General features: G+C 35.8%; 3 protein-coding genes and 1 pseudogene across 3 annotated transcripts; 2 read left to right on the forward strand and 2 right to left on the reverse strand.

Annotated features, from left to right (window-relative positions):
- The first annotated feature begins 10,114 nt into the window (after positions 1-10,114).
- LOC117080596 (putative olfactory receptor 52P1) lies at positions 10,115-11,068 on the forward strand. The gene has a single exon (XM_033205752.1). It carries the CDS (start codon positions 10,115-10,117, stop codon positions 11,066-11,068), a length of 954 nt encoding a protein of 317 aa, XP_033061643.1.
- Positions 11,069-37,078: 26,010 nt separating this feature from the next.
- LOC117081140 (olfactory receptor 52A5-like) lies at positions 37,079-38,029 on the reverse strand. The gene has a single exon (XM_033206813.1). It carries the CDS (start codon positions 38,027-38,029, stop codon positions 37,079-37,081), a length of 951 nt encoding a protein of 316 aa, XP_033062704.1.
- A 1,335-nt stretch (positions 38,030-39,364) lies between these two features.
- Positions 39,365-40,102, reverse strand: LOC117080962 (annotated as a pseudogene).
- Positions 40,103-58,301: 18,199 nt separating this feature from the next.
- Positions 58,302-59,712, forward strand: LOC117081086 (olfactory receptor 51V1-like). The gene has a single exon (XM_033206698.1). The coding sequence runs from the start codon at positions 58,302-58,304 to the stop codon at positions 59,214-59,216; it is 915 nt and encodes a 304-aa protein (XP_033062589.1). The 3' UTR covers positions 59,217-59,712.
- Positions 59,713-60,948: the final 1,236 nt, after the last annotated feature.

The raw sequence follows: 60,948 nt of genomic DNA on the forward strand, positions 1-60,948 counted from the left end.
AATCAGAAAAGCGGGGAATACACAAAATAATGTGCTGAAATAGAATAAAGGTAGGACTTGGAGTAAAGAAGAAAAAGAAGTGCCTGAAACACCTTTACATTTTCCACTCTGCATCCCCAATCCAGTTTTGTGTCATAAATACACTGGTCATCATATAATTCAAGATGATAATTTCTGTAAATTTACTCAGAGTTCATCTGTCTCTTTTGGATTCCTCATAATATAAATCATCTTTTGTTTTCCAAAAAATCGGTTGACATCTTAATTTCACTGGGCAAGATGGAACTGCCTTTGGGGCACACATTCTCCAAGAAATACAGATAACCCTTTTCACCCAAAGAGTCTGTGGAGTTTGAATCCAGGAGTCACTGATATGCTCTTCTGGACCTCACCCTTATCCCAGACTTGCTTCAACTCTTGTATGTATCCTCTGTGAGTCAGATCTTCTGAAAAACAGAAAAAGAAAAAAAAAAAAAAACACTTGAAAAGCATTCTCTCATTTTAGCTCTAACCACAGACAACTCAGGCTTGAAACCACAAATCCCATATATTTTCACTGTGAGTGCTTGAATGCAGACACTAGTTATGGTGAAAGGGCGTTATGGGATATTTTCAACTCACAGCTCAAACAAAATATATTAGGTAACTTTTACCTTTAATGCATCAGCAAGGAAGTAACAAAAGTTATTAATAAAGAAAGAGGGTTATAATGGTAAATGAACATAGCTTTATACCATAAGCAACTGTAACATTGAATAAAATACATGAATAATTTTTTTTTGAGGGGCAATTGATAATAGACAGTTCTGGAATGGAATTCTTTAAATAAAAACACATGAGGAAAATTTCACATTCACAGATGACTCAAGGAGAGGATCCCTATTCTACTAGGTGGTGGTGTTGACCTTGATATGACATATGCTCTCCCGACCAAAGGCAGAGTGACCTTCACATGCCATGTGCTCTCCAGACCAAAGCCAGACCTAGGTTGTTTCAGTAAAGGACCAACAATGTGCCTCAAGGAGAGGATGCCTATTCTACTACGTGGCACTGTTGACCTTGATGTGACATATGCTCTCTGGACCAAGGGCAGAGTGACCTTTACATGCCATGTGCTCTCCAGACCAAGAGCAGTGAGAGACCTGGAAATGCCATGCAGTCCAAGGGCAGAGAGTGACACTCACTGTGGAGGGGGGAATCCTCTGTTTCTATAAAATCACGAAGACGCCTTCCTGTGAGCTATCTCCCCAGTTATTAAGACATTCCCCGATCTTGCCAAACAAGATTACTTCCCTAAATGGTAAAACTTTCTATACAATGCATACACAGACAGGATAAGAGATATGATGATCACAGACAGGAAAAGATAAATTTACAATGGGAAAGTTGTAGATCCTGTTGCTGACACCCCACTGGGGCAGTCGGAGGCTGGGGTCAGTCCAGAAGCCTTTGGATAACACTGGGGGTAGCCCCGGCCAAAAATCCACAGTTGCCCCAAGACTTCTTCCATTCCTACACAATGACTATTTCCTCCGTGAAAGGAAGCTGGTTCGAATGTAGCCAATATGCCTAGTAACCCGTGGGTATTGGGGGAATCCTCCATTTTCTCCTCAGTAAGCCAGACATCCGAGTCTTTAAGAATGCCAACCATGTTAATTGTATTTTTAAATGACTTATGGGGGCCCATTATTGATTTCATTTGATACTAAAATGGGGGCCGAGATCTTTGGAATGAAAGGACAGATTTTGAGGTTCACTCCACACTTACCACACCAATGATTCTACCTTCCATTCTCGTCTTGATCCCTGATGAGAACACCCAACAGAAACGGCTACATTGTCTGGGGTGTATACCATGGGGTTCGTAGTCTCTTGCCAAGAAAGAATTCATGACACGGACATATGTGGGTAGGTTAAGGAGCGGAAAGTTTAATAGACAGAAAAAAGGAGAGAGGAGAGCAATTCCTTGCAACATAGAGACGACCGAAAAGGGGGAGGTGTCAGACTGCAGCAGGTTTATAGGCAGGCTGGAGAATGTGGTGTCTGATTTACATAGGGCTTACAGATTGATTCAACAGGTATGACGTTTACATAGTAATTGGTGAAGGCTAGTAGTCCCACCCTAATCTTATTATGCAAATGAGCTTTCCAATTGATCAGCGCCATCTTGTCTGGTCTCTACATGTGGCTGACAAAGAGAAAGGAAGATGGAGCCACCATCTTGAACATGTCTAGTCTCTAGTTCCTGCTGGCATTCACCTGTGCAAACTTCCAGCTTGCTTGTCTATGTCTGCAGCTCAACTTTACAGGCTGCTGTTTGTTAGAAAATATTTTGGGGCTGCTTTTCGTTAAAGAGAAAGCCTTACCGAGGACTCCCACACCCTTACTATTTGCCTAAGTGATTTCTTTTTAACTCCTGTATCAGTATGTAGAATGCTGATAAGGTTTGGCTCTGTGTCCCCACCCGAATCTCATGTGGAATTACAATCCTTCTGTGTTGGAGGAGGGGCTTGGTGGGAGGTGATCGAATCATGGGGGCAGGTTTCCCCTTGCTGGTCTCATGATAGTGAGTGAGTTCTCACGAGATCTGGTTGTTTTAAAGTGTGTGGCACTTCCCCCCTGCTGGCTGTTTGTCCTTCTCTGATATGTGAAGATATGCTCCCTTCCCCTTACCTTCTGCCATGATCGTTAAGTTTCCTGAGATCTCTCGAGTCATGCTTCCTGTATAGCCTGCAGCACTGTGAGGCAATTAAACCTCTTTTTTTTTTTTTCTTTTTGCAAATTATCCAGTCTCAGGTAATTATTCATAGCAATGTCAGAATGGACTACTCCAAGATTGTTCCAGTTTAGCAGCATTTCTGCCTTCACAAGAGTAGTTTCACAGGAGTTGTGCTAAAAAAAAAAAAAAGTCTACAGATTCAGTAGGTCACAGAATAAATGATAGATGAGGAAAGAAAATGGGAAGAAATGTTGGGTGATAGGGAACACAGTGTGATTACAAAAATGGATGGAATTTGTAATTGGAACAAGCAAATGGAGAAACTGGGGTGGTAGCATGATGGAAAAAGTTTAATCTATATACATTTTGTGGACATGAAAAGAATAATAGAAATTCAAATGGAACTATAGAATGTTTGAACCATGTAACAAAGGCTTTTACAAATTTGTAACTGAGATCCAGAAGGTATGATGGGACAGTATCAAGGAGCATGAGGAGGGTACTATGAGTGTATAACTGGGAAAAGTACAGAAAAGGACTCCTATGGGAAAAGCAACATAATGGCAAATATTAGCAACTTCCAGATTAGAGGGATATTAAGATCATGCAATAAGTTTTGGATAAAGAAAAGGAATTTGGGCAAGATTTTTTGTTTTTTGAGAAAAAGTGAGTATTGAATAGTAGTGGTGGTGGTGGTGGTGGTAGTAGCAGCTAGTATTAGGTAGGGGAGAGAGTTAATGTTTGTACATAGGAAAATATTTTTTGTCATTGTCCTATATTTTTAAGTGCAGTGCACATGAATAGTTCTTGTTTAATACATAATGTTAATTTACACAATTTTATATTCTTTCCATTGTCAAATCTTTATATTTAACTTTCTAACTCAGTTGAAACAGAAGGAAGAAAGTAGTTCGTCTCTTTTCATTATTATTGTCTACGCTATCCCTGCATTCATGACTTTGGAACATTTTTTGTGCCATCTCATTTTACTTATTTGGAATTTTCTATCTTTTTAAATTATATTTAGGATACATAACTTTTGTTAGATATATGTATTAGAAATAGTTTTTTAAAGCAATGGATTGTCTTATTACTCTATTAATTATGTTTTTTTAAAAAATTTAGATTTTATTTTGGAGACAGAGGGTACATGTCCAGGTTTGTTGCAAGAGTATATTGCGTGATGCTGAAGTTTGGATTGTAAATTCCATCACTCAAGGAGTGAGCGTAGTGCCCAATAGGTAGTTTTCAACCCGTGTTCCCACCTTCCCCCACCCTCTAGCCATCCACAGTGTCTACTGTTCTCATCTTTATGTCCTTGAATGGCCAATGTTTAGCTCCCACTTATAAAAATGAGATCGTGTGGTATTTTATTTTCTGTGCAAGTGTTAATTGTGCTTAGGATTATGACCACCAGCTGTATTCATCTTGTTGCAAAGGACATTATTTCATCCTTTTTTATGGCTGTATAGTATTCCATGATGTGTATGTACCACATTTTCTTTATTCAATTTACTGATGATAGGCACCTACGTTGATTCCATGTCTTTACTGTTATGAATAACGCTGCAGTAAACATATGAGTACATGTGTATTTTTGGTAGAAAAAATTATTTTTCTGTGGATATATACCCAGCAATTGTGCTAGGTTGAATGATAGCTGTGTTTTAAATTCTTTGAGAAATCTCCAAACTACTTTCCACAGGGTCTGAACTAATTTACATTCCCAAAAACAATTCATAAGCCTTCCATCTTCTCTGCAGCCTCATCAGCATCTATTATTATTTTACTTTTTAATAGTAGCCATTCTAACTGGTGTGAGATGTTATCTTATTGGTGTTTTGATGTGCATTTCTTTGATGATTAGTGGTGAAGAACACTTTCACATATGTTTGCTGGCTACTTGTATGTCTTGTTTTAAGAAGTGTGTGTTTGACTGTGTGTCATGGCTCACACTTGTAATCCCAGCACTTTGGGAGCTCAAGTGAGAGGACTGCTTGAGGCTAGCAGTTTGAGATCAGCCTGGTCAATAGAGTGAGATCCAGTCTAAATTTAAAATAGTTGTATGTGGTGGTGCATGCCTTTGTCCTAGCCACCCAGAAGGCTGAGGCAGGAGGATTGCTTGAGCCTGGGAGGTCGAGGCAGCAGTGAGCTGTGTTAGTGCCACTGCACTACAGCCTAGGTGACAGAGCCAGATCCTGTCTCAAAGAAAAATAAAAAGTGTTCTGGTTCGCTACTAACATTTTATTGGGGTTATTTTCTTTTGGCTTGTTGATTTGTTTACTTACCTTAGAGATTCTGGATTTTAGAACTTTGTCAGATGTGAATGTATTCTTCCATTCTGTAGGTTGTCTGTCTACTCTGTTGATAGTTTCTTTTGCTGCACCAAAACTCTTTAGTTTAATTGGGTCCCATTTCTGATTTTTGTTGTTGTTGTTGTAATAGATTTCAGGGACATAGCCATAAATTATTTGCCAAGATCACTGTTGAGAAGGGTATTTCCTAGTTTTTTTCCCCAGGATTTTTATAGTCTTACATTTAAATCTCTAATCTATCTTGAGTTAATTTTTGGATATGGTGAAAGGCAGAGGTCCAGTGCCTTCTTTCGCATATAGCTAACCAGTTATCCCACCACCATTTACTGAATGGAGAGTTCTTTCCTTAAAACTTGGTTTTCTCAGCTTTGCTAAAGATCAGATGATTCTAGGTCTGCAGCTTTATTTCTGAATTCTCTATTCTATTCCATTGGTCCATGTATCATACTGATACACTAATAATGTTCAAGGTAAGACTCTCAGCTCACTATATGCAAGAAAGCCTATTACCAATACATTTATTGAAAACAATCAGAGGCAATTGCTTAATATTACAGTTGCCTCATTGTTTAACATCACATTTGTCTGATATTGTAATACTAGTTGTGGCAAACAAGTGCCTGGTTTAAAACATAAAAAGAAGACTTTAGAAATGAGATATCCATAGAAAATTTTAGAAAGCTCTGACATATTCTTTGTAATGTACAAGGCAATGGGCATGTTCAGGGTTGTGCATATAGCCAGGAAAGACCTGCAAGTATTTCCTCCTCTCACGTCTGGGTCATCTTGAGGACCTGCACAAGGGGGCAAGAAGTCTAAGATTGAGTTGTAAGCTGCCAAAATGTTGAAGGAGTGCCATACCACATACACGGATTCCCTTGGCAAAGAGTAGAAAAAATATTGGTTTAAGGTATTTAAGGAGATCTCTGAATAATTGCTAATAGATCACTAAAGTATCAAAGCATGGACTGTGAGGACACACAATGTAAGAAATAAATACTTTATATATTACTTATAGAATTAATCTAAAGAAGGTCACTAACAGAAACAACAACAAAAAGTAGCAAAACAACAACATCAACAACTGAAATATTATTCCAGAGAGAAAGAAAGTCAACTTTTCCAGCTGCACACTATGTTATATAAAAGTTTTCAATATTTGGAAACATAGAAGACACACAGGGACACCAGAGAACATAGTTCATATACAGAAGGGGGAATGTCAATAGAAACAGTCCTTGGGGGTACCAGATGTTTGACTAAGGAAGGAAATAATTTCATCTTAATCATTGTAAATCTAAAGGAATAAAGGAAATGATAATTGAAGGATCTTTTAAAATGTATGACAATAATAATTCGAACAAGATTAAATTATTAAAAGTATAGAAAATCTAGGCTTGTAAAAAATAACTAAAGTTAAAAATGATTACCTAAGGCTCAACAGCAGATATGAGCTAACAGAAGAAAGAAGCAATAAATATCAACACAGGTCAAATGAAATTGCCTCTGTGAGGAACAGAAAGAAAGAATAAAGAAAAATTGTCTTAAGAAATAATTTGCAATATGTTTTTCTTAATTTTCAGATAGCTTGCCTGCGCTAAGTTAATGTACACGTCTTAGTTTTCTTTTAGATTTCTCCAGTTAACTACACATTTGATTGGCACCTCAGGCATATCATTTGACTGGTCACCATAAGACAGTCTCTGGAGACTCTGGTCTTCATAGGAGAAATACATGAACACTAAGCACATATAAGCTCCAGGGAGCATACAGTGTGAACATGGCTGTACCAGAGGAACATTGCTGTATGTTTGTTTCCCTTTTACTTTTGATTTTCTGTATCCTAAGGGACATAACAGCTTTCCAAACTTGAGGGGCCTCCTGAGCATTTGTGTAGCCTATTACAAAGCAACTATAACTACCAACTTGCCAGAGAGACTTTCCGCTTTAATGATAAATGCTGTCATAGTTTTTAACTGTTTCCACATATGGATATTTCCCTAGATGCTGCAGTGAAAAATGATCATTTGTGATTTTGTAGAAAATTAGTTACAACAGGTTTTTAATTCCAATCTGCACTATATTATGTACTGTAAGATGGTATTCAAGATAAAGCAGGTGGAAGTAAATGAGAAAGGAAAATGTATAAACATGTAAATAATGTTACACATTTCTAAAAGACATGTGGACACTTGAATTAATGTGAATTTCTAGTAGAGGAGTAAATCATCCTAGAAGATACACACACACACACATACAAATACACACAAACACACACCCACACATATATACACACACAAAAAGCTATAGTCAATGTGCTACTTTTTAAGGAAAAACATTGAAAAGTTATACTAAAGGGTGGTATCTGGTTATGCAACTCGTGCTAAAAACAATTTTATAGGAAGATATTCTAAGAAGGAAGCTGAAGGGAATGAAGGGTAGGCAAAAACTGTAAATAGACTGACCATCTCTAAAGTCGGAAGCTTCAGGAACAAGAGTAAACATCTGTGAAATTATTAAGACACTAGAGAAGATCTACAGGAACATCTGATCTCCTCTGGAAATTTATTGGGAGTTTGCTGGAATTCTGCCCCTTCTTGTTGGTGCTCACAGTCTGATGAAGGAGGCTGACAGAAAAATAAACAAAATGCAAAGAATACGGTAAGAGTTCTATGAGACACTTAATGACTGCTTGTCTGAAGTATTAGAGTTAAATAAAGGAGACAAGGATAATGCTGGGATTTCTTACTTTAATGGCTGGGTGGCTATTGTTTCCACCAAATAAAATACAATCAAGTAGAGGAGAATGAAAGCACTCACTGAATTTAGTTTGAGGTATATTTATGTGATGTCACTAAAATGCATTGATATATATAATATGTAGTACTTTCAATAAAGACTGCATAGAAAATACCATGATATTGAACTGGCAGGTTCCAGCAAGGGGCTTTGTGGACTGACCCAGAAACAAGCAAACAATCAAAGCCCAGGCTTTCAGAAGGAATCACGTATTTATCTAGTTCAGAAACAGATAGAATAATGGTGCCAACGTGTAGTTACAGAGGTTTGGGAAGATATTCCTATTGCCTTGGCTGACTGACTGCTGAAGATAATGTCAAGAATGGCCTTATTGAAACAAATGGATGTCTCTAGAGTTTCATTCAAATTAAGCCTGAGAGGAAACAGAGAAGACTTTCTATGAGGGAGGGTTGACTGCACAAGCAGATCACACTTTGGGGGGTATTCTCCATAAATTTCTTGGTGTCTCACTTCTGACACCCAAATAGAAAGCTTCTCTTGGTTAGCGGGAAGTTACTTTACTTCTTTTCTCTTGGTATAGATTAGAAATGTTGCCATCTTATAAGTAAATTCATGGGAAACTAAATGATAATGGTTTTTAAATATTTATATATATTTATTACCAAGCACAATTATCCTTGTTTGTAATCTTAAGCAATGTTGCTTCACTAAAATACATTTCTAGGTGGGTTAAGTTGTTTCTTATAACTACAACTCTATGCTTAACATTATAACATTATACCCTATTATTTTCCGCTGGCATCTTGTGTATCTGATTCTCCCAGAAACAGATATATTAATGGTACAAGGCAAAGCATTATTACAAATGAAAAACAGCCATTTAAGGAGTTGCAAAGAGCAAAACTTAATAAATACTTTTAAAGCTTTCATGCTTTGAATGTTAAATATTTGCTCATTTTGTGTCAGTTCTGATCTGTGGGGTTACAGGCTTCATCTGTTCCATGACTCTGTGTTCTAATAGGAGTTGAAGCTCTGAGTGTTTCTAACACGTTTTGTGACACATTAACTTTTTTCAATTCTTTACTATGAAACACTTCAGTTGTTCACTCACATAGGCCCAGCATAGTGTATCTTTAATTGTAGAATGCAGATACCATAAACAAGAAAACATTCTCCCACACAGGTATTATTTGGACATCGAGGCAAGAAGCATTGTCATTAGAAATACATGTTAATATTTATAACAATATGTGATAAGGATATATTCATCAAGATCTCTTAATCTTTTACATCAGTGAAGTTCAGGACCAGAAATTGCCATAATAGGAGAAAATATAAATAAATGTGTAGCAAGTATTCTACACTCTTGGTGGGAGGTAGACACTGGATTCTAGGAAGAAGGATAGAGAGCTGTTATCAAAATTAAAAGATATGATCAGAGCAAGAGTCATCTGAAGCTACCTTTGCTGTATATATTTTTTAAAAGGCTGATTTATAGATGCTTTGCTCTTTACTCTCATAATGCAAGTGAATGCAAGAGCCAGAGGCAGAGCTGAGTTTATAGATTAAATCCATCAATTTATAGAAAATAAGCTGGACTTATTAACTGATGTTCTTATTTATTGCAATTTTAAACCATTTGCTGGAATTGGGAAATAAAATCTCTCATTACTTTTACATGGTTGTGTTACTCTGTTCATCTTTAAATCTTCTTAAGTAGTTAACCTAAAATACGCATACATTTGCCTTTGATGCATAATAAAGCATTTATTGTCTTTAATTTTGATTTTTATTATTCTTTAACGTTAGGAAATCTTATTCTGAATTACTGATTAAGTTATACTTCCTAAGGATAACAGTATTATTTAAAAGTAGTTGCATGTTGAAACACCTATTAATCATTGTGTGCATGAATGTGTGTGTTCATGTGTCTTTGTCTTCATATTTTATGTAAATTTCCTTGAAAACACAGCTTGGTTTTTGTTCACAGAATCCAACACTTGCTTTGGCACAGGGTGAAGTTACATTATTACTAACTACTTTTCTTAGAGGAAATAGAAATTATATAGTAGAATTAAATGAACTTTCAAAACTCAGAAAAAATAAAAAAATAAATACACTAAATCTTCTCATTTTCAGAAGAATATGTGGGAACTCAGAATGGTGAAATGGTTTACCAGGAAATGTATGTCAGCTCTTCAGGTAGGCTATTACACAGTATGCCTGGATTCTCCCACATGCAGAATCATGGAAAAATCACATTGTAATCCTGCTTTGCCTGGCTACTTTGAACTAAACATACAACCTCTCAAGTTTTAACATGGGAGACAATGCTACACATTACCACATCTCATCCTTCTTCCTGATTGGTATTCCTGGTTTGCAAGATTTTCACTGCTGGATTGGCATCCCTGTCTTCCTCCTGTTTGTCCTGACCCTGCTGGGGAACAGTGTAATCATTGTTACTGTCAAGCTAGAACCAAGCCTCCAGCAGCCTATGTATTTTTTCCTTTGCATGCTGGCAGTGAATGACATGGCTCTTGCCTCTTCCACAGCACCCAAAATGCTTGGAATCTTCTGGTTTGATGGTCCCAGGGTTGTCTTTAATATCTGCCTAGCACAAATGTATTTCCTCCACACATTTTGCGTTATTGAGTCAGCCCTTCTTGTTGCCATGGCCTTTGACCGCTTTGTAGATATTTGCATCCCACTGCATTATACAACCATCCTGACGACACCAGTGGTTGTTAAAGTGGGTGCCATTGGTGTAATTCGAGCTATCCTAATGGTTTTGCCCTCTCCTCTTCTTATTAAGAGGCTACCGTATTACACCAAATATGTCATCAATCACGCATATTGTGAGCACATGGCTGTGGTGAAGTTGGCCAGCGCCAACACCTTCATTAACAGAGCATATGGAATCTCTGTGGCCCTTTCAGTGATGATATTGGACTTAGGGCTCATTGCCACATCCTATATCAAAATCCTTCAGGCAGTCTTTCATCTTTCTTCCCAGAATGCCCGCTCTAAAGCACTGGGCACCTGTGCTGCTCATGTCTGCACTATTCTTGTCTCCTATACGCCTGCACTTTTTAGCTTCCTAACTCACCGCATTGGCAAGAAGGTACCTCCAAGTGTCCACATAATTTTTGCAAGTTTGTACCTTCTAGTTCCCCCCACAGTCAATCCCCTGGTATATGGTGTCAAGACCAAGCAGATTAGAGACCAAGTGATGGGTCTGTTTTTCTCAAAGAAAAAGATTTCTAGTAAGTAAAACATGGAAATAGCAGCCCTAGTTTGTATTCTGGCTCTTAAAGACATGGCTACCCTGCGGAATACCTCAAATCAGGTCTCCAAAGTTCTCTTTCTTGCTTCTTATATGCCTTGTATGCCTTGTAGCAGAAATAGTTGATGTTGTACATTCGCTTCGTTTGATACTACCATTTGTCAGTTTTTTATGTTTTCGGTTCTTATCTATTTGAAATAAAAATAAATCAGAAATTGTCAAAGTTTGGAAGACATTTATTTTAATAATTATTTTATTACTTTAGATATGATTTAATATTGATAATTTTGTTGTTATTTTATATTTCATCCACAAATGTGAAATAACTAAATAAATATTACAAAAAAATTGAAAAATTTCAGTTTGTTTGGTCAGACTTCTTTTTGAAAAATGATGTCACCACTGGGCATTTAGGATACATAAGTTTTATTAGCTATATGTATTGGAAATCGTTTTTTAAAACTATGGATTATCTTATTACTATATTAATTATGTCTTTTTAAAAAATTTTAAATTTTATTTTAGATACAGAGGGTCCCATTTCTGATATTTTTGAGGTTTTTTTTGGCAATATATTTCAGGGGCATACCCATAAATTATTTGCCAAGATCACTGTTGAGAAGGGTATTTGCTAGTTTTTTTTTTTCTAGGATTTTTATAGTTTGGAATCTTTCATTGAAATCTTTAATCTATCTTGAGTTAATTATGGGTAAATGTAGACGGCCAGTTTCATTCTTTTTTTTTCTTTTTTTTTTAATTTATTTTTTTATTATACTTTAAGTTCTAGGGTACATGTGCATAACGTTTATATCATGTATAACTCCCCAGTGCAATCCCTCCCTCCTCCCCCCTCCCCCTGATAGGCCCCAGTGTGTGATGTTCCCCTTCCCGAGTCCAAGTGATCTCATTGTTCAGTTCCCACCAGTTTCATTCTTTCACATACGGCTAACCAGTTATCCCAGCACTATTTATTAAATGGAGAGTTCTTTCCCTAGTACTTGTTTTCCTCAACTTTGTTAAAGATCAGATGATTGTGGGTCTGCAGCTTTATGTCTGAGTTCTCTATTCTTTGGTCCATGTGTCATTTTGATACACAACATTCAAGGTAAGAGTCAAATCAAGAACACAATCTCATTGACAACAGCCACAAAAATTTTAATACATAGCAATACAACCAACGAAGGAGGTGAAAGACCACCGGTATTTCTGTCAAACCTGCAACGTCTCTATTCACAGAAAAAGAAAAAAAAAAAACTATTCTAAAATTAATATAGAACCAGGAAAAAGCTTGAAAAGCCAAAACATTCTAACTAAAACAAAACAAAACAAAAAAACACAAAGTCAGAAGCATCACATTATCCAACTTCAAACTATATTATTAGGCTATAGTAATTAAAATAATACAGTACCAGTACAAAAACAAACACAGAACAATTATGTTCTGATGGTCCAAAGTTCGTGTTTGAATATAGTTCAACGTAGCATATTTTTCTTTTATGACTGGTGTCTTTTGTGTCCCATGTAAGTTTTCTTATGTTTTCTGTACACTATAAGTTTTCTTATGTTTTCCCATAAAAAGCTTATTTATTTATTTTACTTTCTATGTTTGCATTAGCACTGCATATGGAACCAATTTAGCATACATTGTGGCAGAAGAGTTCTGACTTTTACACACACAGATTCAGCAGACTCAGAAGTATTTATTAAATCAATCATCTTTTTTCCACTACAATGCCCTGACAATTTTGTCAAAATTACTGTTAGTTATAAATGTGTAAATATATAGGAAATTAGTGAAATTAATATGTATTCAGTACACTGTAATTTAAAACATTAGAAACATTGAGAATTAAAATATTTTATTTCTTTATAAAAACACACTACTGAGAGTAGTTTGTTTTTGTGTTTTGTGTTAGTTAGAGTGTTTGTCTTAGATGTCTTAGAGCAAGCATCTTTTCTATACATTGGCAAATTGTTGTACTGTTAAGTTTGGATGATGTTCAACATTTGTTATTGGCACTTTAATGTCATGAAATATCCCTGAGAATTCCTGAATCACAAAGGATTATCATTCAGAGATAAGGAGGCAATACTTTTTGATGTGGCACTGTCTATGTGTGAAGTGAAGAATAGATGTACAGTGAGCCATTATGAAAGACTTTGAAATAAATGATGTGATTTGTCATGGATCATGCACATCTGTTATTTACACAGTATTTTGTAGATTGAAGAAGTAGCATCAAAGACCATGTATAATGAAATTGCTCACAGTTCATACAGCTTTATTACTGAAATTGAAACTATGTTTCTAGGGGTTCGTTGCTATATAACTCAAGTATGATCATTGAAATTCCTATATACTAGAGTCATGGAGAGTAAATAAAATTGAACACAATATAAGAAGAAAATGTTTCAGACAATGGACAATATATATACTTATGCATGTAAAATGCTATCCTTCCACAAAGAGAAACTCACGAAGTGACGTTTACATTCTCACCAGAATTCTATTTGTAGTTTCCTAACATAAAAAGAAGCAAAATACACACTGAGACCTTCAGTTGTGCTGGTTGAGGAAGAAAGGATTACAGTATAATGTAACTGTGGTAGCTGGAATCTTCAGGGCAGGGTACTGGAGAGGAAGAAAGTTGCCAGAAAAGAGTTAAGAAATCTGCATATAAATTCCCATAATCTGTAAACTGCACTTGTGCAAAACAAAAGTCTGGGAGAGTAAAGCAACTGGGATGGTGTGAGATGCTTAGGGAAGCGAAGAATTACTCAGTGCCAGGAGATGTTAGAGTACTGACCAACTAGAGTGAAGAGATCTCTCTGAACATTACCTGCAGTCAGTTGGAACTGACTATCCTAATGGTTAATCCTTAATAATTAAACCACATTAGCAGTAGATTAATGGCAACTCTAGAATCATGGTACGGAAACCTAAAAGGAAACTTGGAAAGAATCAAGGCAATCTTCTAATATAATTAATTCTCTAGCAGGACAAAATACAAGTTTACCCATATCACAGACTTGCACATGTATGCCCAAATTTAAAATAGAAGTTAATAAATCATTTAAAAATGCAAATATTTCAAGAAGAATTAAAAAATACAAACTTTCAGTATTGTAGCACTCATAATGTTAAGCATGAAAATAATGCTAAGTAGGTAAAGAAAGACAAATGATTAACAGCAGATAAATAAATAAATAAAAACATGCTTGCAGATATTACAGATATTTAGATGCTAAAATTATAACATAAATGCTGGAATTAGCAGATATACTTTTATGAATACATAAAACACTAAAGAAAAAACTGATTATAATAAGTGAATAAATGGAGAACTGCCACAGATAAATAAGTATAAAAAAGTACAAAATAATAACTATAGAAATAAAAATACAAATATGAAATAAATACTTTGCTTGGGCTTCACTGCATATTATTAGATACTAAAAAAGATTAGAAAAATTAGAGGTATTAAAATTTAAAAAATTCCACCAAAATGAATGAAATAAAATATTTTTTAATGAACAAAGCGTCAGGAATCTCTGTAGTAATACCAAGCTGTCTACAAAATAATTGGGCAACCAGTAAAAGGAGAATAAGATTAAGCAATTGCCTATTTCTTTTTTTAGTTTTAGCAAAAATACTGACCGAGGTTCAAGAAATTCAATAAATTGCAGTAAGGATAAACATACAAAAGTGGCACACTTCCATATATGACATTGAGATAGGTAATTGCTAAATATAATGAGACAGTGAAATAGGTAATGGCTAAAAATAATCTTAATGTACTCAGGGAAAAAAAGGCAAATAATATTCATGAATTAGTACTAAGGATTACTGGTTATTTCCTATTAGAAACATTTCAAATCAGTAAACATAGTAATATATTTTTAAATTTTAATAAAAATTTATTCTATTAGTCTATATGTTTAAAAGAAAAATGCTTCATAAATTAAGGTGAGTGAGGAATGACTTCTGAAAAAGCACTTATATCTTGGTAAATCTACTAATTTAGAAAATAATTTAAAAAGCACCAGTAACAATAGTAAACCAATATTTTCAGAATCCTGGAACTTAAGCAAAACCTAGCAAAAATTTGAGGACCATTTATTCAAAAGAAAACTGCTAAGCTTTAATAATAAGGGAAGTACTTGCAACATTTTAATTTGTCCTACTTCAATTCCTCTAAGAAATACTGCAATATTCTTGAAAACCATCACTTTCAGACATACAGTAACTGTAACAACTTGTAGGCACGTGGTCAACGAAAGGGGCAAAGCAGTATTGGAACTCCACAAAACTTCTCCTCACCCCAAGCATTATTACTATTAGACCTCTGTTAGCTCCTCAAACAAACAAAAAAACACTCACGTGCATTGTCCTTTGATCTGATTCTCAGCTCACTGTGTGCAAGAAAGCCTATCACCAATGCATTTACTAAGAACAATCAGAGGCAATTGCTTAACATCACAGTTGCCTGATTGTTTTGCATCACATTTGTCTGATGTTGTCTGATATTGTAATACTAGTTGGGGCAAACAACAGCCTGGCTGAAAACTTAAAAGGAAGACTTTAGAAATGAGATCTCCATAGAAAATTTTGAAAAGCTCTGACAGATTCCTTGTAGTTTACAAGGCAATGGGCATGTTCAGGGCTGTGCATATAGCCAGGAAAGACCTGCAAGTGTCTCCACCTCTCATGTCTGGGTCATCTTGAGGACCTGCACAAGGGGACATGAAGTCCAAGATGGAGTTGTAAGCTGCCAAAATGTTGAAGGAGTGCTATACCACCATACAGGGATTCCCTTGGCAAAGAGTAGAAAAAATACTGGATCAAGATATTTAAGGAGATCTCTGAATAATTACTAGTGAATCACTGAGGTAGCAAAGAGAGAACTGTGAGTCCACACACTATGAGAAATAAATACTTTATGCAATTAATAGAATTAATCTAAGAAGGTCAATAACAGCAACAACAACAGAAAGTAGCAAAAACAAAACAACTGAAACATTACTGAGGATAGAAAGGAAGCCAATTTTTACAACTGACACATTATATTATGTAAAAATTTTCGATATTCAAAAAATATACAAGACACACAGGGAACAGGATAGTATAGTTTATATACACAGGGGGAAAATTTCAACAGCAGCTTTCCTGAGGGGTAACAGATGTTGACTAAAGAAGGAAATAAGTAGAACTTAGTCATTTTAAATATCAAGCAATAAAGGAAATGATAGCTGAAGAACCTTTATAAAAGCATGGCAACAATAACTCAAGAAAAATTAAGTTAGTAAAAATATTTAAAAATTAGAGTTGTAAAAAACAACTAAAGTTAAAAAGACTACATAGGGGTCAACAGCAGATCTGGATATCAGAAGAAAGAAGCAGTAAATTTCATCATAGGTCAATTGAAATTATGCTCTCCGAGGAACAGAAAGAGAAAAGAATGAGAAAAATAATGCTTTAGAAAAAGAACTTGAAATGTTTTTCTCTTAAATTTCGGATAGCTTGTCTACATTAAATTAATTTTCATTTATCAGTTTTCTTTTTGATTTTGAAAGTAAACTACATATTTTATTGGTATCCCTGGCATCTTATTTGACTGGCCACCATGGGACAGTCTCTGGAGACTGTGGTCTTTACAGGAGAAACACATGAACACTAAGCACATAGAAGCTCCAAGGAGTTTACAGTGTTAACATGGCTGTGCCAGAGGGATATGGCTACTGCTTTGTGTTTGGACTTTTCCCAGTTCTCTTTTTCTTTGATATTAAATCTCCTAAAGAACCTATCAGCCCTCCAGACTGCAGGGGCATGTTGAGCACTCAAATAGCCTATTATAAAGCAACCATAACTGCTAACTTGACACAGAGAGCTTCCTGATTCAATGGCAAACACTATCATATTTTTTGTTTGTTTGTTTGTTTGTTTGTTTGTTTTGTTTTGTTTTGAGATGGAGTCTCGCTCTGTCACCCAGTCGCTCTGTCTCCCAGGGTGGAGTGCAGTAGTGCGATCTCAGCTCACTCGAGGCTCCACCTCCGGGGTTCAGGCCATTCTCCAGCCTCAGCCTCCCGAGCAGCTGGGAGTACAGGCACCCGCCACCATGCCTGTTGAATTTCTTTTTGTATTTTTAGTAGAGACAGGGTTTCACCATGTTAGCCAGGATGGTCTGGATCTCCTGACCTCGTGATCCACCCACCTCAGCCTCCCAAAGTGCTGGGATTACAGGCGTGAGCCACCACACCTGGCCAACACTATCATATTTTTAACCGTTTCCACATGTGCACATTTTCCTGAAGGCTACAGTGAAAAATGATCATTTGAGGATTTATAGAGAGCAGTTATTTTTACTATAATCTGTAATATATTATGAATTGTAAAATAGTATCCAAGATAAAGTAAGTGGAAATAAAGGAGAAAGATATGTAAACATGTAAATGATATTAAACATTTCTAAGAGACATGTGGGTATTTGAATTATAATACGACTTGGCAGTGGAGAAGAGTAATCACATAATCCTGGAGGATACATCCACACACATTCACACACACACATGCACATATGTACACAAACATATATATTCAACAACCTACCTTTTATGGAATAACCTTGTGAACTTACATTAAAAGTTGGTTTCTGGTTTTGTAACTTATGCTAGAAACAATTTTAAAAAAACATATTCTAGCCAGGGGTGGTGGCTCACGCCTGTAATCCCAGCACTTTGGGAGGCCGAGGTGGGCGGATCACAAGGTCAGGAGATCGAGACCATCCTGGCTAAAATGGTGAAACCCGTCTCTACTAAAAATACAAAAAATTAGCCGGGTGTGGTGGTGGGCGCCTGTAGTCCCAGCTACTTGGGAGGCTGAGGCAGGAGAGTGGCATGAACCCGGGTGGCAGAGCTTGCAGTGAGCCGAGATCCGGCCACTGCACTCCAACCTGGGCGATGAGTGAGACTCCGTCTCAAAAAAAAAAAAAGTATATTCTAAGGAGACAAACTTAATTAAAAGTAGGCAAAAAGTATAAATAAATTGAATCTCTAGAGGGTCAGAAGCTTCAGTAACAAGATTACATCTCTGTGAAATTCTTAAGAGGCTGGAGAAAACGTACAGGAACGTTGGATCTCCCCTGGAAATTTATTGGGAGTTTACAGAAATTCTGTACCTTCCTTTTGGTACTCACAGTCTGATGGAGGAGACTAACATGAAAATAAACAAATACAAAGAATATGGTAAGATTTCTAACAGAAATAAGAGACTTGATGACTGCTTGACTATTAGAGTTAAATAAAAGAAGTAAGGATAATTCTGAGATTTCTTACTTTAATGGCTGGATGGCTGTTGTTTCTACCAAATAAAATACAGTCAGCTAGAGGAGAATGAAAGAACTCACTGAATTTATTTTGGGGTATCTTTATGTGTTGTTACTATAATGCATTAACATAAAATATGTAGTATATTCAAAAAAGTGCATAGAAAATACCATGATATTCAAATAGAGTCATCTACTCTGAAGTGGCAGATTACAAACATGAGTCTTTGTGAACTGACCCCAAAACAAGCAAGCTATCAAAGCCCAGGCTTCAGAAGGAATTAGGTATTTATCTAGTTCAGAAACAGATAGAATAATAGTGCCAACAGGTAGTTACTGGACTTACTAACCGATGGGTTTATATGTTGCAGCTTTAATCATTTGCTAAAATTAGGTAGTTACAGAGGTTTGGGCATATATTCCTACTTCCTTGGCTTACTGTCTGCTGAAGATCATGTCAAGAATGGCCTTAGTGAAATAAATGGTGTCTCCAGAGTTTCATTCAAACTAAGCCTTAGAGAAAACAGAGAAGGCTTTCTAGGAGGGAGGGGTAACTGCGCAAGCAGATCACACTTTGGGGATATTCTCCATAAATTTCTTAGTGTCTCACTTCTGGCGCCCTAACAGAAAGCTTCTCTTGGTTATTGGGAACTCACTTAAATTCTTTTTTCTTAGTATAGATAAGACATGTTGCCATCTCATTAGTAAATTTATTGGAAACTAAATGATAATTGTTAAACGTTTACATGTATTTACCAAGCACAATTATGCTTGTTTGTAAACTTAAGCAATATTTCTTAGCTAAAAACCTATGTGTACATTTCCATGTGGGTTAAGTTGCTCTTATACCACAACTCTGCTTAACGTTATGCCCTGTAATTTTCCACTGGCCTCTTGTGTGTTCAGTTGTCCCATAAACAGATATATGAATGGAACTGGGCAAACCACATTTCCAAATGAAAAACAATCATTTGAGGGGAGTTGCAAAGAATAAAAGTTTAATAAATACTTTAAAATCTTTTATGCTTTGTAAGTTAAATGTGTGTTGATTTTGTCTTAAGTTCTTATCTCTAGGGTACAGACTTCATCTGTTCTATGTCTCTATATTCTAATGAGAGTTGAAGCTCTAAATGTTTCTAATGCATTTTATGACATGTTCACGTTTTTCAGTTCCTTACTATGCAACACCTCAGACACTCACTCACATAGGCCCAGTGTAGCATATCTTTAATAGAAGAATGCAGATGCCATAACAAGAAAAAATTATCCCGCACAGATATTATTTGGACATCCATACAAGGAGGCATTGCCTTAGGAATATTCATCAATATTTATAACAATATATGACAAATAAATATTTACCTTAATTATATTAATTAAATATCTTAGATAATATATTTAATAGAACATCTGATAATATGTATGATATGCTACATATTAATATTTAATATAAATATTATGTTAAATAAATATCTTAAACTTTTACATCAGTGGGGTTGAGAACCAGAAATTGTCATAATGGAAGCAAGTATAAAAGAAATCATGTTATGAAGAGTGGAATGAATATTCCACAAACAATGTGAGGTAGACACTGGATTCCAGGAAGAAGGATAGAGAGCTTTTCTCAAAACGAAAGGTTCTTATGACTCTAATTTTAGGCTCGTAAGAAACTACTCTTGCTGCAAAAGTCAAAAAGGCTGAATTATGGACGGTTTGGTATTCACTATCATTATGCAGAGGCTGGGCTGATTCTACAGATAAATGTAATGGCTTTTCAGAAAACAGGCTGGACTTATTAACTAATGGGTTTATATGTTGCAGCTTTAATCATTTGCTAAAATTAGTAAATGAAATCTCCCATTAATTTTACATGGTAATGTTACTCTGTCTATCTTCTGATCTTCTTAAGGAGTTATTCTAAAATACATATTAATTTACTTTTGATGGATGTTAAAGCTTTTATTGTCTTTAATTTTAACTTTGTCATTACCTTTTATAGTCTTTAACTTTCAAGTTTTTTATGCTTTAGCATTAGGAAATCTTATTCTGAATTCTTGATAAAGTTATATTGCATAAGGTTAACAGTATTGTTTTAAAAGTGATGGCATGTTGAAATATCTGTTAATTATTGTGTGTGTGTGAGTGTGTGCATGTGTCTCCATATTTGATGCAAATTTCCTGGAAAACACAATTTAGTTTTTGTTCTAAGACTGTTTGTATCACAGAACTCAACACTGGCCTTGCACAAATATCAGGTAATTTTATTACTAACCGTTCCTCTTAGAGGAAATAAAAATCATGTAGTGGAATTAAATGAACTTTCAAAACTCGGAAAAAATAAAAAAGAAATACACTAAATCTTCTCATTTACAGAAGAATATGTGGGAGCTCAGAATGGTGAAATGGTTTACCAGGAAATGTATATTTATTGAGGAGAAAAGTCAACTTCTCAGGTAGGCTATTGCACAGTATGCCTGGATTCTCCCACATGCAGAATTATGCCAGAATCACTTCATAATCCTGCTTTAGAAGCCTGCCTACTTTGCACTAAGCAGTCAACCCCTCAAGTTTTAACATGGGAGACAAGCTACACATTACCACATCTCATCCTTCTTCCTGATTGGTATTCCTGGTTTGCAAGATTTTCACTGCTGGATTGGCATCACTGTCTTTCTCCTGTTTGTCCTGACCCTGCTGAGGAACAGTGTAATCATTGTTACTGTCAAGTTAGAGTCAGGCCTTCAGCAGCCTATGTATTTTTTCCTTTGCATGTTGGCAGTGAGTGACATGGCCCTTGCCTCTTCCACAGCTCCCAAAATGCTTGGCATCCTCTGGTTTGATGCTCCCAGGATTGACTTTAATATCTGTCTCACACAACTGTATTTTAGCTACGTATTTTGCGTTATTGAGTCAGCCATCCTTGTTGCCATGGCTTTTGACCGCTTTGTAGCTATTTGCATCCCACTGTGTTATACAACCATGCTGTCAACACCAATGGTTGTTAAAATAGGTTTAGTTGATATAATCCGAGCTATCTTTATGGTTTTGCCACATCCTCTTTTCATTAGTAAGCTACAATATTACACGAAGTATGTCATCAATGATGCCTATTGTGAGCACATGGCTGTGAGGTTGGCCCATGCCAGCATCTTCATTAACAGAGTATATGGAATCTCTGTGGCCCTTTCAGTGATGATATTGGACCTAGGGCCCACAGCCACATCCTGTATCAAAATCCTTCAGGCAGTCTTTCATCTCTCTTCCCAGAACACCATCTCTAAATCAATGGGCACCTGTGCTACTCACGTCTGCACTATTCTTTTTTGTTACATACCTACACTTTTTAGCTTTCTAATTCACTGCATTGTCAAGAAGGAATCTCAAAGTATGAACATAATTTTTGCAAGTTTGTACCTTCTAGTTCCCCCAACAGTCAATATCCTGGCATATGGTATCAAAACCAAGCATTTTGGAAACCAAGTGGTGGGTCCCTTTTTCTCAAATAAGAAAATTTCTATATATACATATATATATATATTTGAGAATAGCCTGGGCAAAGTGGTGAGACCTTGTCTCTAGAGCACATTTTGGTAGAATCTGTCTGGCTCATAAAGCCGTAATGCATTAACAAAAGTCATAACCTTACTCTCAATAGGTTATTTTATTTATTCAGCGATGCTTTTTAGCAGATATGTTTTGCATGTTTTTCCTCTATTTTTTGACGTTTTTATGGTCTCTTCTTTATTTTAGAAATAAAGGAATGCCTTTTCATGGGAAATTGTCAATAAATACTAGAAATAATTGTTATATATTGTGATCATTTCTTATTATATATTGTTATATTTTGTTATAGTCACAATTATAAAATGAGTAGGCAAATTATTGTAACTATTTAAAATTTCTTAATACTTTAGACTCTGGAATTTATAATAATATATATATTTTTTCCAATTCAAACTCCCTACACATCCTGATGGAAAGTTCTGGAGTAAAAATAATTATTTTCAAGATAATCTTTACCGATTATGAAGATAATGATAACGTATTATCATTCAAATAATGATTACTGTGTGGCTGGCTGTTTATCAAGCCTTATACATGTGTTCACTTCTTTAGTACAGAAAGCTATGCCATGAGAGTGGTGTTATATTTGTACATTGTCATTGTATAAATTAGAAAATCAAGGCATAGAAAAGTCATGTAAGTTACACAAGGTAACTCATCTAACGAGTAGCAATGCAGATTTTGAACTCAAGGCATTTGGGTTCAGAATACATGGTCTTAACTATTTCACAATATTGTTTATCACAACAGAAATCTTGAGCTTTTCATTCATTTTGTGAACCAGGAAGCTTATTCCTCTCAAAAGTTTAGATTGTATTCATCTATGTTTGCTCTTCTAATTCTAGATATTGGGGTAGATTTACTGAGTCTTCCTCACTTCCTGCACCTGAAACATTCTATAACAGTATTTTGACAAAGCCACAAAAAAGAATTGCTCCCATTTTACTCATGTTCAATCAATGCAGCCAGGAAACATGAAGACTGTGCTTTCAAAACTTAAGGAAAACTTGAAGAGTCGATAATTCTACTTGTCTGCATGCAGTTTTCTTTACTTTAGCTTCAGTGAATAACAATTTTTTGGTCATGTTTTTTAAGTGCCTAAATTGAAGCAATTTACTTAGTTAAGAACATTATTATTATTATGCTTGCAGCATAGAAACTATCTTTGGGTATCTCTCTCAAAGAAGCTCTGTTCAAAACGCCATTTTATTTTAAGACCATTTTCATAAGTGAGGGGTCTTTGAATTGGAAATTATTGAATTTTAATAAACATTGGAGTATATTTTTCAAATATCTAATGGACATATGTGTGTTCTCACATGAATTAGCTCCTTACAATTTTAGCTTTTTATGTTTGTACCCTATAATCTTATTCTTATTTGTTGATTTATTGAATATGTATCATGTTAACTTTTGTATATAATTATATAGCAACTAGATGTGTTTTTTTACACTAATGACATATTTCTCTACGTTTATTCAATGAGTTTATATTGAGTGGCTCTATCAGGCATTTAAGAGCTAGGTTCTGTGGAAAGAAAAGTCAAGTTCAAATCCTATTTTCACTGTTAATAGCAAATTAATTTTATTTTTACCTTTGTACATCTTTTGTTCCATCACCTGTTAAATGAATAAAATAGTGTATGTACTTTATATGGTTAGGGTAATAATTAAATGTGACAGCGAATGGAACACAATTATCACAATAGTTAACAAACTCTTATTCCATAATACTAGTGTCAGTGCTATAGCAGCCACTAGAAATATGTTGATCTAGATGTCTAACTAGATATTGCCACTAGAAGGCTGTATTCCTTTAACTCAATGCCAAAACTGGACATTTTGCACTTTTCCCCCTACCCAGACCATCTTACTAAACTTCTTATCTCAGTGAGTAAAATATCAAGTAATCAAAATTAATAAGAATCAATTATTGTCATAAGGCATACATCAAGTAAAATATGTGCTAAAGTGATATAAGAAACTAATAAAAGAATAACCAAATTAATTAAAACACCATCAATGAAAATCCAGCATCTATACCAGATTTTGTAGAAAAAAATAAATTCTATGTAATGTCATTTTCAATTGTGCAGATGATTATGGAATGCCAAAAATAACACTGAGCTGGTGAAAAATTTATAACTATGGCATGTGGAAGGAGATGCCAAGCAAGGCTGAGCTGAGTCTTGAAGAATGATGACGGTTTTACCAGGTACAAAAACAGAGCAAGGGTTTCTAAGTCGAGGTAACCTCACTATGAATGTGAAAAGAAATAGTAAGAAAAGTGAAAAGACATCCAGAAGTCAGTGATGTCATAAAAGTAAAAGGACAGCTTAAAGGATATCATACACTTAGGAAAGCAGTGGAGCCATCTAATAAGGTTAAGGTCTGACTGTGTCACTATGAAATTTATTGGTCACCTTGAGAAACAAAGAACAATGCAGTCATAATGGCCACAGGCCTACACAATCTTGGCTCTAGAAAATAAATCTAACTCCAAATTTCAATTTTTTATTAAATGGTAATACTACATTTTGTACTTAAAGAGAGCTAATTCTACACTTGATCAACAACACAGAATCTGGGTATGTCAGGCCCATGTGACTAACTGTAGTACATAGGCAAAATCCAGGTTCTGCGTCTTTCTGTAAATCAAGTTTTATTGGAGAAGTGCTATATCCATTAATTTTTGTGTTGTCTAATGAAGCGTTTGCACTAATATTGTAAAATCTAAGTCACGTGAATCACTGTTTAGCTGTCTTTAGTGACCCACCTTTTAGTTTCAAAGGTTCTATCAAAATTTCTATAAGAAACGTATTACACAATCTACAAAAATATTTACAGCTAAACACTTGAAGAAACAAAGGCTTACTTTATTATTCAATGTTTTCTACATACACATATTTATGTGTGTAATTTATTTTTAAGTTTAATTTCGGGAATACACATCGATTTCAATGATTAAATGAGCATATATCATACCAAAACACATGATTGCCCTTGAGAAAGTAATAGATTTTCCCTTTAACTAATAGCTACGGTTATGACAATTTACCTTAAAATTTATTAATTTAATCAGATCTTAGCTCAAACTAAATATGTAAATCATGATATAAATGTATTTATTGTTTTATCTCCTGTCCTAGTGAATTTCATGATTATGATTCAAATATACCTATATCTATGTTTGTATATCTATGTCCCTACCTATTTATCTTCATCTATATCTATCTATAGGTATATGTAGTAAGTTGTGTAAATATTTAGTGGAAAATTTGGGGTTAAAATGCATGCAAGAATTTTTATTTTAGTCCCGATGTATAAAGAGTTTGAAAATAATCAATTTCATCCTTACAGAAGAAAAAAATTTTGAAAAAAAAACCCCTGAAAATCAATAAGTTTTCTTCAACTCATCAGATATACGAGGTTAAAAGGCCAATTGCTATCCCCAAATCTGCAGCCAGGCCAATACAGAGAATCAGAGTCAATATCAGTTTACCTTAAAAGATGCCACTAGAAATTTAAACTGTCTCGCTCTGCAAATATGTTAAAAGACAATCTTCTGGGAGAAAGAAAAATGTATAGATCAGAGAAATCTACAAAAAGAAAGAAAGATTATTGGAAAATAATAAAGGTATATTAAAATATTTAATTTCGCTCAGTTGATTTAATAGATAACCCATTTGTCAAAGCAATAGTAGTAACAAGACACAAGCTGATTATAAAATAAAGATAAATGAAATAAATAGAACAAATACTATAACGGATGGGAGGGAGAAATTGGAAAAACTCCACTGTAAAGTACTTTCACTACCTATGAAGGCAGTACAGTATTATTTGAAAGTGAGTTTAGAGTAATTCTAAATGTGCACTGAAAACTCTAGGGCAACCACTGAACACTTTAAAGAAGTAAAATTGATATTCTAGGAAAGGAGAGAACCCAGAATCATGTAAAATGCTTAATTAAATCCACAGAAGAAAGACAGAAAAAGAGGGAAAATAAGAAAATAAAAAAGAAAGAATAAAGGAAAGGAATAGAAAAGCATAACAAATGCTTGGCAGATATTAATTCAACTATATTGATAAATACTTCAACTGTGAATTGTCAAAATGCATCAATTAAAATATAAAGATTTGTAGACGCCACCTCTGGGGACAGGGCACAGTTAACAACAACAACAACAAAAGCAGCAGGAACCTCTGCTGACGCAAATGACTCTGTCTGACAGCTTTGAAGAGAGCAGTGGATCTCCCCACATGGAGGTTGAGATTTGAGAAGGGACAGACTGTCTGCTCAAGTGGGTCCCTGACCCCTGAGTAGCCTAACTGGGAGACACCCCCCACTAGGGGCAGGCTGACACCCCACACCTCACAGGGGGGAGTACACCCTTGAGAGGAAGCTTCCAGAGTAAGAATCAGACAGGTACACTCGCTGTTCAGCAATATTCTATCTTCTGCAACCTCTGCTGCTGATACCCAGGCAAACAGGGTCTGGAGTGGACCTCAAGCAATCTCCAACAGACCTAGAGCTGAGGGTCCTGACTGTTAGAAGGAAAACTATCAAACAGGAAGGACACCTATACCAAAACCCCATCAGTACATCACCATCATCAAAGACCAGAGGCAGATAAAACCACAAAGATGGGGAAAAAGCAGGGCAGAAAAGCTGGAAATTCAAAAAATAAGAGCGCATCTACCCCTGCAAAGGAGCACAGCCCATTGCCAGCAACCGATCAAAGCTGGTCAGATAATGACTTTGACGAGATGAGAGAAGAAGGCTTCAGTCCATCAAACTTCTCAGAGCTAAAGGAGGAATTATATACCCAGCGCAAAGAAACTAAAAATCTTGAAAAAAGAGTGGAGGAATTGACAGCTAGACTAATTAATGCAGAGAAGGTAATAAATGAAATGACAGAGAAGAAAACCATGACACGAGAAATATGTGACAAATGCACAAGCTTCAGTAACCGATTCGATCAACTGGAGGAAAGAGAATCAGCGATTGAGGATCAAATGAAGGAAATGAAGCGAGAAGAGAAACCTAAAGAAACAAGAAGAAAAAGAAATGAACAAAGCCTGCAAGAAGTATGGGATTATGTAAAAAGACCAAATCTACGTCTGATTGGGGTGCCTGAAAGTGAGGGGGAAAATGGAACCAACTTGGAAAACACTCTTCAGATTATCATCCAGGAGAACTTCCCCAACCTAGTAGGACAGGCCAACATTCAAATTCAGGAAATACAGAGAATGCCACAAAGATACTCCTCGAGAAGAGCAACTCCAAGACACATAATTGCCAGATTCACCAAAGTTGAAATGAAGGAAAGAATCTTTAGGGTAGCCAGAGAGAAAGGTCGGATTACCCACAAAGGGAACCCATCAGACTAATAGCAGATCTCTCGGCAGAAACTCTACAAGCCAGAAGAGAGTGGGGGCCAATAATCAACATTCTTAAAGAAAAGAATTTTCAACCCAGAATTTCATATCCAGCCAAACTAAGTTTCATCAGTGAAGGAGAAATAAAATCCTTTACAGAGAAGCAAATGCTTAGAGATTTTGTCACTACCAGGCCTGCCTTACAAGAGACCCTGAAGGAAGCCCTAAACATGGAAAGGAACAACCGGTACCAGCCATTGCAAAAACGTGCCAAAATGTAAAGACCATCGAGGCTAGGAAGAAACTGCATCAACTAACGAGCAAAATAACCAGTTAATATCATAATGGCAGGATCAAGTTCACACATAGCAATATTAACCTTAAATGTAAATGGACTAAATACTCCAATTAAAAGACACAGACTGGCAAACTGGATAAAGAGTCAAGATCCATCAGTCTGCTGTATTCAGGAGACCCATCTCACATGCAGAGACATACATAGGCTCAAAATAAAGGGATGGAGGAAGATCTACCAAGCAAATGGAGAACAAAAAAAAAGCAGGGGTTGCAATCCTAGTCTCTGATAAAATAGACTTTAAACCAACAAAGATCAAAAGAGACAAAGAAGGCCATTACATAATGGTAAAGGGATCAATTCAACAGGAAGAGCTAACTATCCTAAATATAGATGCACCCATACAGGAGCACCCAGAATCATAAAGCAAGTCCTTAGAGACTTACAAAGAGACTTAGACTCCCATACAATAATAATGGGAGACTTCAACACTCCACTGTCAACATTAGACAGATCAATGAGACAGAAAGTTAACAAGGATATCCAGGAATTGAACTCAACTCTGCACCAAGCGGACCTAATAGACATCTATAGAACTCTCCACCCCAAATCAACAGAATATACATTCTTCTCAGCACCACATCACAGTAATTCCAAAATTGACCACATAATTGGAAGTAAAGCACTCCTCAGCAAATGTAAAAGAACAGAAATTATAACAAACTGTCTCTCAGACCACAGTGCAATCAAACTAGAACTCAGGACTAAGAAACTCAATCAAAACCGCTCAACTACATGGAAACTGAACAACCTGCTCCTGAATGACTACTGGGTACATAACGAAATGAAGGCAGAAATCAAGATGTTCTTTGAAACCAATGAGAACAAAGATACAACATACCAGAATCTCTGGGACACATTTAAAGCAGTGTGTAGAGGGAAATTTATAGCACTAAATGTCCACAAGAGAAAGCAGGAAAAGTCTAAAATTGACACTCTAACATCACAATTAAAAGAACTAGAGAGGCAAGAGCAAACACATTCAAAAGCTAGCAGAAGGCAAGAAATAACTAAGATTAGAGCAGAACTGAAGGAGATAGAGACACAAAAAACCCTCCAAAAAATCAATGAATCCAGGAGTTGGTTTTTTGAAAAGATCAACAAAATTGACAGACCGTTAGCAAGACTAATAAAGAAGAAAAGAGAGAGGAATCAAATAGATTCAATAAGAAATGATAAAGGGGATATCACCACCGAACCCACAGAAATACAAACTATTATCAGAGAATACTATAAACACCTCTATGCAAATAAACTAGAAAATCTAGAAGAAATGGATAATTTCCTGGACACTTACACTCTTCCAAGACTAAACCAGGAAGAAGTTGAATCCCTGAATAGACCAATAGCAGGCTCTGAAATTGAGGCAATAATTAATAGCCTACCAACAAAAAAAAGTCCAGGACCAGATGGATTCACAGCTGAATTCTACCAGAGGTACAAGGAGGAGCTGGTACCATTCCTTCTGAAACTATTCCAGTCAATAGAAAAAGAGGGAATCCTCCCTAACTCATTTTATGAGGCCAACATCATCCTGATACCAAAGCCTGGCAGAGACACAACAAAAAAAGAGAATTTTAGACCAATATCCCTGATGAACATCGATGCAAAAATCCTCAATAAAATACTGGCAATCCGGATTCAGGAGCATATCAAAAAGCTTATCCACCATGATCAAGTGGGCTTCATCCCTGGGATGCAAGGCTGGTTTAACATTCGCAAATCAATAAACGTAATCCAGCATATAAACAGAACCAAAGACAAGAACCACATGATTATCTCAATAGATGCAGAAAAGCCTTTTGACAAAATTCAACAGCCCTTCATGCTAAAATGCTCAATAAATTCGGTATTGATGGAACGTACCTCAAAATAATAAGAGCTATTTATGACAACCCACAGCCAATATCATACTGAATGGGCAAAAACTGGAAAAATTCCCTTTGAAAACTGGCACAAGACAGGGATGCCCTCTCTCACCAATCCTATTCAACATAGTGTTGGAAGTTCTGGCTAGGGCAATCAGGCAAGAGAAAGAAATCAAGGATGTCAGTCAGGAAAAGAAGAAGTCAAATTGTCCCTGTTTGCAGATGACATGACAGTATATTTAGAAAACCCCATTGTCTCCACCCAAAATCTCCTTAAGCTGATAAGCAACTTCAGCAAAGCCTCAGGATACAAAATTAATGTGCAAAAATCACAAGCATTCTTATACACCACTAACAGACAAACAGAGAGACAAATCATGAATGAACTTCCATTCACAATTGCTTCAAAGAGAGTAAATTACCTAGGAATCCAACTTACAAGGGTTGTAAAGGACCTCTTCAAGGAGAACTACAAACCACTGCTCAGTGAAATCAAAGAGGACACAAACAAATGGAAGAACATACCATGCTCATGGATAGGAAGAATCAATATCGTGAAAATGGCCATACTGCCCAAGGTTATTTATAGATTCAATGCCATCCCCATCAAGCTACCAATGAGTTTCTTCACAGAATTGGAAAAAAACTGCTTTAAAGTTCATATGGAACCAAAACAGAGCCCGCATTGCCAAGACAATCCTAAGTCAAAAGGACAAAGCTGGAGGCGTCATGCTACCTGACTTCAACTATACAAGGCTACAGTAACCAAAACAGCATGGTACTGGTACCAAAACAGAGATATAGACCAATGGAACAGAACAGAGTCCTCAGAAATAATACCACACATCTACAGCCATCTGATCTTTGACAAACCTGAGAGAAACAAGAAATGGGGAAAGGATTCCCTATGTAATAAATGGTGCTGGGAAAATTGGCTAGCCATAAGTAGAAAGCTGAAACTGGATCCTTTCCTTACTCCTTATACAAAGATTAATTCAAGATGGATTAGCGACTTAAATGTTAGAGCTAATACCATAAAAACCCTAGAAGATAACCTAGGTAGTACCATTCAGGACATAGGCATGGGCAAGGACTTCATGTCTAAAACACCAAAAGCAAAGGCAGCAAAAGCCAAAATGACAAATGGGATCTAATTAATTAAAGAGCTTCTGCACAGCAAAAGAAACTACCATCAGCGTGAACAGGCAACCTACAGAATGGGAGAAAATTTTTGCAATCTACTCATCTGACAAAGGGCTAATATCCAGAATCTACAAAGAACTCAAACAAATATACAAGAAAAAAACAAACAACCCCATCAAAAAGTGGGCAAAGCATATGAACAGACATTTCTCAAAAGAAGACATTCATACAGCCAACAGACACATCAAAAAATGCTCATCATCACTGGCCATCAGAGAAATGCAAATCAAAACCACAATGAGATACCATCTCACACCAGTTAGAATGGCAATCATTAAAAAGTCAGGAAACAACAGGTGTTGGAGAGGATGTGGAGAAATAGGAACACTTTTACACTGTTGGTGGGATTGTAAACTAGTTCAACCATTATGGAAATCAGTATGGCGATTCCTCAAGGATCTAGAACTAGATGTACCATATGACCCAGCCATCCCACTACTGGGTATATACCCAAAGGATTATAAATCATGCTGCTATAAAGACACATGCACACGTATGTTTATTGTGGCACTATTCACAATAGCAAAGACTTGGAATCAACCCAAATGTCCATCAGTGACAGACTGGATTAAGAAAATGTGGCACATATACACCATGGAATACTATGCAGCCATAAAAAAGGATGAGTTTGCATCCTTTGTAGGGAGATGGATGCAGCTGGAGACCCTCATTCTTAGCAAACTATCACAAGAACAGAAAACCAAACACCGCATGTTCTCACTCATAGGTGGGAACTGAACAATGAGATCACTTGGACTCGGGAAGGGGAACATCACACATCGGGGCCTATCATGGGGGGGGGGATTGCATTGGGAGTTATACCTGATATAAATGATGAATTGATGGGTGCTGACGAGTTGATGGGTGCAGCACACCAACATAGCACAAGTATACATATGTAACAAACCTGCATGTTATGCACATGTACCCTAGAACTTAAAGTATAATAAAAAAATAAAAATAAAATAAAAATAAATAAATAAAAAATAAAGTAAAATATAAAGATTTTCAGAAAGAAAAAAAAAAACTAAGATAAACCTGCTTATGATAAGAAACTCAAGTTAAATATAAAAACACATAAAGATTTAAAGTAAACATATAAAAATATATACAGTGCTAACTAGCCAAAAGAAGTTGGAGCAAATATATTAATTTCAGACAAGGCAGAAATAAAGTGGGTATCACATTATGACAAAAGATGTACTTTCCAAAAAGACATAACAATCATAAATGTGTATGAACTTAACGATAGAGAATAAAAATATATGAGCAACATGGACATATCCACTATTGAAACTTGAACTCTCCTTTTTCAGTAATTGATCATACAGGCAGGGTATCAGAAAAGGTATAGGTAACTTTAAAAGCATAATCAGTCTATTTGATCTGATTGACACTTATAGAATGCTTTGCTCAACAACATAATAAACATTCTTTCAAACTCACATGGAACATTCACAAAGATAAGTCTGATTCTGGGCCATAAAAAACATCTTGACAAATGAAAAACAATAGAAACAATACAAAGTGAGTTCTCATGCCACAACTACATTAAACTACATAAAAAACTATTTTTTAAGCAGAAAGTTAGAAAATTCCCAAATATTTGGAGATTAAACAATATACTTCTATGTAATAATAAGATTAAAAAGTCGCAAGTCAAATATTTTAGAAACTCTATATTTTGAGCTAAATATAAATGAAGATAAAACATCAAAATCTGTGAGATGCAGTGTTATAGGAAATTTATATCCACAACTGCATGTATTAGAAGAACATAAATATCTATAATTAATAATCTAAGCCTCTACATTAGGAGAAAAAAGAACAATTTAAATCTAAAATAAAAAGAGAAAAACATTAAAAACTTTAAAATGTATCAAATAAATTGAATACAGGAAAAAATTCAGAAATTAATAAAACTAAAATATGGTTTCTAGAACAATCAATAAAATTGATAAACCTGTAGCCAAGCAAATAAGAAAATGATAGTGAAAACAAATCACTAATAGCAGAAATAAAAGAGGGGGTCATCATGACTCATATGTGGACTTAAAAAAAAAATAAAGAAGTGCTCTCACCAATCCTTTGCCTATAATTTTGACAACAAATTATATGAACAAATTCCATAAAAACATGAACTGCCAAAATCTAGAAAGAATTAGTCCCATGAATTGGTTGACATCTATTAAAAATGAATCAAAAATAATGAATTTCTGGCCGGGCACGGTGGCTCATGCCTGTACTCCCAGCACTTTGGGAGGCTGAGGTGGGTGGATTACGAGGTCAGGGGATCAAGACCATCCTGGCAAACACAGTGGAACTCTGTCTCTACTAAAAACACAAAAAATTAACCAGGCATGGTGGCGGGTACCTGTAGTCCCAACTACTCAGGAGGCTGAAGCAGGAGAACAGCGTGAACCCGGGAGGTGGTGCTTGCAGTGAGCCGAGATTGTGCCACTGCACTCCAGCCTGGGCAACAGAGTGAGACTCCGTCTCAAAAATAAATAAAATAAAATAAATTTCTAAAACAAAAAACAATAGATTTCACTGGCAAATTCTAGGAAACATTTAAAGAAATGATATCAGTTCCTCTAATCTCTTCCAGAAAATAGAAGCATAGGGAATATTTCTTAATTCATTCTATGAGGCCAGCATTATCCTACTACCAAAGCCAAATGAAAAACATTAAGAGAATGAAAACTTAGACAAATGAGTCTCACGAATGTAGATGCACAAAGCCCTAACAAATTGTTAAGCAATCAAATCCTACAATTTATAAAACAATATTGTATTATGTCCATGGAATTTATTTCTTTTTTTTTTTTTTTTTTTTTTTTGAGACGGAGTTTCGCTCTGTCGCCCAGGCTGGAGTGCAGTGGCCAGATCTCAGCTCACTGCAGGCTCCGCCTCCCGGGTTTACGCCATTCTCCTGCCTCAGCCTCCCAAGTAGCTGGGACTACAGGCGCCCGCCACCTCGCCCGGCTAGTTTTTGTATTTTTTAGTAGAGACGGGGTTTCACCGTGTTAGCCAGGATGGTCTCGATCTCCTGACCTCGTGATCCGCCCGACTCGGCCTCCCAAAGTGCTGGGATTACAGGCTTGAGCCACCGCGCCCGGCCCATGGAATTTATTTCAAGTGTTTAGGACAAGTTTAATATTTGAAAATCAATTAATGTCATTCATCACATCAGTAGGTGATCATATCAATTAATGGAGCAATAGAATTTGCAAAACCTAGCACCCATTTATGAAACAAACAAACAAATCTTCCACTTTGTAAAAAAAACCTACAGAACAACCTTATAGTTAACTTTACACTAAAGGATGAAATACTAAATGCTTTTCCCCTAAGATCTGAAACAAGGCAATATTTCTCCCTCTCACCACTCCTGATCAACATCGTACTGTGGTTCCCAGCTAGTGCAATAACAAAAGGAAAGGAAATAAAAGGTATACAGATTTGGAAGGAAGAAACACAACTATCTTTGTCCATACATCATGAAGTATACCATGTGATACTGACCATGGCATTATGCATTTGTAAAACACACACACACACACAAAAGAAGTTTACAGCATAGAGTTAACCTTATTATATGCAAATTAAAAATCATCAGAAGATAGGGGAGTTATAGAAAGAATGCATATGGTAACAAAATAATCTAACTGTATAATAGATACATGAAACAATCTCACTGAGGGGGGTTGTGAGAAAAGCTACTGACATAAGTAACTTGGGAAATGAGTGGTGTGTAAAAACAAGGACAAAAGAAACAGTGTGTAAACACTGTACTTACTTGATAAAGTTATTTCCCACAAAGCAAACATCATCAATTCTGATACTGCTTTATGTGTGTTCTAGAAATTACCAATGCAGTAAATGCATGACAGATAGTTGAAGCCAGGCTGTCCACTACTGAAGTGAGAATTTCTAGATAAGCAAGGAGAAGAGGCTAGAAAAATCTATGTAGGAATAAAACAAAGTTGCACACATTAGTAGGAATTCAAGATTAGCTTAATTTAGGTCCAAATGGTTACATAAAAGAATATTTAGAATATTTATACATATGTGTATATACCTGAGTTAGCATACCCATATACAATTCCTTGCTCTGCCTGCTGAGAGAACCTGAAAGACAGACATTTAAGTCGGAACAAGTATACCTGGGACTCAAATACTGGTTCCTATTATGATTCACCAACAAATAAATAAAAGTTTTTGGAGAAACAATTCTCATACTGACACAGGAAATACCTAAGATGATCTTGGAGCATCTTTTAGTTCCACATAAGAGGGGCTAAAACACTCACATACATACATATATATTATAAATACACATATACACACACATATATACACATATACACACATATATACACATATGTGTATATACATATACACATATATATATACACATATATATGTGTATTCACACACATACACACACACAAACATACACACCTGCACACACAATAAGGAGTAGGCTAAAGAGGAACAGAAGCCAAATGTAAAATATATCAATGACCAAACTGAAATAACTTGATAATAAGTAACAAAACAACATGGGATTATAATCCAAAGTATAGTATAAGTATCCCTAAATCCATACTGATAGAAATAAATAATTGAATAAATTAATCAAAAGAAGATAAAATCTCCCATGTAGAAGAATTCTAAGTTATTTATTAAATTATGTAGCTATTCCCATCTTTATAAATAAGAAATATATAACTGCACTCCTTAAATGTGGATTGCATATAGTTACTTTAAAGAGTACAGTATGGGAATGTTTTAAAATAAGTTTAAAATGGAGAAATCTCAAAACATTATTTCTGCCAAGTAATCAATGTCAACACACACCGTGATAAATTATGTTGATGATAGATACCATTGATATAATGTGATCCAAATGGCACTTTAACTCTTACTTCCAAAATCACATAAGCAAACTCTAATTCTAAGAATGACATCAGATAAATTCCAGTAAGAGGGCATGATACAAAATACCTGAATAATATCAAGGCCATCAGAATTAAGGAAAGTCTCAAAAATTTTCACAGCCAAAAGGAGCCTGAGCAGACATGACAACTAAATGTAATGAGGCATCCTGAATAAAACCTTGGGGAAAAGGGAAATTAGATAAAAATTAAGAAAACATGAAAAACACTGTAGACTTTAGTTAATTATAACATATGAATATTAGTTTATTAATTGTAAAAAATATGCCATCCTAATGTACAATGCTAACAATAGAACAAACTAGGTGTAGAGTCAGTGGGAATAATTTGTACTATATATGTACTCGGATTTCTGGAAATCACAATCAGTCCTAAATATAAAGTCAGTAATAATGCATTCCAATGCATATTTAAACATTTGGTACCTTCTAGTGTGCACATTATCATAAGACACAAAATAGACTCGAGTGGTAATGATGACGATAATGACAATTAAAATTCTAGGAGAAGAGTTGGTTCATTGTTATTAGAATTATCAGCTTTGACACTACGTTTATTCTGGTGTTAAAGAACTTCATGCACTTAATATTTTTAACTTCGTGCACTTAATATTTTAAGAGAATAACACTTAAATTTAAGATTCATTGAGGTATTATTAAGATAATTTAAGCTTATTTTAAGATTCATTGAGATATTTTAAAGACAATTTTTACACTGAATGATTGAAGAAATACGTTGAGTAATTGGACTACAAACAATCTTCATGATTTCTGTTTTTTTATGACATCTATTGACTGAGTACTGATTCAGTAGCATTAATAACTACTGAATCCATTTAACTAAAAATCCAAGGCTTACTGTCTTAAATGCAAACCTGCAACTTTATACATCAGCATATTAATATAGTGATTAGTATAGATTAGTGTGATCATAAAAATAGTACAAATGATTTAGTTCATATTTATTAGAATTATAATAATTAGACTAAATTTTTTATGCAGTGGTGACAATGTAATAAATTTTTTAAACAGAGATTAAAATATTAACAGTCAGTGTTGCTTTTTAAAAATATCTGTTATTGAGAGTTAATTAAATTATAAAAAAGATCTTTATAATTTGTGCCTTCATGTCATCTATTGATTAAATGTTATTAGCTCTGTGTGCTTCAATCAATTTTGTAACCAAAACAAGTGAAATTGTTTAAGTAGGAGTCAAAGTCTTACTGTTTCAAATGCAAAAGTAAAGCTATTTCAGCACACAATGAACTTGAGAAAGCACAGATTCTCATCAAGATAGAGGCTGCTTCAAAGTGACTTTTTGTTATTTAAAATGAGATAAATGAGAAATCAGGAAGGATTTTTAGAGTAGAAGATCTTGGACACTCCATCTTGAATTTGTTTGGTCTTTACTCCATAAACAATAGGACTGAGCAAAGGTGGGACAAGTAGGTAAATGTTGGACAGAAGAATATAAATATAGGATGGAATATGGAACCCAAACCTGTGTGTAAAGAAGGAAAAGAAACCCAGGAGATAAAACTCAAGGAAGACACAAATGTGGGCAATACAGGTGTTAAAGGCCTTGAACCTCGCTTCCTTTTGAGGCAGATTGAAAACAGTTATAAATATTCGAATGTAGGAGAGTGTGATGAAGATTACATCAAGTCCAAGTATACTGAAAGCCACAAACAGGCCATAGATCTTATCGATTCGAACGTCATCTGCTGCCAGCTTCACGATGGCCATGTGCTCACAATATGAATGTAAGACCACAGTGGTCCTGTAGAATTTCAGCCGACATTTAAGGAGAATGACACATGGAGCTGCAAACAAGGCTGCTCTGAGTGTCACCCCAACCCTGATCTGAGTGAGAAATTGGTGGATAAAAATGACTGCATGTCTCAGAGGATCACAGATTGCCACATAAGGGTCCAGGGCCATGGCCAGCAAAATACCCGACTCAATACGCTGAAATGAGTGGATGAACCACATCTGCAAGAGACAGGCATCAAAGTGTATTTGTGGCGGATGAAACCAGAATATTCCTAGCATTTTGGGTAGGATGCAGGTACTGAGAGCAATGTCTGTTGCTCCAAGCATTGCCAGGAAGACATACATGGGCTCATGAAGGCTGCGCTCAGCTTTGATGATGACCAAGAGCAGGGAGTTCCCAAACACAGCAATGATGTACATGGCGCAGAAAGGAATTCCAATCCAGAACTGCACAGACTCCAAGCCAGGGATCCCAATCAGCGTCAGCATTGAAGGCATAAAGACTGTGCCATTGAGCTTGAGCATGTTGACTTACAGCTGCTTTAGAAAGCCTTCTGGTTTAGTTAGCTTTTTTGTTTTCTCTCTTCTGCTATCTGTTCTTGCCTAGATTTATAGAAATGTATATATTCAGAAATTAAATATGGCTTTGAGGGCATTTTGTCAAGCATACTCCTGTACTGGTTAAATAGATCCAGGAATATCTCCTAAGAGCCTCTCTCTCGTAATCTTTCTCTGTCCCATTTTGTCTCTATTTCAACACAAAAGCATACAATACACACACTATTCAATAGACAAAGACTTCCTCACAATAGTGTTATGTCTGTATTTCTGTGTATTTATCAGTTGAAAAATATCAGTTTGGTTTTGCAATACGTTTAGAGATAAACAAATACAAAATAAAATTGATTATATGTCAAATGGTAAACAAGTCAGATGGAAATGACTGAAACTTGATATATGAATAAAATCTTATCAAATTTTAGAGCTGGAAATGTACTTACAATATTGTACTTGATAGAATAATAGCCTAAAAGAGAATAATAGCTTAAATCATAATACATTTTATTTATTTTGAAATGTTTTGTCATATTAATATATCAATAAGTAATAACTTAAATCATAATACATTTTATTTATCTTGAAGCATTTTGTCATATTAATATGTCAATAAGTAATCTTTTAAAAATATATAAGGTGATTACAAATTCTTTAGTAAAATAAATCTGAAAGCATCAAACAAACAAACACAAATATTTCAAATGTTCTAGAAAACATTGTAAAGATAAATGTATTTGTTCAATGGAATTTAATTTATGATGTTATTTGTTAAAAATAATAAACAATTTTTATATATTTCCTTTTTATATACAGAACATCCATTGCTCTTTATTTGATCTGACAAAATGTGCACTATTAAAACAGGTAACAAAACTTGAGCTTATACTGAATTTGACAAATTGAGTTCTATAATATCTAGAATATCATATAAGAAATATCAACTGAGGGAAAAGAGAAGTACCACATGCAGATGCTCCTGGCAAGGAGGGAAATGTATCTGCAGGTGATGTCCAGAGTGTGCATTAAAAAAATCCTAGAGAAAATGGCATTAACTTATTTGGGTGAAATGTTTTTCTTTTGAGGGGGAAGAAAAGCTGGTAAAGAGGGGCAGGGATTCAAAGGCTTGTGCAGAATGGCTTCTCCATTTCAAAATGGTATTAAAAATATTTAATCATTGCACTAGGGCACCTTTGAGGAAAAGAACATCTTAACCAGAGTAGGCTCATTGCATAATTCTTTAGCAACATGTACAATTTTCAAGTAATAAAGCAGACTTAAAGGATAATTTCATTTTAACAGCAGCTATCTATTTTTCTTCTCGTCCTCTGAAGTTTGATCTGTTTTAGCATCACAGGCATACTTTTCCATACATTTTCTAGGGAACCATCCCCTTATCCTTGAAACACCTTCTTGTCATCAAGAATTTTGTCTCCTTATAACCAATATCGTAAACCTCTTGTGGCTAAAATGAACTTCCCTTTTCGTAGCTCTATTTGAGGCTCTTCAGTGCAGGGCTTGTGAAGAAGGTTTTGATTCATTTATTCGATGGACAGCAGGCATCACTATAATCTATTAGTTCTGACTCTCTTATCTGCTTTTTGTTTCAACTGTTCTATTGTTAAGCTGTACTGGTGACAGCCTTCTCTTACTGGCCACTCAAGTCCATCTTCTTCAGGGACCGCTGACCACATAAATACCTGTTTCCATCTACTTCCTATATCATAAGGAAAAACAAAGACTTCATCTAGTTGATAACATTGAATTCGATCTTTAGCCTTCTCCTCAATCCATGATTCAATAGAAGTTTTGTTTCTGAGAATTATTTTCATCTGGATAAAAAACAACATCCCACCAGCTATGTTTTTTCCTAAAGTCAATCCCAAGGCAAACAAGATGGCAGCAAATGCAGCTAATCCAAGTGGAACAATTGGAAGAGGATCTCTCCAGGCTGCACTCATGTCAGTCTTCACTGTGTTCCACCCAAATGAGAGCCGATTATAAAGCTTTGTGTACACAGTCATCACAAAAATGAAAGCAGCATGGATATTTATTTATTATTGCAATACTTGTATGTCTTATATAAAGTCTAATTGTTCTTTGGTTTAACCGGTAGGGTAAAATGTATTTATGACAAGATGGGCATCTAACCTTGCAGAAGAAGAGAGTGAAGTTGCTCTGAACTGGGTACAAAATTTGAATGGAAAATTTGTTTTTTTCTGATATTGTTCTCTTTTTTGATTCCCTTTTGAAAAGGCGTGAGTTATGCATTTATGCACATTACATGGTTTCCTCCAATAATATCTCTGTATTAGAAAATTAATTAAATTAATTAAACCCCTGCCCCTTCTAATGCCTTAAGCATGTGTTTAGGTGATTGCTGGGTAATCTAGGACTGAGATGATTATATAATCATTGGTAAACAGCTTTCCCATCAGTTTAGCTCTCTGATATTCCCGAGTGCATGAATGGAAACCACTTCTGGACCTTTTGGACTGATCTAATTTTTCTTTGCCTGGCTCTTTATGTTCTTCCTACACAATCTTACCTCCCTAAATACAACTATCCCATTAGCATCCCATCACACACACGCACTCACACACACACACACACACACACACACACACACAGAGAGAGAGAGAGAGAGAGAGAGAAACAACTTTTGACAAATTTTTCCCATCAAATCCATTTTAATTAAAGGCAAGACAATATGTATAGGTATACATAGATACTTTTCTTTTTCCAGTGTGAAATGAAACAGCTTTGTTCTCCAGGAAAACTGTCATTTGCATCATCTCCAGTTTTTCATACTTGCTGATCACTATCTGTGATATTTTCTATTAGCTGTGGTAGAGCCCCAGTGTGGCTTGTGACCACGTTGTGCAAAATACAGAACCACATGAAGGAGCTTTTTTCCAAAGTTTGCTTAATAACTAAGAGAAAGCTGATGTCGACTTTGATGGGCATTTCTTCCATCCTAATATCAAAGAATCTCTTACATGGAAAAGATTCAAACACTAGAAATGCTTTATGTGTTTCACTATAGGAACCTTCAATGTAACCTCTTAGCTACCTTGTGTGCTATTAATTCCACCAAGAGGTAAACATCTGTGGATCCAATGTATATTTATACAAATATATATTATATAAAATATAAATAAATATTTTAGACAGAATTCTATTAAAGGACCATTTTTCCAAAAAGACAGGAGAGCTCTAAATTACCCATAGTGAAGATTTATTTTTACTCATATTGGGTGCCAATAGATTTTTTTCCTTCAGTAGGCTGTACCAAATATTTTTCAAAGGCATCATGGAGTCAGAATTATAAGTGAGCCCCAAAATGCCATCTAACTCCCTTAGTCTCTTAAGAAACATAAAGACAAAGGTTTTTTTTGTCTGTTTGTTTTGATTTGCTTTTTAATTTCAACACTTATCCTTGCTTACTAAGGAATATGCCAATCTTTCTAACCATGTATCTATCTGTCATTAATTCTCACGATCAACTCTCCATACCCTTATGAAGGTCTTTGATGTGAAGTCATTATTCTGTTACTTTTTCATTGTTGCTTATTCAATCAGGCAAAATCTCCTCTGCATAATACCATCCAGATAAGTTACCTTCTGCTGATCAATGCCTAAAAACAGCCTATCCTATATTTCTCCCAGAGAAATCCACTGCTCAATGTAGTTTCTAAATCATTGTTTTTCTATACTTTTCATTTATTTTAATATTTTTGTCCCCTTGTATCTGTGTTGATATGTCACCCAACAAATTCCTTAGATTTTTTTTTTTTTTTTTCTGACTGTGTGTAGAATTTAACTTGAGGAATGAGATCCCCAGTTTTAAAATCATATACATCTAAATTTTCGTAATTAAAAAAGTAAAGAAATAAAAAAGCACATCACATTTTATAATTAGGGTACAAAAAGGTAAGAGAGACAAATATTTTTGTGTCTGGATCTTATTTTTATGTCTTGGTGGATACACTAGTATACTAACTTTGCTTTATGCGTTAATATAAGGACAATAGCCATGTCTCCCTCCATGAACAAAAGCTTTCATTCATGTTTCACATTAGCTTCACAGAACTGCAACATAAACTTGCACTTTACCTTGGAAAATTATGTATTAGACATTACTCATATATACATGTTACTTACAATTTCATATCCTGACAAATCTCTCATTTTTCTATCCAACATATTGTCATGTCTTTTTCTTTCTTTCTTTCTTTTATTCAGAGCCAGTACTTCATCTTAATGATTCACATTCTTTTACTTTTTGTTCATGGTAAAACACATTACTCCTTTGATACCTGACACAATAAGCATGCTCCCTCTGTGCCTGCAAAATCTTACATTTCAATCAGTACATTCAGCTTTTCTGACAGAGAAGCTCAATGATAAAGAGAAAACTACATTTCTGAAAAGGTTGCCACTACAATTTATGCAGCTCTGAATTCTCTGGCTAAGTTCCAGAATTTCTACTCTTTTTTTTTTTTTTTTTTTTTTGGAGACAGTCTTGCTCTGTCGCCCAGGCTGGAGTACAGTAGCCCAATCTTGGCTCACTACAAGCTCTGCCTCCTAGGTTCATGCCATTCTCCTGTCTCAGTCTCCCGAGTAGCTGGGACTGCAGGTGCCCACCATCATGCCTGGCTAATTTTTTTTGTATTTTTAGTACAGACGGGGTTTCACTGTGTTAGCCAGGATGGTCTCGATCTCCTGACCTCGTGATCTGCCCTTGCCGGACTTCCAAAGTGCTGGGATTACAGGCGTGAGCCACCACGTCCGGCCTAGAATTTCTACTGTTAAACTTCACCTCTCTCTTCAAATTGTCTATTATAACTCCTCTCTTCATCATAAAATGTTAGTTACAATTATACAAACTCTCAACTCCTCTTCCTCATTCTCTATCCCAGCAGGAAGGACATCTCTCCTCCACTTCTAGGAAGTTTTCCTATGTTCTCTATTTGCTTGATTATTGTCTTTTCATTAAAGCCTTGTAATATAAGCATTTAAAATATATTTGTTTTTACACTACTAACAAAATATTCATGCTTAAACACATTATGTTATACTATAAGCAGTAATCTCCTCCTGATATTCTCTGTTTTACATTTTATTTACAGCTAGGAAGTTCAAACGTGGATGAAAAATACATATCTCAGATTTAAAGTTTCTCTGAATTTAACTCACTCTTCACATTGCTGTTGGCAAAGAGTTTCTCCCTTTTATCCCCAGTTCCTTCTGATCCATAAAGTAGGAAATGCTTCCGCTGAAAAATTTGGGAAGGTAAACTACTCTTAATTCTACTTAATCACTCATTCTTCCAAGAAGGTGAAGATGAATAGTGACTCATGTGGTTGTTGAGATTGGGAAAAATGTTTATTTTATGAGAGTCACTTTATTACTTCTGGTGGTCTAGCTCTAAGTTCTCTTTCTTTCTCTCCTTTTCATGCTCTCTCTCTCTCTCATATCTCCATCTGTATCCATTTCTATCTACCATCTTTATCTATCTCTATCTCTACCTTTCCAATACACTCAAGACCAGCGTGTCTTTCTGCTTCTGCTGTCACAGAGTAGATAACTTCATTTTGGAATGACTGTAGCTGGTTGGGGAACTCACTGTAGTTCAGGGAGTAGTAAAATACCTGATTTGGACATGATCTTCAAGTATTTTGATTTAATGTGGCTTCATTAATCATGTAGACAATGTAGCTCAGTAGATTGAGGATTCCTATAAAGAGATATTTGTGCAATTGCATGTGGAAAAACTTGTATTTCTCTGGAATAAAACTGGATAACTACCGTTCATTTAAACTCAGTCTACATTCAGTGACTAAATGCTTAGCATATAATTGTTTTTACTTTATCTTAACATTGCTAAAATACTTATTTTCACTCTTAACAAAATTGTATCTTAGAATTTTAAAGACTATTTTTGAGTTGTACACTTTTCTTAGACTTTACTCTGTAATATTTTCTTTAGATTTTCATGTCCTTACCACCTGACAAATACCAATTTATCATTCAACTTTCAGCTCAAGAATCACCTCCTCTATGAAATATTCCTAACGTTTTTAACAGAGCTGAAAATTCTTCCTTTGGATCTTAAATGTAAAATGACTATTCAGTGCATCCTAGTAGGAATTAATTTAATCTGTTATGTTTACTGGATCTACTTTACATAAAAATGCATAAAATGTAATATGGTTGCAAATTCATTTATTCTATTGCCCAGAGTGTATCAGAATGGAGAAGGGATTATGGGGAATTAGAAAATGTGAGGAACTAATCTAAGAAACATGCTAACTATCTTGATATTTAAGCTTTCTTTGTTTCCATTTTGGCATTATCTTTATATGTTTTCCTGAGTCAGGGTCAGACCATATACCTGCTTTAGTCGAAAATCTGAAAGATACACCAAAAACAAGAAAAGACAAAAAAAAAAAAAAAAAAAAAAAAAAAGCTGAAAATGCTTACTAGGCCAAGAGAAACTGGTATCCTAGGTCAAATCCTGACAATTGGGTTATTATTTTTCTTTAAGAATTTCTGCTCAGAGTAACTCCTTATGCAGAATTAAATATTCAGTTACCATATTCTCCTTAGATTCTGTCTAATCATTTCTCTATCTGCATCTCAGAGGAACCTAGAAGAACACATACTCACAAGTTTAATTTTCCAATCTTCTCATGTGCATGCACCTACTTATGCTGGTATAGCGATACATGCGGTTATAAATAAACCATTTTTAATGAGACAAATATAGCATCAGCAGTTGGGCAACAGTATGAGCCAATTCTCTTGAGGAATGAAAGATTGATAAATTTTATTCCCTATCGTGAACCCTATTTAATCCATCTGCCTTTAAAAAAAATGTCGGCATGAAAATAAGATGTATAAAAATAAATCAAAAACTTCTTGGTCTCTACTCCCTGAATATTAGTGATTCTTATTACTTATTTCATAGAATTTTCACAGAAGAAATTTCAGTCTTCTGTTTTTCTTCAAGCTTGAGTTAATAACAAGCAGGTCAAGGGATGCCCTCCTATAGTATCACACACACACACGCGCGCGTGTGTGTGTGAGCGAGAGAGAGAGAGAAAGAGAGAGAATTGAATGCATTCATGGTGGGAAGAAGTCAGAATCAATTCTAGGAAAGCATTTCCATTATATTCAGAGACTTATAATTCAATTTCATGTAACATGAAAGCAAGTAAAACTAGTCCTTCCAAGAGCTAATCTGAACAACACCAGTAGCATTTATTTGGAATCCGTGATTATTTTCTTTTACATATAACTGCCCTTTAATTCTCAAAACTACTTGCTCCCATGTTTAATATTCAGCTCTCAGATCAAGCATGATCTCCACGAAACAACTCCAGATGTTCCTTTTTCAGCTTTTATTTTAATTTCCAGAGTATGTGGGCAGGATGTGCAGGTTTGTTACATAGGTAAACAAGTGCTTCACAGACCATCCCATCACCTAGGTATTAACCCCAGCATGCATTAGCTGTTCTTCCTGATGATCCCCCTCCCCTGCCACCCTTCAACAGGCTCCAGTGTGTTGTTTCCCATGATGTGTCGACACGTTATCATCATTCAGTTTCCACTTGTAAGTGAGAAAACGCAGTGCTGGGTTTTGTGTTCCTGCATTAGTTTGCTGAGGATAACGGCTTCCAGCTCCAGCCATGTCCCTGCAAAAGACATGATCTCATCCCTTTTTATGAGCGCATAGTGTTCCATAGTGTATATGTACCATATTTTCTTTATCCAGTCTATCACTGATGGGCATTTAGGTTGATTCCATGTCTTTGCTATTGTAAATAGTGCTATGATGAACATATATATGCATGTATCTTTATAATAGAATGATTTATATTCCTTTGGGCATATACCCAGTAATAGAAATGTGGGTCAAATGGTATTTTTGCTTCTAGATCGTTGGGGAATTGCCACACTCTCTTCCACAATGGCTGAACTAATTTACACTCCCAGCAACAGTGGCAAACCTCTCCTTTTCCTCTGCAACCTGCCAACACCTATTGTTTCTTGACTTTTTTTTTTCTTTTTTTGTGGTGGAGTCTTGCTCTGTCACCCAGGCTGGAGTAGAGTGGCATGATCTTGGCTCACTGCAACCTCTACCTCCCAGGTTCAAGTGATTCTCCTGCATCAACCTCCTGAGTAGCTGGGACTATAGACACATGCCACCATGCCCGGCTATTTTTTGTGTATTTTTAGTAGAGACAGGGTTTCACCGTGTTAGCCAGGATGGTCTCAATCTCCTCACCTCATGATCTGCCGGCCTCAGCCTCCCAAAATGCTGTGATTACAGGTGTGAGCTACCACACTTGGCCCTCTTGACTTTTTAATAATCACCATTCTGACTAGTATGAGATAGTATCTCACTGTGGTTTTGATTTTCATTTCTCTAATAATCAGTGATGTTGTGCCTTTTTTCATATGTTTGTTGGCCACATAAATGTCTTCTTGTCCTTTGCCCACTTTTTAATGAGGTTGTTTTTTCTTGTAAACTTGTTTAAGTCCCTTGTATACTCTAGATATTAGAACTTTGTCAGACAGATTGCAAAAATTTTGTCCCATTCTGTAGGTTGTCTGTTCACTCTGATGATAGTTTCTTTGGCTGTGCAGAAGCTCCTTAGTTTAATTAGATCCCATTTGTCAATTTTAGCTTTTGTTTCAATTGCTTTTGGCATTTTCATCATTAAATCTTTCCCCATGCCTATATTCTGAATGGTATTGTCTAGACTAAGCCAGCTGAACCGCAGAAACTATAGTTGCCCCTTCCCTCAGGGGATTTGTTCCAGGGAAAGATCAGAGTTCTGTCTGTATAACCCTGGCTGGAGTTGCCTAATTTCCTGCAGGAAGTCCCCACCAGTGAGGAGGGATGGATCAGGGTCCCACTTAAAGAAACAGTGGTCATAGCCTGGCACAGCAGCTGTGCTGCATCGTTGGAAATTCCTCCTGATCTGTACTGCCAGGACTCCCTGGAGCCAGCAGGTTAGAACAGTGGACTTGAACTACAGAAATGGCAGTCACCCAGTTGTATTACGGGATGGCCGAATAGGAACAGCTCTGGTATGTAGCTCCCAGTGTGACTGACACAGAAGACGGGTGATTTCTGCATTTTCAACTGAGGTACTTGGTTCATCTCACTGGGACTGGTCAGAAAGTGGGTGCAGCACACGGAGGGTGAGTCGAAGCAGGCCGGGGCATCGCTTCACCTGGGAAGTGCAAGACATCGAGGGATTTCCATTTCCTAGCCAAAGGAAGCTGTGACAGACTGTACCAAGAAAATCGGGACACTGCCACCTACGCACTATGCTTTTCCAATGGTCTTAGCAAATGGCACACTAGGAGATTATATCCTGCACCTGGCTCAGCAGGTCCCATGCCCACGGAACCTTGCTCACTGCTAGTCCAAGATCGAACTGCCAGGCAGCAAGCTTGACTGGGTGAGGGGCGTCCGCCATTGCTGAGGCTTCAGTAGGTAAATAAAGCAATGAGGGAGTCTCAAACTGGGTGGAACCCATCACAGCTCAAGGAGGCCCACCTGCCTTTGTAGACTCCACCTCTGGGGGCAGGGCACAGCTGAACAAAAGGCAGCAGAAACTTCTGCAGACTTAAACGTCCCTCTCTGACAGCTCTGAAGAGAGCAGTGGTTCTCCTAGCACAGTGATTGAGCTCTGAGAACAGACAGACTGCCTCCTTAAGTGGGTCCCTGACCCCAGTGAAGCCTAACTTGGAGACACCTCTCAGTAGGGCCAACTGACACCTCATACAGCCAGGTGCCCTTCTGAGATGAAGTTTCCAGAGGAAGGATCAGGCAGCAATATTTGCTGTTTTCCAATATTTGCTGTTCTGCAATATTTTCTGTTCTACAATATTTGCTGGTAATACCCAGGCAAACAGGGTCTGGAGTGGACCTCCAGCAAACCCCAATAGACCTGCAGCTGCAGGACCTGACTGTTAGAAGGAAAACTAACAAACAGAAAGGAATAGCATCATCAATGACAAAAAGGACATCCACACCAAAACCCCATCCGTAGGTCACCATCATAAAAGATCAAAGATAGATAAAACAACAAAGATGGGGAGGAACCAGAACAGAAAAGCTGAAAATCCTAAAATCCAGAGCTCACCTTCTCCTCCAAAGTATCCCAGCTCCTCGTCAGCAATGGAACAAAGCTGGAAGGAGAATGACTTTGATGAGTTGACAGAAGTAGGCCTCAGAAAGTCAGTAATAAAAAACTTCTCTTAGCAAAAGGAGGATGTTTGAACCCATTTCAAGGAAGCTAAAAACATTGAAAAAAGATTAGACAAATGACTAACTAGAACAAACAGTGTAGAGAAGATCTTAAATGACCTGATGGAGGTGAAAACCATGGCATGAGAACTACGTGATGTATGCACAAGCTTCAGTAGCCGATTTGATCAAGTGGAAGAAAGAGTATCAGTGATTGAAGATCAAATCAATGAAATGAAGTGAGAAGAGAAGCTTAGAGAAAAAAGAGTAAAAAGAAATGAACAAAGCCTCCAAGAAATATGGGACTATGTGAAAAGACCAAATCTACATCTGATTGGTGTACCTGAAAGTGATGGGGAGGATGGAACCAAGTTGGAAAACACTCTTCAGGATATTATTCAGGAGAACTTCCCCAACCTATCCAGGCAGGCCAACATTCAAATTCAGGAAATACAGAGAACACCACAAAGATACTCCTCAAGGAGAGCAACCCCAAGACATATAATTGTCAGATTCACCGAAGTTGAAATGAAGGAAAAAATGTTAAGGGCAGCCAGAGAGAAAGGTCGGGTTACCTGCAAAGAGAAGCCCATCAGACTAAGAGCTGATGTCTTCGAAGAAACTCTACAAGTCAGAAGAGAGTGGGGGCCAATATTCATCATCCTTAAAGGAAAGAATTTTCAACACAGAAATTCACATCTAGCCAAACTAAACTTCATAAGTGAAGGGGAAACAAAATTCTTTACAGACAAGCAAATGCTGAGAGATTTTATCATCACCAGGCCTGTCTTACAAGAGTTCCCGAAGGAAGCACTAAACATAGAAAGGAACAACTGGTTCCAGCCACTACAAAAACATGCCAAATTGTAAAGACTACTGATGCTAGGAAGAAGCTGCATCAACTAACAAGCAAAATAACCAGCTAACATCATAATGAAAGGATCAAATTCACACATAACAATATTAACCTTAAATGTAAATGGGCTAAACGCCCCAATTAAAAGACACAGACTGGCAAATTGGGTAAAGAGTCATGACCTATCAGTGTGCTGTATTCAGGAGATCCATCTCACATGCAGAGACACACATAGACTTAAAAAAAAAAAGGGATGGAGGAAGATCTACCAAGCAAATGGAAAGCAAAAAAAAAGAAAAAGAGAAGAAAGAAAGCAGGGGTTGCAATCCTAGTCTCTGATAAAAGAGACTTTAAACCAAAAAAGATCAAAAGAGACAAGGCCATTACATAATAGTAAAGGGATCAATCCAACAAGAAGAGCTAACTATCCTAAATATATATGCACCCAATACAGGAGCACCCAGATTCATAAAGCAAGTCCTTAGAGACCTACAAAGAGATTTAGACTCTCCCACAATAATAATGGGAGACTTTAACACCCCACTGCCAATATTAGAAAGATCAATGAGACAGAAGGTCAACAGGGATATCCAGGACTTGAACTCAGCTCTGCACCAAGCAGACCTAATAGACATCTATAGAACTCTCCACCCCATATCAACAGAATATACATTCTCCTCAGCACCACATCACACTTATTCCAAAATTGACCACATAGTTGGAAGTAAAGCACTCCTCAGCAAATGTAAAAGAACAAAAATCACAACAAACTTTCTCTCAGACCACAGTGCAATCAAATTAGAACTCAGGATTAAGAAACTCACTCAAAACTGCACAACTACATGGAAACTGAACAGCCTGATCCTGAATGACTACTGGGTCCATAATGAAATGAAGGCAGAAATAAAGATGTTATTTGAAACCAATGAGAACAAAGACACAATATATCAGAATCTCTGGGACATATTTAAAGCAGTGTGTAGAGGGAAATTTATAGCACTAAATGTCCACAAGAGAAAGCAGGAAAGATCTAAAATGGACACCCTAAAATCACAATTAAAAGAACTAGATAAGCAAGAGCAAACACATTCAAAAGCTAGCAGAAGTCAAGTAATAACTAAGATCAGAGCAGAACTGAAGGAGATAGAGACACAAAAAACCCTTCAAAAAATCAAAGACTCCAGGAGCTGGTTTTGTGAAAAGGTCAGCAAAATTGATAGAACACTAGCAAGACTAATAAAGAAGAAAAGAGAGAAGAATCAAATAGACGCAATAAAAAATGATAAAGGGGATATCACCACCAACCCCACAGAAATACAAGCTACCATCAGAGAATACTATAAACACTTCTACTCAAAAAAACTAGAGAATCTAGAAGAAATGGATAAATTCCTGGACACATACACCCTCCGAAGACTAAACCAGGAAGAAGTTGAACCTCCGAATAGACGAATAACAGGCTCTGAAATTGAGGTGATAATTAATTACCTACCAACCAAAAAAAGCCCAGGGCCAGGCGGACTCACAGCCGAATTCTATCAGAGATACAGAGAGGAGCTGATACCATTCCTTCTGAAACTATTCCAATCAATATAAAAAGAGGGAATCCTCCCTAACTCATTCTATGAGGCCAACATCATCCTGATACCAAAGCCTGGCAGAAACACAACCAACAAAGAGAATTTTAGACCAATATCCCTGATGAACACTGATGCAAAATCCTCAGTAAAATACTGGCAAACTGAAACCAGCAGCACATCAAAAAGATTATCCACCACAATCAAGTTGTCTTCATCCCTGGGATGTAAGGCAGGTTCAATATACGCAAACCAATAAACGTAATCCATCATATAAACAGAACCAAAGACAAAAACCACATGATTATCTCAATAGATGCAGAAAAGGCCTTTGACAAAATTCAAAAGCCCTTCATGCTAAAAACTCTCAATAAACTAGGTACTGATGGAACATATCTCAAAATAATAAGAGCTATTTATGACAAACCCACAGCCGATATCATACTGAATGGGCAAAACCTGGAAGCATTCCCTTTGAAAAGTGACACAAGACCAGGATGCCCTCTCTCACCACTCCTATTCAACATAGTGTTGGAAGTTTTGGCCAAGGCAATCAGGCAAGAGAAAGAAATCAAGGGTATTCAGTTAGGAAAAGAAGAAGTCAAATTGTCCCTGTTTGCAGATGACATGATTGTATATTTAGAAAACCCAATCATCTCAGTCCAAAATCTCCTTAAGTTGATAAGCAACTTCAGCAAAGTTCCAGGATACAAAATCAATGTGCAAAAATCACAAGCATTCTTACACAACAATAACAGACTAACAGAGAGCCAAATCATGATTGAACTCCCATTCACCATCGCTACACAGAGAATAAAATACCTAGGAATCCAACTTACAAGGGATGTGAAGGACCTCTTCAAGGAGAACTACAAACCACTGTTCTACGAAATAAAAGAGGACACAAACAAATGGAAGAACATTCCATGCTCATGGATAAGAAGAATCAATGTCAACGAAATAAAAGAGGACACAAACAAATGGAAGAACATTCCATTCTCATGGATAGGAAGAATCAGGATCATGAACATGGCCATACTGTCCAAGGTAATTTACAGGTTCAATGCCATCTCCATTAAGCTACCAATGACTTTATTCATTGAATTGGAAAACACTACTTTAAAGTTCATATGGAACCAAAATGAGCCCGCATTGCCAAGACAATACTAAGCAGAAAGAACAAAGCTGGAGGTACCTGACTTCAAACTATACTACAAGGCTAAAGTAACCAAAACAGCATGGTACTGGTACCAAAACAGAGATATAGACCAAAGAGACAACTCAGAGATAACACCACACATCTATGACCATCTGATCTTTGACAAAGCTGACAAAAACAAGAAATGGGGAAAGGATTCCCTATTTAATAAATGATGCTGGTAAATTGGCTAGCCAAACATAGAAAGCTGAAACTGGATCCCTTCCTTACATCTTATACAAAAATTAATTCAAGATGGATTAAAGACTTAAATGTTAGACCTAAAACCATAAAAACCCTAGAAGAAAACATAGGCAATACCATTCAGGACATAGGCATGGACAAGGACTTCATGACTAAAACACCAAAGGCAATGGCAACAGAAGCCAAAATTGATAAATGGGATCTAATTAATCTAAAGAGCTTCTGCACAGCCCCCCCCCCCAAAAAAAAACTGCCGTCAGAGTGAACAGGTAACCTATAGAATGGGAGAACATTTTTGCAATCTGCCTATCTGACAAAGGGCTAATATCCAGAACCTACAAAGAACTCAAACAAATTTATGAGAAAAAATCAAACAACCCCAACAAATAGTGGGCAAAGGATATGAACAGACACTGTCAAAAGAAGACATTTATGCAGCCAACAGTCACAAGAAAAAGTGCTCATCATCACTGGTCATCAGAGAAATGCAAATCAAAAGTAAAATGAGGTACCATCTCACAACAGCTAGAATGGCGATCATTAGAAAGTTAGGAAACAACAGGTGCTGGAGAGGATGTGGAGAAATAGGAATGCTTTTCCACTGATGTTTTGAGTGTAAACTATTTCAACCATTGTTGAAGACAGTGTGGCGATTCCTCAGGGATCTAGAACCAGAAATACCATTTGACCCAGCAATCCCATTACTGGGTATATACCCAAAGGATTATAAATCATGCTGCTATGAAGACAGATGCACACGTATTTTTATTGCAACACCACTCACAATAGCAAAGACTCGGAACCAATCCAAATAATCATCAATGATAGATTGGATTAAGAAAATGTGGCACATATACACCATGGAATGCTATGCAGCCATAAGAAAGGATGAGTTCATGTCCTTTGTAGGGACATGGATGAAGCTGGAAACCATCATTCTGAGCAAACTATCACAAGGACAGGAAATCTTTCTACTATAAAGACATGCACATGTACGTTTATTGCAGCACTCTTCACAATAGCAAAGACTTGGAACCAACCCAAATGTCCATCAGTGGTAGACTGGAAAAACAAAATGCGGCACATCTACACCATGGAATACTATTCAGCCATAGAAAATAATGAGTTCATGTCCTTTGCAGGAGCACAGATGAAGTTGGAAACCATCATTCTCAGCAAACTAATACAGGAACAGAAAACCAAACACCACATGTTCTCACTCATAAGTGGGAGATTAACAATGAGAACATATAGGCATCACACACTGGCGCCTTTCGAGTCGGTGGGAGGCATCGGGAGGGATAGCATTAGGAGAAATAATTATTGTAGATGACAAGTTGATAGGTGCAGCAAACCAGCATGGTACATGTATACCTACGTAACAAATGTGAACGTTCTGCACATATATCCCAGAACTTAAAGCATAAATATATCTATATATATATATACACACTAAAAATTTCAGCAAACATAACCCAGTTATTTTTAACATTCAAATGTCAGTCAATGTAGCATAGCATACAGAGAGATTAAAATATATGTGTATGTGTGTGTATATATATGTATATACATGTATATGTGTGTATATATGTATATAAATATATGTATACACAAATATACATATGCATAGGTATGTGTGTGTATATATGCTTATATATATACATGTATACATATATATACACACACACAAATACATATACACATACACACATATACTATAGTAGTCTTTTAGTTGCTAGAGAAAAATATACCTGACTGAATTCAACACCCAAGCCCAAAATCATGCATATTGTTTCCCATGTTTTCTATCTTAATGATTTGTATTTAGATCTGTGATCTACTTTGGAAATAGTATGTAGTCTGTATCTAGATTAACATTTTTTTGCATATGAATGTCCAATTGTTTCAGCAGTATTTTTAGCTTTATTGAGGCTTGGCAATTAAAACAATTGTTTATATCTAAGGCATACAAAGTGGCATTTTGTCACAAGTATATTGTGCATAATGATTTCAACAATTATGCTAATTAACACATCCTTCATCCCATGTAGTAGTTTGTGTGTGTCTGTGTGTGTGTATGTGTAGTGTGAGAATTTTTAGGTCTACTCATTTAGCAAATTTCCAGTATATAATGCGTAATTATTAACTATACTTACCTTACTGTACCTTAAATATCTAGAATGTATTCATCTTATAATTGAAAATCTTCAATTTTTGACCAATATCTCCCATTTCCTTCACCCCTCAATCCCTGGCAACTACCACTCTACCCTCTGTTTCTGTAAGTTTGGCATTTTAGATTTTACTTAAGTGATAGCATACAACATTTGTCTTTCTTTGTCTGACCTTTTTAACTTAGCATAATGTCTTGCAGTTTTATTCACGTTGTGACAAATGGCAAGATTTCTTTCTTTTTAAGGTGAATAATAATCTGTTGTATAAAGATGCTATAATTTCTTTATCTACTCATCTGTTAATGGACACTTAGATTGTTTGTTTATATCTCAGCTACTGGGAATAATGCTGCAACGAACATGAGAGTGCAAACATCTCTTTCAAATTCATATTTCATTATGTTAGATATAAATCCAGCTGTAGAATTGCTGAGTCATATGGTACTTCCATTTTCAATATTTTGAGCAACCTCCATTCTTGATTCCAGAGACATATGGAAAGTCTCCATTATTCTACAATGGAAGTGATGTGCAGTGATTTACACATTAATAAAGACTTCCAACCCAGAATGTGCTCCATAACTTTAAAAAACAGTATTATTGAAGGGGCCACAGAATTTACTATAAATAATTTATATGTGTGTTCAATAAACAGATATGAAGGATCTACTTACATCAGGTACTGTATTTAGATGCATAAAAACATAAAATATCTTTCAACCACAAGGTGTTTACAATATAGTGGAGAGACACACATTGAAAAATAGTTGTATCCCTATATAATTAATCTTTTAGGAGGATAAAAGTAAAGTGTCTTGGGAGGAAAGGATTTACTGTGTCCTTGGAGGCTGGGGAAGGCTTCACAAATACCACATGTTCTCATTCATATGTGGAGTCTAAAAAAATGATCTCTTAGATGCAAAAAATATAGCAGATGATACTAGAGGCTGGGACTAATAGAGAAAAGGGGAAAGAAGGAGAGATTTTTTTTTAAGAAGTACAAAATTACAGCTGGATAGAAGGAATAAGTTCTATTATTCTACACCACTTAGGATAACTATAGTTAACAATAATGTGTTATGTAGTTTCAAATTCCTAGAAGAAGAATATTGAACATTTCTCAAACAAAGATATGAGAAATGTTTGAGAGGATTGATACTCTGATCTAATCACAATACACATTATATATATCAAAATATCACTATCTGCTGCATAAATATATATAATTATTATATGTAAATTTAAAAATAAACATTTGTAAAAAAATCCATTTGGTATAGCTAGCATCTGCTTTCAAAACACTTGGGAATTGAACATCTTCAGAGCAGTTCTCTCTTGGATGGGAATTTCTGATCCTGATGGATTTGTTTCTAAGGAAACAGACAGAGAAGAAAAGAATAGAGGAAAAGATACAGGAGTCCCTATTTTTCTCCTTGGATTGGCCCCTTGCATGTGAATCACATATATATACCAGGAGTTCCCAAAACAAACATTTCATACTCAGATTCTTAGTTTATCTCCATGCATCTCAGCCACTTTCCAGAGCATCCTTCACTATTCTTTGTGGCAGAGCCTTAACCTTGGAGCCACTTCCTGCTGCCTTCTTCTGTCTCTTCTCTTCATCAACCCTACACTTGTTCTTTTCTCTAGCCTTCATCTCCAGATGACCTCCTTTCCCTTTAAGGGATACACAACATGATGCGTCTGTGACCCACACAGTTTGTACTATGCAATCAGTCCACAGTACAAATACAAATTCCATTCCTTTCCATATTTGATTTTCCTTTACTCTGATTTATAACAGTTTTTAAAACCTCTAAATAGAGAAAGGTATAATTTCACATTAAGGAGGTGAATAATGAACTGTGATGACTGCAAGAAGCTCGAGTGAAAGCTTTCTGTTTTGTCCTTTGGAATGGGCCATCTTTGACATCTGTCACCCATGCAATTTCCTGGTTGTTTGGAAGCTGTACAGCATGATGTTACATGAACATAATCATCACGTGGATGAAGTGTGAAGGAATTCACTATAGTAAACTCAAGTTGGAATTAAAAAAGCAAATATAACATAATTAGGTGAAAGGTACACAGATCTATCTGAAACATTTCTTTTTTTGTTTTCTTACAACTACATGGGAACCTACCATTATCTAAAATTAAAGAGCTTAATCTTTACAAATAAAAATAGTGGCATTTATTTTCCTTGTACCTTGTACTATTTAACCTTTTGTTCATATTTACGCATTGTATTTTCTTAGCATTGTAAATTAATGCTTATTGCGTTAGTCACTGATGTTTATTTTGATTGAATCCTTATTTAAAACAAAAAAGCACATCTTGAATGTAATTATGGGTCAAGGTAATTTTTTATCTTTATTAGATTTATTAACTCCCCTTTTCCAAGGATATTGCTTAGATACTCAGTTATATTATGAGGATCATACCTAAGTATTCATATAAATTAAATATTATTATATATTTTAAAATATTATATTCTTCTTAAAATATTAATCACTTCAGGTTAAAAAATAGTTTTCAAATAGTTTTCAATTACCCAACTATGCAAATCATTTTGTTAGCTTTCCATAGAGCTCTGCTTGTAGTTGAAATCCTAGTAATATATTTATAAGCTCTAATAATCCATAGATTCTGTTAACCAAAGAAACTCACATCATGTTGCCTTCTACTTAATGTGGAAAAGGCGCTGAATGTAGTGGGTAGTACATATAGCTACAAGTGTCTTGGCCAAGATAGACTATCTTTATGACTATTTGATTATTACCAAAAAATGTGGTCTGCTTCAATAACTGATTTTATATTACCTGCAAAGAGCTAACACCGTCATAGATAAAATAGATATTATCAAATATTTGTTTAGTATTTAGTTTAAAATGCATGCCAGTCTCCCATAGTATTTTTTTTCTGATACATGAAGATCTTACAAGATACAAAAAAGATGTAAGTCAAGAGAAACATCTATTAAATGATCTGACTTATTAAAATCTATATTTTCTCCTGAGGTCTGTATTACCACTCAAACTTATGATGTCTGGCAGGATCAGTATCTACAGTGATATGACATCAAATTGATTATTAATTTACTTTTAATGACACATTGCATTTGAATGTATTATTTTCCAATTGCTATTATTCATTAAGAAAATGCAAATTAAAACCACAATGAGAAATCACTGCACACAAGCAGATGGCTAAAATAAAAATATAAAAATATAAATATAAATGGCTAAAATGAAAACGAAAAATAAAAAATTTAAACACATTCCAATTATATGTGAAAGACATAAGATTACATTGTGAGACTCAGAAAAGACACAAATGTTGCACAGGATGAAAAAGTACACCAAAACAGAGAAGAAAAATAAAGTTAAATTTAAATAAGTAAATAATTTGGAGAGGGGCTATCGTGGAATGTGTAAAAAAGTTCTGGTTTAACTGAGTTTGTGTAGTTTCTGTGGAATAATCTTTATGTGCTGCAAAGTTAGGTTGCTTTAACTAGTTAACATCTTTTGGAAACTTACTACAGTTTGAGGGTAGTACTCAAGAGAAAAATGACTGCATATTTTCACATTCTCCTGAGGTTGATGCCAACTCTAACAGCAGTACCAGTGATCATACACTCTCTTCCTTTAATGAACAGAGATTCCCAGAAGTCTAGCCTAGAATCTAAATCCCATGGGCCCAGTAATATTACTGTTTCTGTATAAAACTCCCTAGTCTTCCGTCATCTCTAATCACTAGCACTGAAAATTCCATGTCTAGGCAACAGAGTTGTGCCCTTAGAGGTAAAGAATAAGGTCTCTATTTTGCTGAATTTATGACAATTACAGGAAATTGTATTATATTTTATTTTCTTTCCAAAAGCAGACAAACATTACTAAAAATTAAGAGATTACAAACTTAGGTAATTTGCATTTTTCTAGAAGTATTTTCAATCTTCTATTAATGTCTATCTCTAACTCAAACTTCAATAGTTTCAGGTTTGTTCTCACTGGTTTTCCTGGCCTAGAAGTTCACTATCCCTGGCTCTGCATTCCTTTCTCTTCCATCTATGCTCTGGTGTTCCTGGGAAACTGCATGGTGCTCCATGTGATCCGGACTGAGTCAAGCCTCCACCAGCCTATGTTCTCTTTTCTGGCCATGCTGGCCCTCACTGACCTGTGCATGGGGTTTTCTACTGTGCCCACGGTGCTGGGGATCCTGTTGGGGTTCATTCAAGAGATCAGCCTGGATTCCTGCATTGCCCAGTCCTATTTCATACATGGTCAGTCCTTCATGGAGTCCTCTGTCCTCCTCGCTATGGCTTTTGACCGCTACCTCACCATTTGCAACCCACTGCGCTATTCTTCCATCCTAACTAATGACAAAATCATAAAGATTGGGGTGGCAATCTTATGTAGGAGTTCTTTGCTAACACCTCCAGTCATCATCCTTCTGAAGTTCTTAAATTATTGCCATCCTTACATCCTTTCTCACTCCTTCTGCCTACACCAAGACTTAATTAGAATTGCCTGTTCAGACATCTGCTTCAACAGCAACTATGCTCTGACACTGGTGATCAGCAACCTGTTGTTAGATGAAGTGCTCATACTTATCTCCTATATTATGATTTTGCATACAGTCTTGGCCTTCGCATCCTGGGAGGAGAGATTTAAGTCTTTGCAGAACTGTGTGTCTCACATCTGGGCTGTTTTGGTTTTCTACATCCCAATCATTGGTCTGACCATGGTGCATCGCTTTGGGAAATGCCTCTCGCCATTGGTTCATGTCCTCATGGGCAACATCTATGTTATTTTCCCACCCATGATGAACCCTATTATTTATAGTATCAAGACCCAAAAGATACGAAGAAGAGCCTAGAGACTGTTCTGCTTGAAAGGAGCCTAAGTTCAGATCAAATGTGTATGTATTTAAAGTCAACAACGAAGTTTAAAAGGGTAAGAGTCAGTAAGTATTTAAACATAGATTTAATGTTACATTTCAATAATATTTTATGTTACAGATACATTCTTCACTTTCCCACAATCATCAGTCAGTAAAATTGACATCTGTAATACTGTGATAAGTTTTATAAATCAGAAATGTACATACAGTGGGCTGAGAATCATACTAGTGCATAAGATAGATTATCTATTACAGTTAATACCTTATTATAGCTAGCTGCATCAGGGTATTTTGATCCACCCATTATGGAAAAGATAAATATTGCTATCTAACATTGTTCAAGTAATTACCAACAGATCAATTGTTATCTCAGCCATTTTTATTAGTCTGACAACATTCTTGTATATTGTTTATTATATTGTTTATCCATGGCCCCTGCTATCTGGTTTATCCACATGGCCAGATGGTGGAGGAAGTTTCATAGGGAGACTGGATTATTTGAATAAATTATGTATGATGAAATTAACAGTATAAAAATAATCTTGATGTTAGTTTGTACACAAACCAAATAATCTTTCTGTACTCCTACTCTATCAATAGCAACTGAGCAAGAGATATAGACAACCAATAACTGCCAAAGTAGAAAGAAATAGACTTTTTTGATTAGTTTCTCAAAATAATAATGCCAATAGCAGCTACCACTTGAAAACCATTTGAATCATTTGAAAATATTTAACTTTAATCCATATTTTTATTTGTGTTGTCTCATTTGAATCCTCTGTCCAGTAAAAAAAAAAAAAAAAAAAAAAAAAAAAAAGAGCCTAGATTACAACTATAACCAAGTAATACAAATATGTTTCTTATTTTAAGTCTCCATTTATTATGTTCCAGGCATCATCATAAATGCTTTATTTATAATTCTTCAGTAAAAAATTAGTGGTCACATAGATAAAATGACTTCCTTAAGGTTCCTTAATTAGAAGAAGTGGAGCAGAGATTTGATTATTGGCAGTCTGAGTCCACAGATTGCCCCGTTAGTCATAGACTATATTTTGTTCTAATGTTTAATGTCCAATGTGTTTCCTGATTAATTATATTGCACTCAATAAAATTATTTGAAATCCCACATTTTTCCATTTTAAGTTCTATTATGTTTCTATATATTCTAGTCATTATTTTGTTTTGTAATCTCCAACAATAATTACTCCTTTTTTGACTCTTCAATAATAGCCTATTTTCTGCATTTCCATAATTTCCTTCTGACATGTCTGATGCACATTCTAAAGTTCATTTTAAGTAACATTATATCCAGATACCTAGAACAATTCATTGAATGTTGTATTGAGACTCCTAAGCAAGGAAAGGAGATGATTCTGAGTCATCTAGGTCCCTAAATTACCCTTACATAGTCCCAGGATACATTGACTGACCTTGTGCCTTGGAGAATTCCAGTTTTTTTCTGAATCCCTGCCAACCTTTCTCAGGCTGATATTTGATCTTGGAATGATAAACCTGATAGATTTACTTTGGTGGTACCTGATTGATTCTGTCCTTCAATCATTGACTCTCACAGCTCTCCCTGTGTCTATGATTGTGAAGTCATTTTGCCCTTTTGCCCTTTTGTCAAATCCACCGTTTTAATGGCATGCAGTCAGACCTTGTACCATCTTTCTTGAGAATTATTGCTTGAGCATCTCGTTTTAACTAA

This window comes from Trachypithecus francoisi, unplaced genomic scaffold, assembly GCF_009764315.1.
Source record: "Trachypithecus francoisi isolate TF-2019V2 unplaced genomic scaffold, Tfra_2.0 Lachesis_group8, whole genome shotgun sequence".
NCBI classification, from domain to species: Eukaryota; Metazoa; Chordata; class Mammalia; order Primates; family Cercopithecidae; genus Trachypithecus; species Trachypithecus francoisi.

Excerpts from the sequence above, each read along its gene's own strand:
- LOC117081140 (XM_033206813.1), bottom strand. The coding sequence starts at position 38,029 with ATGCTCAAGCTCAATGGCACAGTCTTTATGCCTTCAATGCTGACGCTG.
- LOC117081086 (XM_033206698.1), top strand. The coding sequence starts at position 58,302 with ATGTCTATCTCTAACTCAAACTTCAATAGTTTCAGGTTTGTTCTCACT.
- LOC117080596 (XM_033205752.1), top strand. The coding sequence starts at position 10,115 with ATGGGAGACAATGCTACACATTACCACATCTCATCCTTCTTCCTGATT.